Raw genomic sequence first — 71,746 nt, 5'->3', positions numbered from 1 at the left:
GATTTGCGTGACACCTCATTGTTTATTGCTACAAATTGAAAACGGTCGGATAAATAAGATTTAAACCATTTCAAAGCTATTCCCTTAATGCCGACATAATTTTCGAGTCTATGTAGGAGTGTGCTGTGGTCAATGGTATCGAATGCAGCACTAAGGTCTAGCAGCACCAATAACGAGATACAACCTCGGTCAGACGCCAATAGCAGATCATTTGTAACTCTGATCAAAGCAGTCTCTGTACTGTGACATGCTCTAAATCCAGACTGGAATTCTTCATTGATGTCATTCCTTTGGAGGAAGGAGCATAATTGAGTTGAAACTACTTTTTCCAGAACTTTAGATATGAAAGGTAGATTCGATATAGGCCTGTAGTTCCTTAGTTCTCTAGGGTCGAGTTGGGGTTTTTTGACAAGGGGCCTTATAACAGCCACCTTATATGCTTTAGGCACATGTCCTAATGTCAGAGATGAGTTAATAATACTAAGAAGAGGATCTATTATTTCTGGGAGCATCTCTTTCAGTATATTTGTAGGTATAGGGTCTAGCATGCATGTTGTTGATTTAGATGATCTAACTCAGCGGGTTTCACTTCTGATTGCATTGTTATAATTTTTCTCTAACATCTTGGATTTTATATGTGAAGTAGTTCATAAATTCATCACTGCTATGCTGATATACAGGATCAGAAGTCACTGACGATATATGTTTTGTTAATTTAGCCACTGTGTTAAATAAAAACCTTGGGTTGTGCTGGTTTTCTTCTATTAGTGATGAAAAGTAGGCGGATCTAGAAGTTTTTAGGGCTTTCCTGTATTTTCAAATACTACACAGCAAAACCTCCAGTGTTAAATGAACACTATTAGTGTTTATATAATTCTCACTAAAGTTAATGAGATAATTAATGTGATTAATGAAGTGATGATTGAGTCATTAATGATGAACACCTGCTGTTAACAAACACAATCACTGAAGAAAACATGAACAATAAGAAGTCACGCTAATAGTGTTTAGTGTTTCCTTTAGTTACTTTAGCACTATGGCAGCTGACACAGGGGGGGCTACGATGTCGTCACGTTTTCGCTTCTTTGCCAAAGAAGATAACGTATTTATGAAACGCACTCTGTAGAGCAGTTTGTCCGTTTAGGTAGAAACAACATGGCGATTTCCATGTAAGGGGCACCGCAGCGTTTGCAGATAAAAACAGCTCATTCTAAAGCCCTATTCGGACGGGATTCGTTTTACACGGGGAGGTGGGGTCAAATAATTAGTACCGGAGCTTCTCGGTCATTTTAGTCTTGTCCGAATGTGCCATCTCAGTATTACGGTCAATATTGGAAAATATTACACCGACTTTCACCTCCTGTGAAAAGGTCCGGAATAATGACCTCGGGTAATACTAATCCTATGCCTATAATACTAATCCTATGCACAACAGATGTAATCCTGAAAACATATACAGAAGAAGTGGTGTCTCGGGTCATCGAAGTCAAAGTGAAAATGAACAAACAATAAATTACAAGTGGAAGGAAATGCCCCACCACTGTGCGGCAAAGAGTGGCTTAAAAAACAAGTTGAACTGGTGTGAAATTAAGTAATTACATTGAAATAGAGTGTAAAAAAGGACGCACTTGAGACAGTGCTATCAAGACAAAAAAAACAGCAATGTTAATGACGTCATGCAATACAATTCAATTCAATTTTATTTATATAGCGCTTTTCACAAAGTGCATTGTTCCAAAGCAGCTTTACAGGAGCAAATAAGAAAAACACAGAAAGGTAAAACACAGCACAGTGCATGGTGTTTATAGACCAAGCAAGGTCATTCTAATAAAGGAGGATCTCTAGCACTAGCTCCACAGCACCACCACCAGTTCAACAATTCACTTTTAAAGTCATTTTGAGACGTACAACAGATGCAAGACATACCGGCATCAGATGGACGATCTTTTCCACCCTTGAAGATTTAGACTTTGCTGATGACTTGGTACTACTCTCTCACACCCATCGCCATATGCAGGACAAGACCGATAAATTGAGACAATACAGTTCCCAAGTTGGCCTTAAGATCAGCCAGAATAAATCAGAAATCATGACCCTGAACACTAGAGCACAATCTCCCATTAAAGTCAACAATCGCAATCTTCCCTTCACTCAAAGCGTTGTGTACCTGGGTAGCATCATCACACCAGACGGCAGAAGTAAGACATCCAAAACAGACTCAACAAAGCAAGGAATGTCGTCATAAACATGAACAACAGACTTTTCATCTTTATCTCCAAATACAGGTCTGCAGCTTACACAGAGAAATGATTTGTAATTACACACGGATGCTGTGAAGACAAAAGCTGAGCATGAATGTGGTTGAAGCACTGAAAGGGTGTGACCACATATAGTATAACATCAGGTGATTTTAATAGCAGAATGTCAGACTTCATGCGTTGCTTATCTTTGAGCGACATCAATATATACGTTATTTTTAAAGCTTGTGTGAAAATTGATTGTTAAAATAACACGAATAGTTTAATTTCATCTACACATATTGCATTTCCAACTTTCTGTGTTGAGTGTTTGAATTGTGTATGGTTCAGGTTATACTCGGTGTGTAGATAATAACGTAAATAATGTGAAACATGATGTGTTAAAAGACAGAAAGACCTTAATGACAGCAGTAAGTGCATGTTTCATAAGCTTTTATTTGGATGTTCATGATGCTTGAATGAGGGGTCCTTTCCTGGCTGTCTGACCAAAACAACCTGATGTCACTGGAATTCGTAAGGATTTTACGAGGTTATTGTAAATGATACAAAAACGTACGATTACTAGAAAAAAGCACTACTGAAGCCACGCCCCTAAGCCTAACGTCACTGGCGCAAAGCAAATCGTACAAATGTACGAATGAGATCTTACGAATTCATACAAATTAGACAAAATTATCCACCTCGTAAAATGGTTACGTTTTTGCCGTGAGATTGTTGACCGAGAAGACAAACATTTTTTAAACAAAATTAATTGAACAAAATCTAAAAGTAAATCTAAACAAAGCAGTGCTTTTTAAACAATTAAATACTGTGGGTCAAAGTTGTCAAGCACTTTTTATTGGTTAGATATTTGCAAAGCCCAGTGACCAACATAAAGGGTGACTAATAATGATTTACTGCATGGCAAAAAAAATATATATATGGAGATACGAGGTTTTAGAAAGACAGCAGCGTTATGCAAATGCACATATTTGATTACCTCACAACTGTAATAATCTATCAATTTTACTTCTGTAAATTAAATTATCATATATTGGAGTGGATTAATGCCACCTGGTGACGAAAAATAAAATTATTATTTAAAAAAAAAAATACAATTTATTATTTTTTAAATAATACAATTAATAATAGTTGTATTAATTTCCTCACATTTCAAATCCAGCCAAATTTTGAACCGTGACAACAGAGTAAACAATCAAAATAACGTTTGCAACTTAAGTTTATTTAAATGAACATATTAAGAGTTTTTAAGTTACGCCAATGCATTGATTTAACAGATGACTGAATTATTTCTTTTAGATCGTAATACAAAGTCAAAATGAATACAATTGATACATTTCAGCACTGTTACAAATGCAAAACCCACCACGTGTCTAAATATGTTATTGAGTGCAAAGTTTTTGTGTATTGCACCTAAACAACGATCCAAAAATGGAAGTGAATATAATGTTAGGTAGTTAACAGTTTATTCATCGATTCACTTTACTGTGTTGTAGACTTTGGCTAAAATATATGGCTGATGCTGAGGTACAGTGCAGTTTGACTCAAGATGTGATATACTGTGATAGATTCTCATTTAAATGAAAAACTCCAGTAATGGAAAAAAACTGTCATGTATAGAAAAACCTGTCTTGGATCGTGCTCTACAGTTCGGAATGCATGTGATCCGCGGATTAACTGTAGTTTTATTCACCATACAGTAAAAGATATTTTTAGCAAGTACACACTCTCGTATCTCAGTATCTGGATGAGTACAGTATGAAAAGGCAAACATCTTAACTTTACAGCTAGCCTAACGCAGCAGTTTAAGAAATGTGTTGAGTCAAAGCGCAAATGATGCGATCCACGCGCAAACGCCAATCACTCATAATTCAGTAAAGCAGAGAAAGTCAGTAGAGATCCTTACTCCATGATCGACACCTCATAACACCCTTCACATTCATAATCTGATCTCTAGAGATCCATTTGTCAGCCGTTTACTCTGATTGCACGTTTATATTTTACTTATTTGTTAGTAATTAAAATATAAACTTATATACGTTTATATTTTACTTATAACACAGATATTTCGTTTTTTTACTTATTTTGTTAGTAATTAACATATAAACTTATATACGTTTATATTTTACTTATAACACAAATATTTCGTTTTTTATAATGCATGCATACTGAATGACAAATTAATTACTGTTAAATGAATCTGCTGATATTATCAGGGTATGTTAACAAAATTTTTATAAAATTATCCAAACAGCTTATATTATAATAAAACCATGACATGCGTTTACATTAGATGATCTGGAAAATGATCCGATCCGTCAACCAAAATCAGTAAAATGATCCAAACCGTGGGTTCTGTGATCCGTTGCACCACTATTATACTGAGTTTTTTGAATAAGATTAGATAAACACTGCATAAAGGCACTGGATTGAATGTATTAAATATTACCTGCTGAATAAAGCGGTTTCCGGGAACTAAGATCCGGTTACATCTTCACAAGTTTGGTATTTGGGACGTATTCGCCACTTTCCAATAACGTTCAACTCTAACGTTTGCGCTAATATGAGAATTCCGGTTAAGTTGAATGACCGTTATTTGGTACGTCTCTGCACTGAATACAATCGGATAAATACCTGGGGAGGCAGCTTTACAGCATTAGTTTCATGTGGGTCTCTACATTGTAAGATCACAGAGTGTCACTTTAGAATGAATGGAAACTATTGCAAGTCCAGGATAGAGAGGTTGAGTGAATGTGGTGCTGATGCTGTGGATGAGGGTCATTATTGTGTCCGAGACGCTGTAGAAGGACAGAATTCCTGCTCTCTCATCCACATACACTCCGATTCTATCAGAGCTGGACACTACAGGGACGTTAATCCATTTGTCATTATGACAGAACGAGAATCTGGAGTCAGAGCAGTACAACCTCCAAGATTTATCGTTACGTCCAAAGTCACACACATGACCCAATTCTTTCCTCCCGATGCTCTTATATGACACTGATAAATACACACGACCAGTCCACTCGATCTCCCAGTAAGAGCGTCCACACACTCTCTCCTTACACAACACCTGACAACAGCTGAATCTGTCTGGATGATCAGGATACTCCTGCTCAGTGTAAGAGAATCGGATCACTCGGTTCCTCTCAGACAGACGGAGGTGTTTAGACAGCGTGTTTAGATCCAGCGTCAGCCCCCCGGAGTCTGAGAAACATAAAACACAAAATGAAAATATAGAAATCATTCAAATAAGAGCATCAGCTACGCAGTCAATACAGCCGACTCGCTGAACACAAACTATTCATCTTTATGCATTTAATTATGCAGAAAATAGGAAACATTGAACATATGAATGGGATTATTAACCAATCGAATATACGCATTATTATTATGAAAAAAATGATACTTTATTGTTTTTTTTTGCAATTGTTACTATTTCTGGAATGTAGATATTTTGTATATTCTTACTTATTTGAGATATTCAAAAGTACCAATTTAAACTAAAGGCTTTATACTTACACAAATTTAAAGATTTACTGCAAATAACACAAAAACACACAAATGAAAGGGATAGTTCACCCATAAACGAAAATTCTGTCAACCTTTATGACTTTCTTTCTGCCGCAGAACACAAAAGAAGTTATTTTGAAGAAAGTTGGTTAGCGAACAGCACTGGACCCCATTCACTTCTATTGTATGGACACAAAACCAATGCAAGTGAAAGGGGGCCAGTTGTCAACATTTTTCAAAATATCTTTGTTTGTGTTCTGCGGAAGAGAGAAAGTCGTGCAGGTTTGAAAAGACAAGAGGGTGAGGAAATGATGACAGAATTTTCATTTTTGGGTGAACTTTTCTTTCAAATAATGTTTTTGCAACTGTGACCATATGAATGGGATTATTAACTAATCGAATACACGCATTATTATTATGAAAAAAATGTACAATCACGGCAGTATGCATTTACATTTATTCTTTTAGCAGCTGCTTTTATCCAAACGACAGAGCATTTTGTCTGTATAGAGCCATTAAAGGGATGGTTCACCCAAAAATGAAAATTCTGTAATCATTTAATCACCCTCATGTAACCAAATGACTTTGTTCTGATGAACACAGAGAAAGATATTTGGAAGAATGTTAGCCATTTCACTTCTGGGACATCATTGACTACCATAGTAGGAAAAATGAAATGGTAGTCAAAGGTTCCCCAGGACAGTTTGTTTTTCTAAATTCTTCAAAATATCTCATTTTGTGTTCAGTAGAATACAATACTATGGTAGTGTATATATATTTCTAATATATTATATAATATTTCAAATATATTTCTTTATGTTCAACAGAACAAATACATGTATACAGGTTTGGAACAACCTGAGGGTGAGTAAATGATCGAAGAATTAAACCTTTGGGTGAAGTATCCCTTTAATAAGTCGTGTTTGATGATCTACGTATAAGAAGAGATTTAGTGGATGTGTTTATGTTTCTAGTAACTTACACTGGATGAACTGATCTCTGGTTACGGGTTCAGGACTGGAAATAACCTCTGTGCATTTTATTTAAGAAACAGACATTTTAATCTCAATCATGACCATTAAAATCATTTGTATTTCTACGTGATGAAAGATGATGGCCTGTTACGAGTAAATGAGTCATACGTTACCTCTATCAGATATATGTTCCATCCCTTTTCTGCAGGAATGCTCAGATGAGATACAGAAGAGAGGAGAGAGCTGACAGTGATGCTGGACAGTGATTCTGTGGGCAAAGACAAACAACACAAACATTTAACAGAAAAATCATACAAAATCTCAGTAAAATATCCGTCTCCCTACTATCCTGCATAGTTCTGTCCTTGATTATCCAGAAGAAAAGCAGGAAGTTTCTCAGTGAGCAAGACGAGCACTTCCTGACTGGAAAGATAACAAAACAAAAGTATGCACATCAACCTTTAGTGCAAACTCAAAAAAAGAAAATAAACAATATATATACATATATATAAAGTATATAAAGTCGCCACGCAAAAACTTCTAATGTATCATGTTTAATAATGGACTCTCCCGTAACCTGTGACATTTTGAGCAAAAAGGCTCTTCATCGGACACTTTCGCATTTAGTTTAGTATGGTTTAAATTAGGGGTGTGTGATAAATATTGTGTGTGATAACATCGTAATTCTTGCGCAATTTAATATGCGAAATCATATTATCGAAGTAGACCTACAGGAATGTCATATTTTCACTTCTTTCTTTATGCTGCACAGTTACAGCAGTGTTGTTGTAATGCAGTTCAAAGTAAGGAAGGAAGGAGGCGGGAACATTAAATCAAACTTTAAATAAAATAAACCAACAACAAAACGAAAGTAAAGGGCCGACAGATAACTCACGGTCACCTGCCGGCCACACAAACATAAATAAAACTGAACACAATGTCCAGGCCCCTCTCGTCCTTAAAAACAAAAAAAAAAACATTTAAAAAACCAGAAAAACAACAAAAAAAAAAAAAAAACAGTGCAAAGCGCAGCTGACACTCATTATCACTCGCGCCACCGGCCTCGCACTGTTCCCTCACAGCTCTCGTCCCGCCTTCCTCGTTACAGTTGTGTTTTGTGTTTACTTGAATGTTTCGATTTTACAGAGCTTCTTCCTTGAAGGTTAGTTCGACCAAAATGCCATTATTTCATTTATTCAGATATATTTTATTCTCTCAACATTTCTTTCCCAACACGTGGTTCTAAATCTGAAAACACAACGTTGTAACAACATGGTCAAATGGTTGACGTTTCTGCGTTACGTTGTGCTCCTGTTCTAAAAATGATCCCAAAAGAAAAAGCCAACCACTAACTTTCTTTGGCGTGAACTTTTGTCGTTTTTGTGCAGACCGTTTCCATTGACAAACTGCTACAAAGAAAAACTTAATGGGTGTTGTTTTTCTTTAACACATGTATTGTTAATGGTCACCCAGCAATGTCCAAAATCGAGTGAAGAATGGCCTTACCGGATTAAATTAAATAGGGATGTGCACGAGTACTCGGACCAGAAAGCGAAGATGAAAACGATGATTGTTTGGGTCTATAAATACATTTTTAAATACAATTATTTTCTTTCTTACGGATTGGTTATGCTGACATTTCACAAAGTGAGCAGACGTGAACGTGCGCTGAAGTTCAAAACGCTTGCCCTGCTCACCTCAAGCTGATATTTCAATCAAATTGAAAATACTCAATCAAATCGAACACATTTCACTTTTTTGGCATTTATTTTCAAGCAAAACTGGGTCCTAGTTGCTGTTGTGTTTTTTCTTTTCATAACTTATATTTACTGCAATTAATCTCAGATGTGGTTCGATGAATGTTCAAATAAAGGTTTTTTTAAATGTTCTCCGGTGTTGTTTTGTGTTGACTCGTTTCGTTTTTTTTGTCAAGAGCCTTACAACAATTCTAAAGAACAATGAGCACGCGATAGGTGTTTATGGGTGTTTTCCTGTGAAGGGAGAACTAACGACAAAATTGACATTTAAACATATTGCCCATAAAAGGCTTTGCTTCTAGTACTTATACACACACACACACACACCAGAATCCATTCATACAAAAATCAATATTATTCTATTTTTTTTAATCTTATAGGCCTAATGTGGGATGACAGTTTTTAAAGAAGTGTTTTGTTGTAGGGGTACAGAGTAACTTACATCACATTCTTTTAGCAGTCAGTTATGGGCCTAATTAATATTCATGAAGGGAGGGAATTTTTTGTTTGAATTTACTTTGTTTTGCTCAGTTTTATATTAAGTTGTATTGTATTTTATTGAAAAGCAAGACAAATTATAAAAAGCACATTTTGACTATTCAGTTTGTGCAATAGTGAAAAAAATAGTAAATTTCCATCTCGGTGCATCCCTAATTATAGTTAGAGATATGCATTGGCCTGTTTGGAGATTGCAACTTTCTACTTCGATGCATAAAACGATCTCATTTTCCAACTATGGCCCAATTAATCTTAAAATGATGGTTTACCTGTATGATCGGAATAAGGTACAGTGCGATTTGCCACTATTCTCCCCACACAAATCAGTTAATATTGAAGGAAAGACCAAATCTCTAAGGAATATCCACTAGGACAACAACTTTACCGCACCCCCTTGTTTCAGGCTTGTGACATTGTGGCCACTAAAGAAAACCTTTCCGAGCAAAACACAAAGAAATGCAATACCTAAAAGTCCATGAACTGCCCGCTAAACTCGATTATTGTGCTCCTCTTAACTTGTCTCCAGAAGTAGGCCTGCTCCGCGTTGCGATGTCTGATGAACTCTAAACGTCACGTGATTCACAGCGCGATATGGTTCTGCGTCATGTTCAATGATTATAAGTTACATGTAGAAAGACTGCATGCATGATTATACACGTAGAAAGTGTTTTGAGACTATTTTCTCTCCCCTCTGCCCAAGTACTCCACTGCGGTCAAGTCGGTTAAACCGAAACTAGCTCTCACGCTGTTTTGTGATGCGCGCATATACTGCGCATTACGGTGAACGTGTGCACACGGATTTCAAAATAAAAGCGATCTCTGGCGAACGCGCCTTCTCAATCAGTCTGTCAATAGCAGAGGTGTACAGTACTTGAGTATTTTACTCTCAGGGATCAAGTATCTTTACTTTTGTTTACTAGTGTTTTTACTTTGGAAATGTTTTACTTCCATACATTATAAAGCATGGCATATATCAAACTTTTTACTCAACTACATTTGAAAACTACATGGCATTTTTTACATTTAAAAAAGTACATTAAAAGTGAATGAAAACTTGACATTAAAGCACGAGAGTCAAGAACCCAACTAAAGCAAACACTGATCACAATAATGGTGGCTGACAACAAAACATTGAGGAATCAACAGTTTTTAACATTGATTCAATTGTTTTCATCTGCTCTCTTGCTATCAGGGAAGCTACATGCAGGTGTGTTTGATTTGTTTGATTAGGGTTGAAGAGAAACTCTGGAGGACACCGGCCTCGAGGACTGAGTTTGGGACCCCCTGAGTAAAATACTCAAGTGCTATACACCTCTGCAGAACTGTCACATATTCAACATCAATACAGTCTGATTAATAAAATTAAGAACGCGTGCCGTGTTGTCTGTAATAGATAAACATGTAAGGGATGATCCACAGCTAGCCGTGCGTTAAAGGGTTTTACCGCACAATGTGGAGGCCAAGAAGCACCCGACGCGAAGCTTACATCATGGTCATTTGCCAAGTTAAAGATGTTATTGATGTTTACACTGTAATGTTAGATCAAACAGGTGAAAATGAGGGTTATTTTGTCAGTCAATTTCAAATGTAACCAAACTGACTGGAGCAACCTGTGCATTAAAGGAGTCATGAACGGGGCTTGTTTATTGTGTTATACTGTTGTATGAGGTCTAATACTAATGCCGTGGGAATGGTGCTATCAGGGCATATCAAGCGATCTTTAACAAAGAAATAGTGACGCATAGTACAACATTTTTTTTACTCATATAAGATTGCTGCGCCATTCCTATCGGATCCAATATTGACTGCACAGCACTGCTTTTTAATTTTAGTCTCTCCGCAAGTCCAGCATTGACATGTGCCTTGTTCACAAAGGAATCTGCGTTGAAATGAAGCGAACAAACGCTCAATTTAGTAATGTGGGAATCCGAAGGAAAGTTATGCAGCGACTGTGTTCTTCCACAACCAGGCACTGACTGCACAATATTTTGTGATCTTTAAAGCCATGTTTATTGCTTGCTCGCTTTATCTGGTTCCACGCAACTTGTGTTACTTCAGTACTGTCATGCACGAACCAGTGGGCGGGGCTAGAGAAGTAGTCGTTGATATTCTTCTGTGGAGGCGGTGTTCAACCTATCAATGACGTCATCATAGGTGCATTCCAGGACCTGGCGTTCGCTGAGCCTGCTGTCAATAACAGTTGCAATTTTAGTAACAAGGGCGTTTTCAGTTCTGACACTTGAATGCGATTCCCTCTTATATAACAAATGCACGGGTTAAAATTTATGTCTTAATTCATCGCTCCTTTAAAGGGTTTTAAGGCACAACTTTCAGCTAATCAGAATCGAGTATTCAAACAGACCATGCAGGGCTCCAGACTACAACTAAATGCGACCAGTTTTCGAGACAGCGGAAGCATTTTTTATGAGTACTCGCGCATATGCGACCTGCAAATTTGGAATTTCTTCTAGTTGTTATTTCATGTGGAAAGACAAGAAGAACGCGACCTGCCACCAGTGGAGGCAGTGTGTGATAGTCAACTGTGCGAGTCACTGATGTTTCCCGCGGACACGTACCATCCAGGTCGCCATTGACAACACACACAACGTGAGCGCATTACTACAAGTCGCTGTTTACTTTGACGGTTTCTTGAGCCCAAAGACGAACGATTTGATATGAGATGTTTAAAATGATACTAACCACGGAGGAGTTCAAGAAACGTCATTTATTTGTTGATCACTTGAGACAGCGCTGGTTCATTTCAAATCTGTTCACAGCTAGAAAGAACGACAGTCGAATGCTCTTATATTTACTTGTGTTGTGTGAACATGAGGAAAAGTGTCCTTAATACACAATAAAATCATTATAAGAACGTAACAACACTAGACCTTTAAGTTACTTTAATGTGTAACACTATGACAAGCACAATTTCTGCTGGTTGAAATGAATTCAGATGTAAGTCTCTCTATTTAACACCAAACGATAACAAAGCTTCTCTGTTGACTCTGCCTCTTTTTAAATGAGCAGAACCAAATCTGCGATCATCGAGTAATTTACTTGTCAGTATCAGTAATACAGTTATTTTGGGGAAACTTATTGAATAATTGCATTGCAGGCTGATTTAAAAAAAATCTGTCAGGGGCTACAGTGCTCATAGTAAAAAAACTTAAGTCTGGAACCCTGGCCATGGTTCACTGTAAAACAATTTTTGTAAAACTTGTGTTAAAAAACTGGCAGCTGTGGTAGCCAGAAATCAACCGTAAAAAATACAGTTAAAATGTTCTTTGATTTACGCTACACAAAGAAGTGGCCTGTTAAATTTAAAAACTGGTAGTTAGGTGGCAGAATTCTACTATAAAAAATACTGTAGAAATGTTTATCACGTTACGGCACACTTAAGAGTGAGCTGTAAAATATACGGTAAAAAACTGGCAGCTGTGGTTACCAGAAATACACTGTAAAAATACGGTAGAAATGATTATCAAATTACTACACACATAAAGTGAACTGTAAAATTTACAGTTAAAAACTGGTAGCTGCAGTTGCATCCAGACTGGTATAAAAGTCCCTTAAACCTTAAATCCCAGAATAACAACAAACAATTAGGTCACTTTTTACAGGCTACACATTTATTTAAGTACCAAAAATGTTGTAAATACACAGCAGAGCATTCTTTTATTTGTTGAAGCATGTTAATGCTGTAAAAGACCACACACTGGCCCAACGATGGAATCCAATGGTGTGGTTGAAGGGATCTCGTGTTCTGCTTCTCCTCAGCGATTTCTACATGAAGTTATTTAAAAACTGTTACAATTTAGTTCAATTTACATGACTCTGTGGTTAAGCCCGATCTGACTCCAATTTTATTATAATGTCAAATAAGTTATAGGACATTTACAATGTATCTGTTGATCATAGTTCATTTTATCTGTAAATCTTCAAACTTTACTATATATATATAGTGTGGGATGGCCCCTACAGAATCCGACCATCAGTTCCCAGATAGCAACCAAACCAGCAACTCGTTGCGGCCCACACCTTACTCCCCATACCACCTCATCTGGCCCACATACCGCGTGGAATGACGGCCCTTGGGCGGTCCGCTCCTGTTTGCCAGATTTGGGCCACAAGCAAGCCAAAGCAATGCAACATGTCAGCCCAAAACAAAACAAATAAAGCAGAACTGACCCAAATATAATCAACAGTTCATTTCAATTCTGGCCCAGATTTATCCTAAAACCAACACCTTTCTGTGCTCCTGTTTGACAGAATTTGTATTGAGTTTCATTATTATTATAGTGATGATTGAGTCATTAGTGATGAGCATCTGCTATTAACAAACACAATCACTGCAGAAAAGATCAACAAAATGTTAAATTAAATTTACCCAAAGAAACACAACAACTACAACCTGAAACACAACCCAGCTAACAAAAGTTTGTTATAAGAACGTTCCTTAGAGGTTTTTCATGTGTTTGAATACATTTTAAAAACATCTTTTAATGTTTTAAGAATATTACCATCATGGTGATCAGTGTTTCCTTGAGTTGGGATATTGACCCTTGACCATTTCTTTGTCTGATCTGCTGAAACTGTGTGCTTTTAAAGTGCACTTGTTATTGCAGTGCAAATGAGAATCTAAACAAATATTATTGGTATGGATTCATTGACACCACTGTGATGTTGTGATTTGATTCAGTACTCTTGTTTGGATTGAGTGCTATGCTGTTGATCCTGAAAGAACATTATAAGATCAGGGAGTCTGATTGTATTTTGATGTCTAGAAAAATTTGTGAAAAATGGATGTATGTTTATCAAAAGACATTTTAGAGTCACACAAACATCAAGAATCAATGTATGAATCTCAGCAATGGTGATAATTAACCAATTAATTCAGATCAAACTCCCAGATGTTATAATGTTCTTTCAGGATCGGCAACACAGCAATTTATTCAGATTTAAACATGATAGTAATCTCAATGACCACCAACCAACAACATTTGATTAGATTATCAATTGTATTTGCATTACAAATGCACATTAAAGGTACATAGTTACAGCGAATCTAAAGAGTAAATGTCAAGGGTCAAGAGCCCAACTCAAGGAAACACTGATCACCATGACGGTGACTTTTGTCAGCTGGGAACGTTCTTAAAACATAAAAAACTGACATTTTGAATATTTGAAAACGTGAAAAACCTCTAAGGAACGTTCTTATAACAAACTTTTGTTAGCTGGGTTGTGTTTCAGGTTGTAGTTGTTGTGTTTCTTTGGGTAAATTTAATTTTGTAGTTTTTGTTGATCTTTTCTGCAGTGATTATGTTTGTTAACAGCAGATGTTCATCACTAATGACTCAATCATCACTATAATAATAATGAAACTCAATACAAATTCTGTCAAACAGGAGCACAGAAAGGTGTTGGTTTTAGAATAAATCTGGGCCAGAATTGAAATGAACTGTTGTTTAAATTTGGGTCAGTTCTGCTTTATTTGTTTTGTTTTTGGCTGACATGCGGCATTGCTTTGGCTTGCTTGTGGCCCAAATCTGGCAAATAGGAGCGGACCACCCAAGGGCCGTCATTCCACGTGGTATGTGGGCCAGATGAGGTGGGATGGGGAGTAAGGTGTGGGCCGGATTTGGGCCACAAAAATCTGCTATCTGGGTGTGGAGAGAGTAATTCAAATTCACTCCAGTGCATGGTGGATGAAAAGGAATCAAAACCGGGTTTATCAAAGTAGAGACCTGAGCCCTGGCATTAATCACTTAATCGACGAAAAACCTGAGAAAATCAAGAAAATAAAGAAGAGGAGGTCTCAGGTAATATATGCACAGGGGGATTCAGGACCAAGTCAATAGTTGAAAAAAGTGTTCTTGGACAGTGAGAGTTGATATCCGATAAATATTTAGCTTTGCCAGCCTTGGCAGCCTTCTGAAAATGATGCAAGGAGTCTCTCAACAATTCATAGGACACCTGGAGTCTATCTTTCTTGAACCTGCGTTCACATTGGCGACATTTCTGTCTGAGTATCTGAATGTCCCTGTTCATTCAAGGCTGCACCTTTCATTTTACCTTAAAAAGTCTGCGAGGTGCAATGAGGTCTAAAATAATAGAACACCTATTGTTGAATAATTGCACCTGCATAGCGAGAAAACAGGATGCGGTCGAGACCGCCACGAACAGAGACAAAACTATATATATGGCATGATATGAAACACACAGAGCTTCAGTGGAAAAGTACTGAAAGCTACTCACACTGTAGAAGATTCTAGAGAAGGGCTAACTACATTTTATATTAGTGAGAAACAAAATAATCTAACAGTAAGTTACTAGAAACACATCAACACATCACATCCACTAAATCTCTTATTATACATCATCAACAAACACAGATACAGAACAATGAACGTGTAAAACCAAGAGCTCAAATACACCAGAACAAGTGATTCCAATCATTGAATGATTGCGTGTGTTGGTGTGCGTGTGTGTCTGGGTTGGCCAATGCACTGTTAAAAATGGCCAGGTTTTCACAAGATTTTACTGTGATTTTTCACAATAAAATATTGTATTTAGTGTTTACCCAACATTACAGTAAACTCCTGTGAACTACATATGTTGTTTTTGAGTTCAGTTACACAGCAAAAGTTAATGAGAGTGAATGATGAAGTGATCATTGATGAACATTTGCTGCTAACGAGCAGAATCACAGAAGAAAAGATGAACAAAACAGAAAGAAAACACAACAACCAGACCTGACGTACAGTCACACAGTCTTAGATGAACATCAAGTGTAAATAACAGATGAACACATGAAATCTGTCAAGATCTCACCAGAGAATTAAACACAAACACCATTAACATCTTCACTTATTACAGACACACTTTCACTTTATTTCTGGCATCTGTGCATACGAAAGCTCTTATTAAGAATTAACAGAATATTGCTTTGTTGAAAAAGTCACCATTAAGGTGATCAGTGTTTTCTTTAGTTAGGCACTTGACCCTTGCGGTTTAGTATGAAAGTTCTTTTTCCAATAGCTCTAATTCAATAGCGTTAACACAAGTGTTTGTGTGCAGGCGTGAGAAGTTTGATGAAGAAACTGGGAAGCTACAATGCATGCTGGGAGTCATGGGTGAGTTCTGTTCTATGCTGTTACCCACAATGCATTGCAGCTCGAAGCTTTCTCTTGTTGAGTGTCATCGCTGTTGAGTTTCATGAGCTGATTCTTCACGTCTGAATTCTTCATGTGGCTTTTATTTGTAATAGTAATTTATTTTCCATCATAAAATATGTCTCCCCACTGTGTGACAGTGACTGAGTCAGGCACAATATTAATCAGACACATACAAAACACACCTACATCAAACGAGAAAAACAGCTCTGTGCCCATTATTACCAGTTAGAGGATCAAATTATTTTGTCTTATGTTAGGCTGTTATAAACGTGCTTCAGAAACACACCGTCACAGCTAACGCCAGAAATGATGCAGTCAAAGGTGAGAGCTCAACTAAAGGAAACACTAAACACTATCAGGGTGACTTCTCATTGTTCATGTGTTCGTCAGTGATTGTGTTTGTTATCAGTTCATCATTAATGATCAATCATCACTTCATTATCTCATTAACTTGATCATGTGTTCAATAGGGAGACATCTCAACTATTCTGTCAGGGGCACTGAGGACTGGAATTGGGAACCACTGCCCTAGAACATACACGGCCGTAAGAAAAAGTGAATGAAAACTTGACATTAAAGCACGAGAGTCAAGAACCCAACTAAAGCAAACCCTGATCACAATAATGGTGGCTGACAACAAACATTGAGGAATCAACAGTTTTTAACATTGATTCAATGTTTTCATCGCTCTCTTGCTATCAGGGAAGCTACATCAGGTGTGTTTGATTTGTTTGATTAGGGTGAAGAGAAACTCTGGAGGACACCGGCCTCGAGGACTGAGTTTGGGACCCCTGAGTAAAATACTCAAGTCTATACACCTCTGCAGAACTGTCACATATTCAACATCAATACAGNATGAGTCCTGACGACATAAAACATTTAGAAAAGTTTATTTAATGTGTATTAGCAGAATATTAAATTGGGAAACATATGGAACATTATATAACACATGAAACTGCATTAATCAAACTATCTATTAATGCAAATACAATGAAAAATGCTCAAGATACTCATTGATTTAGTACAGCAATGTGGTTCATTATATTGTTTAAATGTTGTGTACTGTATATAAAATGAGCTTAATCATCACAGCTGGATCTCTCTGTCCTATAATATCGTGTATCTGTCAAAATCACATTTCTGTTATAATTCATATTATAATCAATTAGTAGGTTCTGAATTAATCTGTACAGAAACAACTTTTAACACTTTCTTATAACAAGTAAGGAAATATGTACATGGATCTGTGAGCAGTAAGAATTTGTTCTGTGCACATTAAAGTCCTAAAACACTTTTTATCACTGCAGCACCAGCAACAGCACCAGCAACAGCAACACCAACAGGGCCACCAAGAATACAACAGCATGCTACAACAATACCCAGACTGACTTTATCAAGTGCAAAAGCAGCTAAACTAAACCTCCGCTTATACTTCCCAGAAAATTGTGTAAATGCATCGTTAGGTTGTGTTAGTAACTTTCTGATCATTCTGATTAATAAAATTAAGAACGCGTGCTGTGTTTTCTGTAATAGATAAACATGTAAGGGATGATCCACAGCTAGCCGTGCGTTAAAGGGTTTTAATGCACAATGTGGAGGCCAAGAAGCACCCGACGCGAAGCTTACATCACGGTCATTTGCCAAGTTAAAGATGTTATTGATGTTTACAGTGTAATGTTAGATCAAACAGGTGAAAATGACAGTTATTTTGTCAGTTAATTTGTAATGTAATCAAACTGACTGGAGCAACCTGTGCATTAAAGGAGTCATGAACTGGGCTTGTTTATTGTTTTATACTGTTGTATGAGGTCTACTTATGACGTTCGCGTGGTTTTAACATTCAAAAACGTAAAAGTAATAGGCTATTTTCTACCCGGGTTTTGAGGCCGGCTCGACAAATGCTCAGTTTGAATGGGCGTACCGCATTGAAGACTTTGAAGTAAACGCCCACTGCTATGATTGGATAGCAGTTTGCGTAGTAAACTTAGTTGGAGCCTTCTGTGAATTTGGTTAGAGACGTAACGTTAGGTTACACATTCGCCCTATTCGCACGGGATTAGTATTATCTGGGGACCTCGTGTGATTTATAAATTACCTCGCCACATCAGTATTTCATGTGACGCATTCGCACGGGATAAATGAAGCCTGTGATTTCACTCTAATTTACTGACTTATTTCCCGGATGTGATGGCAAGGCTTTGCGTATAGTTTGTATAGCCTATAGTTGTATGGTGTTTAATGATATCCGTACCTGTCAGCAAGTGAGACCCGTGATCGCGAACTGGACAGAAGATCACAGTGATCGCGGGTCTCCAATGTTCCGAGAGTTTCCATGATAAATAAACAAACGGGAGACTCCCGGTAACTTATGGATATCACACAGCACCCGAAATAATACCAACAACACTTCAAACAGCCTCCATTATTCGCAAACGGTGGATAAAACCGATAAATGATATATGAGCTCGCCAAACCACAGAGATGCCGATTCGCACGGGACTAATATTATCACAGGACCTCGGTGTTCGTCAGAATATGGTAGGTCATTTGTTGGGGGAATTTTTACTTTACAAATTACAGACATGGCCGATTCGCACGGGATTAAGATCACAGACAACCTCTGCAATTATTACAAATGACAAGAGGTCCTCAGGTAACACTAATCCCGTGGGAATGGTGCTATCAGGGCATATCAAGCGATCTTTAGCAAAGAAATAGTGACGCATAGTACAACATTTTTTTTACTCATATAAGATTGCTGCGCCATTCTTATCGGATCCAATATTGACTGCACAGCACTGCTTTTTAATTTTAGTCTCTCTGCAAGTCCAGCATCGACCTCGATAACAAATGCACGGGTTAAAATTGATGTCTTAATTCATCGCTCCTTTAAAGGGTTTTAATGCACAACTTCCAGCTAATCAGAATCGAGTATTCAAACAGACCATGCAGAGCTCCAGACTACAACTAAATGCGACCAGTTTTCGAGACAGCGGAAGCATTTTGTATGAGTACTCGCGCATATGCGACCTGCAAATTTGGAATTTCTTCTAGTTGTTATTTCATGTGGAAAGACAAGCAGAACGCGACCTGCCACCAGTGGAGGCTGTGTGTGATAGTCAACTGTGCGTGTCACTGATGTTTCCCGCGGACACGCACCATCCAGGTCGCCATTGACAACACACACAACGTGAGCGCATTACTACAAGTCGCTGTTTACTTTGACGGTTTCTTGAGCCCAAAGACGAACGATTTGATATGAGATGTTTAAAATGATACTAACCACGGAGGAGTTCACGAAACGTCATTTATTTGTTGATCACTTGAGACAGCGCTGGTTCATTTCAAATCTGTTCACAGCTAGAAAGAACGACAGTCGAATGCTCTTATATTTACTTGTGTTATGTGAACATGAGGAAAAGTGTCCTTAATACACAATAAAATCATTGTAAGAATGTAACAACACTACACCTTTAAGTTGCTTTAATGTGTAACACTGTAAACAATTAAATTAAACAAAAAAAAAACTTTTTGACAAGCACAATTTCTGTTGGTTCGAATAACAAAGCCCAACTAAATCAGGGTGACTTCTCATTGTTGATGTGTTCTTCAGTGATTGTGTTTGTGATCAGTTCATCATTAATGACTCAATCATCACTTCATTATCTCATTCACTTCTTCATGCGTTCGATAGGGAGACATCTAAACTATTCTGTCGGCCTGAGGACTGGAGTTAAGAACCACTGCCCTAGAACATACACGGCCGTAAGAATCTGAGTCCTGACGACATAAAACATTTAGAAAAGTTTATTTAATGTGTATTAGCAGAATATTAAATTGGGAAACATATGGAACATAATATAACACATGAAACTGCATTAATCAAACTATCTATTAATGCAAATACAATGAAAAATGCTCAAGATACTCATTGATTTGCAATGTGGTTCATTATATTGTTTAAATGTTGTGTACTGTATATAAAATGAGCTTAATCATCACAGCTGGATCTCTTCGTCCTATAATATCGTGTATCTGTCAAAATCACATTTCTGTTATAATTCATATTATAATCAATTAGTAGGTTCTGAATTAATCTGTACAGAAACAACTTTTAACACTTTCTTATAACAAGTAAGGAAATATGTACATGGATCTGTGAGCAGTAAGAATTTGTTCTGTGCACATTAAAGTCCTAAAACACTTTTTATCACTGCAGCACCAGCAACAGCACCAGCAACAGCAACACCAACAGGGCCACCAAGAATACAACAGCATGCTACAACAATACCCAGACTGACTTTATCAAGTGCAAAAGCAGCTAAACTAAACCTCCGCTTATACTTCCCAGAAAATTGTGTAAATGCATCGTTAGGTTGTGTTAGTAACTTTCTGATCATTCTCTGAACCTCCTCTTCTATGGCTTTTAACTCTTGTTCTCGTTCCTTCCTCTCTTGTTTGGCTCTCTCAGCCACCTCTTCTCTTTGTTTTCTTTTCTCTTTCTCTCTCTTCATCTCCGCTTTCATTTCTTCTAATTCCAATGTTTTTGCTTGAATCTCCTCTTCCTCTCTCTGTTTCCTCTTTTGTTCCTCCTGTCTTAATCTCTGAGCATCTTCAAACATCTCATTACTGTAGTGTCCTCCATTCTGCTCTATCATTGTGTCAATCTTCTGCAGTAGATCACTGACCTGGTTTGTGTTATCCTTTTCCGCATTCTCAAAGACATGATATCTGCCGCCACACTCCTGAACTATTTTTCTTAAAGCACAGTTCTCGTTAATAAGAGTCTCTAAAGATTCCCCCTTTATCTCATCTCCACGTGTAAAGAGAACAATGGCATGTTTTGAAACTTCCTCACCAAACATTATTTCAATGAGATCATAGATCTGCTTCTCCTGGTCAGTGAATCTGTCAATTGCTCTTAAAACTATCAGAAAAGTGTGAGGTCCAGGACTGGACAGATAAATAGTTCTCGCTATCTCTATCATTAACGCGTCGACTTTCACGTTTGTGTCAAAAAATCCAGGAGTATCAACTACAGACACTTATCTGCCTGAAACAGTGTTGGTTTTCTCTAAACATGTATCGGTTACCGAAACATATTTCAGCTTAGATTCGAAAACTTTCTGTCGTAGTATTGTGTTTCCAGCTGCACTCTTCCCAACACCAGTTTTACCCAGCAGCACAATCCTTATACGTGAGAGACCACCATCAGCTGTGCGTTGTTCATCCTCAGTGTTTGCTCTGTTGTTAGGGATCTGTCTGAAGAGCCTCCCTCCATCTGATGCTGAATACAAGAAAAACAGATGTAAGTATTGCGTTCATGTCAATTTCCCATCATGGTGATCAGTGTTTCCTTGAGTTGGGCTCTTGACCCTTGATTTTCACATGTCCAAATGTTGGTAGGCTGTAACTGTGTGCTGTGGTTGTGTGGATGAGAATCTAATCCAATGGTGTTGATTGGTGATAACTGAAATCATCACCGTTTTGTAGTTGTGTGTGGTGCTAATGATTATGAAAAATCTTCATAATGACAGCAAGTTTTAAAAGGTTTTGTGAAAACCACTGTTTCTGTAAACATACAGTAGATGTGATTTTAAGACCGTGTCTTCGAATCAGTCTGATTGACCAAAGACAGTAAAGAAAGATTGTTGCATAAAATAAGCTCAACAGCTTTAGTAGGCCAGTCTAAGAGAATAGGACAAAACCTTTTGAAAGGTAATGTAAGATGTTTACTAACCATATGATACATAAACTTAAACAATATCTGTTCATTCTAAGAAGACCTACCCTTTAACCCCAATGATTTTTGAATGATCTTTGTCAACAGGATTCTAACTTGGTGACTAGATCTTTGATTTTCATTGTCAAACACATGGTATCTCTGACTGTACTTCTGAATGAGTTCCTTCAAGCTCTTATTTTCATCAAGGAATTCTTTTATTGTCTTGTTTTCTTTATTCAGTTTATCTCCTCCGGTGATGAGAATCCAGGTTTGATTTAAGCGATTTTCTCCCAAGAGCTTTTCAATCCTCTTCACAGTTTCTCTCTCATCTGCAGTGAAACTGTCAGCTTCGATGACCAGGAGAAACACACACACACCTGATTCACATTTCTGGAAAACCTTTTCATTTATCATCTGCTGAATATCATTTTCACTCATCTCTGGGTCACAGAATCCTGGTGTGTCATAAATAGTGACCTGTTGTCCATCAACCATTCCAGATTCTTCCACCACATCTGGTGTGACAGATTTAGAGCTTTTATTTGATATGAAAGCTTGTCGTCCCAGTATTGTGTTTCCAGATGCACTTTTCCCAGCTCCTTTTTTCCCCAGTAACACGAAGCTTAAAATCTGTTCCATTTTTAAGCGAGACCTACAACTAAATAAATAAAAATCTGTGAGACAGCATAATAGGCTTTTATACATTTTATTCTTTATAATCTCTTCAATTAGGTATTTTTTCTAAGACTTTCATGTTTTACCTTCTAAAAAAAAGAATAAGAACAGAAACCAGTTGGACTTTTGTCACGGTTCTCTGCAAGATTAAGCTTACAGAGACAAATAATTGAGGAACACAAACTTTAATACATAGAAACTCAGGGAAAATGGCCTTTACAATTCAATAAAGACACTGGGCTTGAGGCGGGGGCAAGTCAAGTCTCAAGTCAAATCAAGTCAGTGGTTTACCTCAGGGGTTCTCAGTCCTGATCCTCAGGAACCCCCTGACAGAATGTTTTAGATGTGTCTCTATATAAAACACCTGATTCAACTCATCTCTAGTTACCTTAGATAGCAAGAGAGCAGATGAAAACCACTGAATCAATGTTCATAATGGTTGATTGGTCAATGTAAATGGAGTTAAATCAATATCACTTTTGCACCTGAAATTATCTTCTAAAAACACATCTCTTCCATCAACATCTGACCCAATAGTACAGTCTTCGACTTCTTTTCTACTTTCCAACCACCCCCCCCCCCAAAAAAAAGGAGTAATTCTTAGCTTGGTATACTGTGATAGGCTGACTGAGACCAGTTTTACTGCACCGGTGCATTGCTGTTCTTTTGTTGCACTAATTGCTTCTATTGTTTTCCCCTACTTTGTACTCACTTTGGATAAAAGCGTCTGCTAAAAATGACTAAATGTAAATGTAAAATTAATGTAGAACAATGCTGAAATTTCAGCATACCACCATTATTGTGATCAGTGTTTGCCTTACTTGGGACCTCGACTCTTGTACTATTGATGGCTAAATGTGTCAGTAGCTTTTTTGTTTATTTTGTCACAGTACTTTAAGATTAATACAAATATCTTTCTTCAAACTACAGTTTTACATAAAGCACCTTATTTTTATTATTGCTCATAAAGACCAAATACAGCAAACACAAACTGTTTCATTTTTATCCTTCAACAATGCACAAACACATTGCACGCATTGAAAGAGGAAATCCAGAGTCAGGAGCCCTAAAGCAGACACTGACCACAGTAATGGTGGTTTGTTCAAATTCAAGATTGTTTCAACATTAATAGCACTAGTTCACATTGACATATCAACCATTTTTAACATTGATTCAATGGTTTGTACCTTTGAGCTTGCTGTCTGGGGTTGGCCTTACCGTTCAGAGAACGTCCTGAATGTTTTGTGAAGGTGCACCAAATAATGTCCCCACACCCTTTAAAAAACTCCACATCGTGACCATTCGACACCAGCAGGGACGTCCTGAGAACGTGCTCAGGACCAAACATTTCTAGCAGGTCTGGATTCTGGATTTGTTTTTAACACCGATAGCAAGTAGAATATGTGCCAGTTCAAACTATTCATTTACTTGGAAAATAAACTGGGAAACTCAAATATTGAATAAAAAAACACCAACCTGCACCACATTACAGTAAAAATTAGACAACTTTCTGACTAATTCAAATATATAAAGACACAGAATAATTGAAAACAAACAGATAAAACTGATAATATTAAGCAATAAAGTCAAACCTGTGAGTACACCTCTGTGTGACAGTCTGTTAAACTCCTAAATTGCAAATAGAAAGTAAAAGTGTAGATCTCATCTTATATAGACATGGTAACATGTGAGCAAAATACGAACTGAGAACCACCCCTTAGTGTCTGTGTTCCTTGAAATCATGTGACATGGCGTAAAGGGAACATGTTTGTTCTGTTTTGTAATATTGTTCATATACTTTTGTCAGAAATGTTCAAATGTGAATGTACCTAAATTTGTTTTACCATATTTTGGTGCAAAATATGAATTTCTTACTTAGCTGTTATTTTGCTAAAACTTCTTAAATCAAGATACATTTACTTAACAAGAAAAATGACTTAAGATATTTAGTCTTGTTTTATGAAAGAAAATATAGGCATTAAGTAAGTTGCACCGAATCATTCCACTTTTGAATGACAGTAGCCCTACTGGCCACCTCAGTGTGTCACTCATTATATATCAGGACTGTAAATCGTGGATTTTTTTAATACTCTGGGATTCTTCATTTAGGGGTCACACTTGGCTCCTTCGTGGTCAAAAATGACCGAAGCCTTACAGATCTAACTTATATTTCTTTAGGAAAATGAATGTAATACATTTTTGTTCAATAATGTTTTTTTCTTTTTTAATTCACATTTTTAGATAATTTGATGGTGATGCACGGACACGCGTCTTTATACTGTGTGCATGGTTGGCATGGTTGTGGGTTCACAAGAATGCAGGTTCAGGTCTCGTCTGGACAATGGGAAAATGTTTCATGCCTTCGCCCTTTAATTTTAAAATAGAAAAAATATCGTTACACTTCAATACAATACCATTTTACTCGCTGGTTCACACGACCAGGAAGTTCAAAAAGTCTATAAAATCAACAAAGACATATACCATGTGTGAGAAATGTTTTTGAACATTTTACAGTGGGTGTGGCAACATCAGGTCACATGACCAGGAAGTTAAATAGATTAAAATAATTTACGTTTCTGTAAAATCAACAACGTCATATAACTTCAAACAACTGCGTGTACCATGTGTGAGAAATGTAAGTGAACATTTTACAGTGTGGCAATGCTGTGTCACATGACCAGAAGGTTAAATAGATTTGAATATTTCACAAATTTCTACAAAAATCAACAAAAAACAAATAAACACAAACAACTGCATGTACCATGTGTGAGGAATGTTTGTGGAGAAATTCCAGGGGGTGAGGCAGCACTGAGTCACATGACTAGGAATTTATGTAGATTTAAAATGTTCAAATATTGATCAAAAACACACAAAATCCCATAGCCAAAATTCAAGATGTGTCTCGGGCGTGTGTGAAGATAATAGGTGTGTTCGACCTCGTGCCGCGCTGCGCAGACCGATCGGCGAGATTGCAGCCGCTTGCAGTCGAGGGAGGAGCTGAAAAAGGAGCAGTCAAGTCAGACACCTGCTGCTTGCCGTAGTGACGTTCACGATGAGTTTCCTTTTTTAAACGCAAATTAATTGGATTAGATAGTGGATTTGTCCAATAAACAAACATTTTAATGACAAAGTAGCGACCATTAACACTTCATATTGCATATGTTATATAAAAATACCAACGTGTGCTTTTATAAAAACGCTTTCTCGTGGCCATGTGGCAATGTTTTTGCTGTGTAGCTTACGTGGATGGTACTAAACGATACTAGGATATTTATGTTTAAAATGTCAATTTTGTCGTTAGTTCTCCCTTCACAGGAAAACACCCATAAACACCTATCGCCTGCTCATTGTTCTTTTGAATTGTTGTAAGGCTCTTGACAAAAAAACCGACACGAGTCAACACAAAACAACACCGGAGAACATTTAAAAAAACCTTTCTTTGAACATTCATCGAACCACATCTGAGATTAATTGCAGTAAATACAAGTTATGAAAAGAAAAAACACAACAACTAGGACCCAGTTTTGCTTGAAAATAAACGCCAAAAAAAGTGAAATGTGTTCGATTTGATTTAGTATCGTTTAGTACCATCCACGTAAGCTACACAGCAAAAACATTGCCACATGTCCACGAGAAAGCGTTTTTATAAAAGCACATGCAAAACAATAAGCATTTTAGCCTATTATGTGAATAACATAAACAGTTGTACATCTAAACGGGGCATATGAGCATTCGCCTTTATTACCTTAACGAAATAATTCACCAAACTAGGGAAGAGCAGACAGGACACTCCTTCCCAGTCGCTTGCGCCCAGTTCAAAAGGCCACGCCCACCGCGGAACGAACTATGAATAATCACAATAACCCCGCCCACTGCAACAGTTTTTCACGGAAACTGAATATTACGCAACACCGGCTGAGCTAGCTCAGGCATGACATCATCCGGTCACATGACCAGAAAGTTACACAACATATTCCACTTTCGAAAATTCACAAAATAGTTTTTTCAAAATTCAAGTTGTGTTGGATGTGTGCCAGGCGTGTGAACACACTGCAGGCGACGTCTTTAAGGAAAACCACCACAAAGCTAAATACATGTATTTTATGACAGAAAGTTATAGCCGAGTTATAAATCATATGAAATTATGAAAATCTAACTTAATTAATTTACCAATGTACTCATTATACATGAAAATTAAACCTTTACAGTTTATACGTTATTTTATCCATAGACTACCGTGTTTATAGTTAGAGATATTCATTGGCCTGTTTGGAGATTGCAACTTTCTACTTCGATGCATAAAACGATCTCATTTTCCAACTATGCCCCAATTAATCTTAAAATTATGGTTTACCTGTATGATCGGAATAAGGTACAGTGCGATTTGCCACTATTCTCCCCACACAAATCAGTTAATATTGAAGGAAAGACCAAATCTCTAACGAATATCCACTAGGACAACAACTTTACCGCACCCCCTTGTTTCAGGCTTGTGGCCACTAAAGAAAACCTTTACGAGCAAAATACAAAGAAATGAAATACCTACAAGTCCATGAACTGCCCGCTAAACTCGAGTATTGCCCTCCCCCTCTTAACTTGTCTCCAGAAGTAGGCCTGCTCCGCGTTGCGATGTGTGATGAACTCTAAACGTCACGTGATTCACAGCGCGATATGGTTCTGCGTCATGTTCAATGATTATAAGTTACATGTAGAAAGACTGCATTCATGATTATACACGTAGAAAGTGTTTTGAGACTATTTTCTCTCCCATCTGCCCAAGTACTCCACTGCGGTCAAGTCGGTTAAACCGAAACTAGCTCTCACGCTGTTTTGTTATGCGCGCATATACTGCGCATTACGGTGAACGTGTGCACAAGGATTTCAAAATAAAAGCGATCTCTGGCGAACGCGCCTTCTCAATCAGTCTGCCAATAGCAGAGGTGTACAGTACTTGAGTATTTTACTCTCAGGGATCAAGTATCTTTACTTTTGTTTACTGGTGTTTTTACTTTGGAAATGTTTTACTTACATGCATTATAAAGCATGGCATACATCATACTTTTTACTCAACTGCATTTGAAAACTACATGGCAATTTTTACATTTAAAAAAGTACATTAAAAGTCAAAGTTCTTTCTTACTTTTACTCAAGTAATTTACTCAACAATCATTTTACTTGAGTAAAAGTAAGATAGTAGATTTTTAATGTTCTTAAGTATTTAAGGTAAAAAACATATTAAAAATTGTTTTATGAAATGTGGTGGATTAAACTAAATATGTATATGCTTTATAATGTGATGCAGGATACTTTTATTGTGAATCTAAAGATGAGATGAAATAAATAAAGATGAGAACTCACACAATATAATCTTGAATCTGATCTTTCATGACTGATTTAAATGTTCTGGTTTACAAGTGAAAAGTTACTGTGACCAAATGAACACAAGTGACACGCTCAGACATCAACACTCTTCATACAAATCTGAACAATGGTGACAATCCCCAATTAATTCAGATAAACAGATCAACTGCAATGCATGCTGGGAGTCATGAATGAGTGTTGTTCTAAAATGTTACCCAGCATGCATTGCAGCATGAAGTTTTATTTTGTTGATTGTCACCATTGCTGAGCTTCATACACTGATTCCTCATGTCTAACTGAGTCAGCAACAAAACAAATGTAAGGAATATTTTCCTGTAAATTAATAAAAGTCTGACACCTCACCACTGCTTTAATCACATAGAAGTATCACAGAAACTTAAAACACTAATACAACATCACTCTCATGAGCTATATATATAACCTCACAACAACAACAACCACCTTCAGCTGATTCTAATGGATCTTGTGTCTCATTGCCTCAACAAACATACTTCAGCTCTGTTACAGCGGACAATGAAAACTTGCGATGAGTAAACGATAAGGAGAGTTTCCAGTTTGAAGATTAATCCAAACTACAAAACGCTGCAAACATATCATTTAGGTGTTTAATAACAAAAAAAAAACATGAGTTTATGCTAAACTGTGTGGCTTTGTGGCTCAGGTGTGTTTATAGGTTGTGCTTAGACTATTAAAACAACGATATTATTTGCTAATAATTCAAATACATCCCTTTAATCCTGTTTCTATATTATTTTAAGTTGACCTATAAAAAAAAAACTAAGTGTCTGCAACTTTTGTAATTTGATGTCTACTGTATGTCGAATAAACAAACAATTAAAGGGATAGTTCACTCAAAAAAATCTTCACTCAAAAGTCATGCTTCTTTATGAAAGACAGATTGCATGTCAATCTGATAGTATTTGTATAAAAATATCAATTGACCGTGTGTTTACTTTCATTACTGACACGCATGAAAAGACAGACATGATTTAAGCTGTTGTTATGTAATTTGCACTCAAAACGTTTTAAAACACACATATGTAGATCAAGAACGTCAAAATGTTTGGTTTGGGACAAACTCGGACCTGGGTATGTCTAAAATCCTGCGTACGGCCATGCTGATATCAGTGATATCAGTAGGTTTTCAATCATAAAATGATGGCATCAAAGAAATATAAGAAGTACGCACATCCAAAGCATCTTAGCCAGGTGCGAGATCAAAAATAGACATCAAATAATGTTGTGTGTATTCACAGTATATATATATATATGATGCTGTCCCATGACCGGCTTGTCACATGATCTCCAGCCCAACTAAATTACTGAAATGACTCGTCCTACACGCTTTGCTTCGTTGACTTGTATGTAAAATGGTATGCAAAAGAGTAATACGACTGTCCCACGTAACAAAGACATATGTGTAATTGAATAAATATGCAAAACACCCTGACCACGGATATGCAAAACAAACTGTCAAGAGTTGGCTGCGTTATTTATTAACTGCGTATTTAAGCAGACGTGCCACAGTCTGTCATCACGGTCGTATGAAACATTTCAACTGGAACATGTTTCTATGTTTCCTGCTCACCTGTACTGCGCTGAGAGCTTTTAACGCTCAGGCCAAAGTGGTGACGGTGTTTGATGAGTGTAAAGAAAGGTTCTACAACAACAAAGAACCGCAAGGAATGGATCAGAATGCTGTGAAAATTTGCCAGAAGATGGAAAATAAACCTGATGTATTTTTTGCTACTCTCTAATCGACTCGTCACAAAAATCCCCTGTACAGTGCCTATACATTTGATCCTCAATGCTCACAAAAAGATGGAACAGCCAAGAGATGGCACATCGAGCCACAGGTGACAATCTAAAACTCTGTTTTGATAAGAAATGATAGAGGGTGTTGAATATGAACATTTTAAGTTGTGTTGTTATTGCAAATACATATGTAAAACATTGTTGGATAATTTCATGGATGTTGATTGATTTCATTAATACAGTTGAAAAGAAGCGTGATCGTGCATATTAACCGTATAACAACTGCGCTGAAGTTATATTTCTTTTGTAGATTTCTAAAGCATCTCTCGCAGGTGTATGTTCTTGTCCTCACATCTTCGAAGTAGCTCATCGATGACAGAAGGGATAGGCTAATCTAGTTCGACACAAACATGTGAATGATGACACTTTCTACTGCGTAAAAGTGAAACATAATTATACACACAATCTCCAGCATCAAATACTCAATAGGGGCACAGGACCTTCTCTTTTGACCGAGGCTTGTCGCCAAAGCCAGTCTCATCACACATGTAGATGAGATGTGGCTTGTCCTCCATTCATTCCATGTCTCATATAGAGGGCCTCAGACAACTTGAAGAATCCTTCAATGGCCTCCGGTGTTGCACCATGGACTCTGGCTCTGTCCAGGGAATCTGCCGGCCTTGAACTTTGACCACCAGACATCACTTGGCCCCTTCTCCATGTTCAATCAATTAATTTGTTAAAGCAATGATTAAAGTTTAACATAATCACAGATCACAGGATGATGGGCAAACGTGCTGACAGACGTGCTATCTTGGAGACTCGGCCATCGGCCACAACTGATATTTGACGTATAATATTCCCATTTCAAAGCATTTATTCAACAAAAGGTAATATATTTAACAATTTGTGATAACGCTTCGTACTGTATTTAAGTCTTTATGAATTGAATAATAAGTTAAATCGAAATCCTCATTTTTGCTGCTCCAGCAGCTTCCCCCCCGAACCTCAGGAGAACCCAGGCCCAACCAGGGGATTCCAGTTCCCCTCTGGCAAAAGCTGCTGCCTCTGCACAAGCTCCAGAGAACTTGCACAACAAGGCTAAATAAAATAAATAAACTTACTAATAAGGTCAATTATAGTTTAAGATTATCATTAATAATTATCATTCCTGGTTCCGGTTGATCTAACTAGTGCAGCCTAAACCCTCAGAGGATTTAAAAAGGGTCTAAAAACACTAAAAAGGGTGTTTGATTTACTTCATAATTTGGAAAAACAAACTACAAACATAACTAAATAATTGAATGACAGAAATATATTAGAGAATGTTTTTAATAGGTTCCCAGATTAGATAAAAATATAATATTCATGACACAATTATACTTATCATGTGAGGTGACAAATATATCCCAAATAAACACCTGAAACTCAGAAACAGTTTGTGGTCCGCTTGATCGCAGTGGTTTGAATGTTCAAGTCGAATCATTTTATGCTTTATTAAATACACAACGTTTTGCTTTATTTAAACAATGCAATGTTTGGTTTTTCGACATTAACAAAATAGCTTTTAGATGATCTAATTTTCTCTCTTGATGAACTGTGTCTTTAAAGAAAAATATGTACAATCAAATTGTTTTGTTGTAAGGAAAATCATATATTCATCAGGCCATGTCACAACTCGAAGTTTGCTAGTTTTCAAACAGCCTTTGAATGAAAAATGTGAAAAAACACATTTCATTTGAAAAAAAAAAATATGGCAAATAAGTTTCTCTCTTAGAACAAACCTACTTTTAGTTTGAAGTTATAAAATGAATTGAAAGGAAACTACTAACTGGGCCTACAGTATATGTCTCGATTAAGACCATGAGTTTGGTTGACACTCTACACAGAAACATCGTCAATACAAGTGTGGATTTAAACATGCAGGACGAGAGAAACTCGTGTTCCTCACTTACACTTCACCACACAACAGAATATTCACTTAATCTGATCAAAATAATATCAATGATCATCAACGAGACGTGCAAAGATTTAACACGAGTTCTACAAACCCAATATCAGAAACTCTTTGGAGTGACGTCATGGGTGGCTCTTAAAAGAGCCTTTGGGTGCGGCGGATGAAAGCGTCGCTTTACTTGGAGCTGGTGTACTTGGTGACGGCTTTGGTGCCCTCGGACACGGCGTGTTTGGCGAGCTCACCGGGCAGCAGCAGACGCACGGCGGTCTGGATCTCTCTCGACGTGATGGTGGAGCGCTTGTTGTAGTGCGCGAGACGAGACGACTCGCCGGCGATGCGCTCGAAGATGTCGTTGACGAAAGAGTTCATGATGCCCATCGCCTTGGAAGAGATGCCGGTGTCGGGGTGGACCTGCTTGAGGACTTTGTACACGTAGATGGCGTAACTCTCCTTCCTGGACTTTCTGCGCTTCTTTCCTCCCTTAACGGCGGTCTTGGTGACGGCCTTCTTAGAGCCCTTCTTGGGCGCGGGCTTGGCTGGTTCAGGCATGATGATGCTTAGTTGAAGTCAAGAAGAAAAGTACCAGCAAGCCACCGCGCAGGGGTATTTATTCACTCCAGCATGCAAATGTGTGCGACACGGGCGCGTGCTCTGATTGCGTGTCTTCGTCGGCCAAACCCATAAAATTGTGTCTATTGGTCCGCTCATAGTTTGACGGGTCGGAAAGAGAGCCAATGAAAGCGTTTCCCGCCCACAGCCTGGTGTTTGAAGGTGACCCTCCCACAAGCGATCATTTCCCTTGTTTTCACTCCCCGCTCTTTTTCGAATTTGATAAAAAAACGTTTATTTCTTTATTAACTCTACACTAGGAAATAAGTGCGTAATCGTGTCATCACAGTCCCTCAAAGATTTCGTACAGAAAGCAATACATCAATTTTATGCGTTATTCACAATCTATTGCACGTGCTTACGTTAATAAAACAAGTTAGGGGTTTTTTCGAGCCCCAGAAGTGTGCAGCACAACAAGCTAAATCGAATAAATTTAAGTACGAGTTCTCCGAAACACCACCGGGATAATGAGCATTTCGTTCAATATGATATAACTTCTGAAATTCAACTCCTCGAGTGAGAAAGTGGGTGGCTCTTAGAAGAACCGTTGGGTTTAAATGTTTTACTTCGGAATAAACGCGTTTAACCTCCGAATCCGTACAGAGTGCGTCCCTGTCGCTTCAGCGCGTACACGACGTCCATGGCGGTGACGGTCTTTCTCTTCGCGTGCTCGGTGTAGGTGACGGCGTCACGGATCACGTTCTCCAGAAACACCTTCAACACACCGCGAGTCTCCTCGTAGATGAGACCGGAAATACGCTTCACTCCACCGCGGCGAGCGAGACGACGGATGGCGGGCTTGGTAATGCCCTGGATGTTATCGCGCAAAACTTTGCGGTGACGCTTGGCGCCTCCTTTCCCGAGTCCTTTCCCACCTTTGCCTCTACCAGACATGATGCACGAGATATGTACGTTATGCTGAAGAGAAGAGAGCGGAGGATTTTTGCATGTGCCTACAGGACCTACTAGAAACACAGGCGCGCGAGGGCGGCGCAAGTGGCACGTCACGTATTTGATTTTCGTCGCAGGTCTGCCCTCCGAAGCCTTCTGCAAATCGGTACATAATCTAATGTACAAAAAAGCGTGACTTTTAAGATTTTCCAACAAAAATGTGTTAAACTATAAACTAGACGCCGTCACTGCGACATTATACCGTAGAAAACATTCACGCACCGTGAGACACGTTAGCCCACTTGTGTTCGATCATCTTCAGAGTAAAGCCAAATATGGCTTACTATGAACTACAACACAGCCACGCTCATACCTAAGCTTTGAATTATCGTCCCGTTATGAATTACTCTGGTTTATACGGGGAAAGGCAGGAAATTACATCGTTCAGCGAATGTGGTGGCTCTTAAAAGAGCCGTTGGGTTGTTATTAACTCGGGACTTAAGCGCGTTCTCCGCGGATGCGACGCGCCAGCTGAATGTCTTTGGGCATGATGGTGACCCTCTTGGCGTGGATGGCGCACAGGTTCGTTTCCTCGAACAGACCGACCAGATAAGCCTCGCTGGACTCCTGCAGGGCCATGACGGCGGAGCTCTGGAAGCGCAGGTCTGTCTTGAAGTCCTGAGCGATCTCTCTCACCAGGCGCTGGAAAGGCAGTTTGCGGATGAGCAGCTCGGTGGACTTCTGGTAGCGGCGGATCTCTCTCAGCGCCACGGTGCCGGGCCTGTAACGATGGGGCTTCTTCACGCCGCCGGTGGCGGGAGCGCTCTTACGGGCGGCTTTGGTGGCGAGTTGCTTCCTCGGGGCTTTGCCACCGGTGGACTTGCGAGCGGTCTGCTTGGTTCTTGCCATCGCTGCGGTGTCTTCTGCGTTCCGTAAAGAATGTGCCGGCTGGTTCGGTGCGCCTGTTTTTAAAGGCCAGCACGCGCAGCACGTCAAGGGTACGGATTTATGTGATTGGCTGATGTGTGACGTTGCTCGTAACAGAGCCAATGGCCGCGCGATATGCGTTCAAATGAAACTGGCGGGACATCGCCTTTCCTGTTTCAGTCTCCAATTCATGCACGAAATTCACATAGCAACATCACACACATTTTTTCTAACTCGTGCAATTTCATGTGACGAAACTTTTCCGATTGGTTACTATACAAGTATAATATATACTTTAACTTACTTCTATCTTTACACAGAGCTATAAAAAATTATGGTCATTCTATTTAATAATTCTATATATTTTATTTCGGCGGAGACAACATGTGCGTTTTTTATATCATCTATAATTTTAAACCAGACACGTCGCTCTCTCATTGATAATGTGGGTGGCTCTTAAAAGAGCCTTTGGGTTTACAGAAGACGAAGTCCCGTCAGTTTACTTAGACTTGGCGGGCTTCTCGGTCTTCTTGGGCAGCAGCACGGCCTGGATGTTGGGCAGCACGCCGCCCTGAGCGATGGTCACTCTGCCCAGAAGCTTGTTCAGCTCCTCGTCGTTGCGTACCGCCAGCTGCAGGTGACGGGGGATGATGCGAGTCTTCTTGTTGTCCCGAGCGGCGTTTCCGGCCAACTCGAGGATCTCGGCGGTCAGGTACTCGAGCACAGCGGCCAGATACACTGGGGCGCCGGCACCCACTCGCTGCGCATAGTTGCCTTTACGGAGGAGCCTGTGGACGCGGCCCACGGGGAACTGAAGTCCCGCTCTAGAGGAGCGAGTCTTGGCCTTAGCTCTCGCCTTACCGCCGGTTTTGCCTCTGCCGCTCATTTTCTTCTGCTGAGATCGTCTGCTTGATCTCTGAGAACGAAAGATGAAACTGTCTCGCTCTAGAGGTGGGCGGATCGATCTAAATATCGATAGTATCGATGCCAACACTGGTATTGGTATCAGATCGATACATTGTAATTGAATCGATATTTTAATTTAAATATCTCACTCTCTACGTTCATTATACTTTGCTCGTGTCTTCTACCTCTACAATCCTGAGCAAACGCTGCTTTCACATCCTGGCCCACTTTGCTACTCCTCCCCTCCTGCTGCGATTCGTTGTTGTGTCGTCACGTGACTCACTGACACAACGCGCCGAGGAGCAGCGAACTGAGTGAGCGAAGCTGATAGCACATTGAATGAGAGATCAGGATGGCCGAGAGGAAGAGAAGCGTTGTGACTTCAATACATTAATAAAAAATATTGTCTAAAGAATTGATCATTCATTCACCTGAGAAACAATGACATACTGCTCTCCCCTACACAAAAGTATTTTTTTTAAGTAAAAAGTATCGTATTGGTATTGGTATCGGCAATACTGACCCTAATATGTATTTGGTATCGGATCGATACCAAATTTTGCAGTATCGCCCACCACTACTGCCAGCCTTTTACTGTTGCAAGTATTTCAGTTTTCTAATCGCTTTCGAACTTGATGCAGCAATTAACGCAAACCAACTCTTCTCTCCCCGCCTCACAGATGCTGTGTGGCGCGCAACCGTTTTGAAATAGGGAGGAAACTTAAAGAAATGGCTCCTAAATGAAAACACAGCGCTAGGGCTGTTACTATAATTAATCTTTAAGTCCGGTATGTGTAAACAATTACACACAATCAAACTGCTTTTTTCATTCTACTTGAAAACAACAAAAATTATATGAATGCGTGACTTTCATCTTACCTGCTCGACACCACAACCGACTCTAATGATCAAGTCATAAGCAGAATCAGTTGACACAAACATTGTGAAGTCGCTCTTTATGAGGCTGGGTGGCTCTTAAAGAGCCTTTGGTTAAAATCAACACTTCAGTGATGCATTTACTTCTTTTTGGAGCGGCCCTTTAGGTTTAGCTGTCTAGGCTTTACATTTTGGGTTTGGCAGCCTTGGTTTTTCTTCGGGTCTTGGCGGTTTTCTTCGGTGATGCGGGCTTCTTCGCCTTCTTGGGGCTCTTCTGCTTTCTTAGCTGCTGGTTTTGCGGCGGACTGGTTTTTCGCCTTTTTCGGAGACTTTTTAGCGACGGTCTTCTTTGCTGCTGCAGTCTTGGGCTTCTTGGCAGCTGCGGGCTTCTTCACTGCGGTCTTCTTCACTGCAGGCTTCTTCGCTTTAGGTGCCGCTGTCTTTGCTGGTTTCTTGGTCTCGGTTTGTTTCTTGTTCAGCTTGAATGAACCGGAAGCGCCGGTGCCTTTAGTCTGGACCAGTGTGCCTTTAGTCACGAGACTCTTGATGGCGAGCTTGACGCGGGAGTTGTTCTTCTCCACATCGTATCCGCCGGCGGCGAGAGCTTTCTTCAGGGCGGCCAGAGACACACCGCTTCTCTCCTTGGACGCCGACACGACTTTAACGATGAGTTCACTCACGCCTGGACCCGCTCTCTTGGGTTTGGCTGCAGACTTCTTCTTGGGCGCTTTCGCCGGCGGGGCTGCTGGAGCGGTTTCTGCCATTTCTCTAGTGAGATGTGCGCTGTCACACACTACAGTTGATCAGTAATGCGCGAGGACTGAGCGGCGCTGCGCACTTAAACACTACATGAGAACCATATAGACTCAACCCGACCTGTCCGTGCCTGCGCGCCTCTGTGAGCAGCAAACTCTTGTGTTTTCTCCTGTGACATTTCGAGTAAAAATCAGAGTTTTAAATTAATTTGACGGATTAAAAACAGCGTGAACACAGAGCAGAGATCCAGAGCTTTATTCAAAGACTAAACTACACGACAGTAAAGAGTTTATTGTTTCACTGTTAGATTAAAACACGACGAGCATTGATCTCTGGAGAAAAGCCGCTCATGAATTTCACGTGATTTATATGTGTAAACATTGATGAAACATTAAACGATGAACTAGTGAAGGTCTGGTAATGTTTTTGTTATATTACCAGACCGATATTACAATCGGTTGTTTACTCAGGTTTGTTGTTTAAATGTTGACGCGCGTCAAGCACGCTCAAAACGAGAGTGCAAAGAACTCCGGGCGCTCTGAAAAGAGGGAGAAAGCGACGCAGTCGGCATTTAGCGCGCATTTTTAGACGCGACATGTGAATGGCCGCTAACATTTCTATGATATAACATTAAACAGTTAAACAGAGCTACTTACATCGCGCTTTTTCAACTGAACTCGAGCATGACATCTGTCAATAGCAACTCACGCGCTCTTTCATTTGATTGGACAGTAATCTTCGCCTTTCTTCATTTGATTGGCCAACTCAATCAGATTGACACTTAAGAGCGCTGAGGTAGATCAGACCTGAGATCAGTTATCTAGGCGTTTTCTACTAAATTGGCAGTACTAAAAACAAAAAAAATGTCACTACAAAACTACCGAGGTCTGGACATCGGGAACTTAATGGTGCGTGCGCGTGTTCTAGAGATGTTGAAATTCTTACTGAGAGCACAGATATGTTTGTGTTGTATTTATTTTTCTTATTTGTATTGTTATTGATTTTTACTATTTTGTACAGACATGCACGGTCCAGAAGTACGTCCGGTTTCATTTTAATTTTATTAAAAATCTATATATAGTTATTCAACCTTTTGATTTGGTTATACATATTCTGTTAGTTGTTTTATTGTTCAAATGTTTGTGTAGTGTTAACAAACCTATAGCACTGGATTATTGTTTCTTACGTTTCTCAAATTGGTATATATATTATTTATTACTTATATTGGTTTTATCTATTTTTTATATTCTATATTACTTTTCTCGATCTCCTGTATGAATTTATCACAAAGTATAAGCTGAATCAACTTGTTTTATTTAATTGTCAGCGTTTTATGCTTGCTTTTCCCTCAAAACATGTATTGAATGATTCTTCAAGATGGCCCCGCGCATGACTGCCTCGGTTTGGAGTGCTCTAGTACTTATGTCTTTTTTGTTTGTTTTTCCTGTTTTAAGCTACTCGTCTTTAATCACTTTTACCAGGGACGAATTGCTTAACATTAAGCAATGCCCTTCTATCAATCTTTTCCCTAATTTTGAAAATTCAGACGTCTTACTGGACATTTTACTCGGAGGAGCGGCAGCTCTATACAAACGCTCTAAAAGACGCAAGCGGGTGCGCTCGTCAGACTCCGACGACGCAGATTTAGGACCCCGCTGCCGAGTATACACCTGGCGAATGTCCGCTCCCTTACCAACAAAACGGACGAAATACTCTTACTCACCAGGACAAACAAAGATTTTTCCAACTCCGCTGCGCTGTGTTTCACAGAAACATGGCTCAATGACACCATACCGGACAGCGCGTTACATCTGCCGGGTTTTCAGCTGTTCAGAGCGGATCGCATTGCCGAGTCAACAGGGAAGACGTGTGGTGGTGGATTATGTTTTTATATAAACGAAGGTTGGTGCAGAGATATAACAACACTGAAGAAGATGTGCTTTTCGTACTTAGAAGCGTTCTCTATCAACTGCAAACCTTTTTATTCGCCACGCGAGTTTTCCTCATTTATTCTCGTGAATGTTTACATTCCTCCACATGCTTGTGCGAGCGCGGCGCTGCAACAGCTGGCGGATTACATCACTGACACGGAGCAGCAACACCCGGATTCTCTTATTATTATTATTGGGGACTTTAACAGAGCAAACCTCTCCCGTGAGCTGCCAAAATACAGGCAGCATATCACATGCCCCACCAGAGACAGCAACATTCTGGATCACTGTTACACCACAATACGGGATGCATACCACTCTGTTCCCAGAGCAGCTCTGGGTCTCTCTGATCATTGCCTGGTTCATCTTCTTCCGACCTACAGACAGAAGCTTAAATCTGCCAAGCCTGTAGCAAGAACAGCAAAGAGATGGAGCAGCGAAACAGAGCAGGCCTTACAAGCCTGTTTCGACTGCACGGATTGGAGTGTCTTTGAAGCTGCAGCCACTGATCTGGATGAGTTAACTGACACAGTGACATCCTACATCAGCTTCTGTGAGGACATGTGTATTCCCACCAGGACTCGCTTAACATACAACAATGACAAACCATGGTTTACAATGAAACTGAGACAGCTTCGTCAGGCCAAAGAAGATGCTTACAGAAGTGGGGACAAAGTCTTGTATAATCAGGCCAAAAACACACTGACAAAGGAGATAAGAGCAGCTAAGAGAAGCTACTCTGAAAAGCTGAAGAACCAGTTTTCAGCCAACGACCCTGCATCAGTGTGGAAAGGCCTGGAAGACATTACCAACTACAAGCCATCATCCCCTCAGTCTGTGGGTAATCAACGACTGGCTGACGACCTGAACGACTTCTATTGTCGTTTTGAAATGCAGGGTCTCACCCTCCACACCCACCCTGACCCTATCTCTGCTATACCATTAACACCTCCTCTTGACATTCAACCTGCACTTAAGATCTGCAAAGAGGATGTGTGCCAGCTTTTTTTTGTTTAAGGTAAAGATAACCCTCTTTAAATGCTGTCACTCATTGGTATGTTTAACTGTGTTTTTCTGTTTTGTAAAACAGAATTTGTGTCCTTGTGTTGGTGAATAAAGGAACTAACAAATGTTGAGTTGAGTTTACTGAAGTAATTTGTGTGGAACCTGTTGACAAACTAGAGTTAATTTAACGTAACTAGTAAAAATTAAAGTAAGTGAAGGCATTTTGTTTTGATTGATGATTTTACAACAAAACATCCAATTCAAGCTTAATTAGTTTACTTAGAAGTTGCATATTACATATTTGTCTATTCAAAGCAAATTTTGTTAGTCCATATAACATAACTGACTTTAGTAAGTTAAACTCAAACGTCTCTTGTTGAGAAAAAATTAGTGATAATAGTTGGCTTGAGTCAAACATATGATTTCTTCCTAAAACAACCCCATTAAGTTAGATAACCTTGAAATGTTTGTTTTCAACTTTCATAATTATATGTTGTGGAACCTGTTGACAAATGTTTTTTATTAAAGTCAAGGTTTCATTTTTTTGTCATTCAAGTTTTTTTCTTAAGTCTGCATTTTGCTTTTCTAATTAATTTAGAAAAGTAACATCAGATTTGTAGTTTTGCAGTTTGAACTCTAAAGAACCACGATATTAGGCACATTATTCCTCTCAATGTGAACTGTTTTTTTCTCTCTGAAATTCTTAAACAAACAATATACAGTCTTGTATTTATATCGATGATGAAGACCGAAGCACCGATGTCAGGACAACAGTCAAGAATCCTAACGCTGCTGAGACACAGACGAACATCACTCAATAATCTGTTTAACATGTTTTACTTAAATATCTGCACAGTTAGTTTCAACACAAATGTTTTATTGTTCAAACAATCAAATTATTTAAATGTAAGTTCCTAATTTACATAATTTATTTATATAATTTACATGATTAGAATATTTCATTTCAGTTCACCCTTCACAAGTCTCAATTTCTACTTTCAATTGTATTGAAACAGACTTCAATGTATTTTATTTTAAAAGCATCACGTTTGAAATGTCGAGATTTAAAGGTTCAACGATTTACTACAGTTAACACACCCAATAAAACATACAGAATATAAGAACACCCTACTTCCGCTCACATTGTTACATGTATCATATGTAAATAAAACAAAGTATTCTCTTCGTATAAACACAATTTTGTCTATTTAGTGTTTTAGTTTGTCTGCTTTTATAGGCAATAGGCTAAAAATAAGATCTAGAATATAAAAAAATATAGTATTATATCCTAAATGGCAATATATAAGGCCTAAGTTTCTTGTCTCAGCATCATCATCTTAAACGCCACATTTCATCTCAACCCGTTCTCACTCCCGACTCGTCACATATTGATGCTCGGTCAGCGCCTCTTGGCATCACTTTTGAATGCTTTTGCATCTGTTCCTCGTACAAATCAATCGTTTCAAACCCAAAGGGGTCCCTGCGCATTAAAAAGAGACTCCGAGGGGCGCTGACCGAGCGTTGTGACGAGTCGAGAGTGAGAATGTGTCGCTCATCTAAAGCCACATTTAGTAATTTCTCTAAATGATCTTAATATGTCTTTCTCAGCTAAAACCTCATTAAAACAATAATTAAACAAATTACTTAATTATATAAAGTTGGTCATGCGATCAATCAGACGTCTGAACAGTCTTTCTGCTTCTCTTCATGTTCATGTTTTGGTGTGAAAACATCTCCATCAGACTGCACTTTCCATGTCACTGTCGTGTCCTTCACCATTCCACGATTCTTCAGTTTCTGCTTTATCTGAAGAACACATTCCTTCATTACACACTCACTCTTAAAGCCTTTCCACACCGCATGCGATAAAGTAAAGAGAATGTTCGACAACGGAATTAAAACAATCGAATGCTTTCATACTGCCCACGGACATTCACGCTCCAAAATATCTTCCAAATATCTCTCTCTGTGTTCAACCAAACAAATACATTTATACAGGTTTGGAACGACTAGAGAGTGAGTCATTCATGACAGAATTTTCATTTTGGGGTGAACTGTCCCTTTAACTTTACTATCTGCATTAACAAAACAACTGACGCATTTTACCACCCATATCATTCCTTCCTTTTAGTCCAATTCAAGATGGATTGACATGTATGGTTCCATGTGACGTTCACTAAACACATCTTAAATAACATTTAGCACGCATACTTAATAGACTCTATTTGACGTTTATTTAATAAAGTTTGTAAGGAGCTTGATCAAGTAACCCTGTGAACCTTGATGAGCAACTCCATGTGACTTTCGATGGACAGGAATGTCTGTAAGACATCTGATAAAGATCTGGAAAACATCTGCTGTGTAAAAACATCTGATGAACGTCTTAGACATCTAGACTACGTCTATAAGAAGTTTAAGATTAAGAATGGATGCAAAACTGCCCTTTCTATGACAACGGACAGCAGAAGTCTTAGAGTCGTATTGCAGATGAGCGAAAAATAAAATAAATGTCTTGCCGGTGAAAAGACAGACATCAGACATCAGGGAGGGTTTGAGGTCAAATCTTCAGGACTTTGAGCAGAAGAAAATGCTTAAATGTCACAACAGATTGTAGAATGTGTCGCCTTCCTTGCGTCATGCACTACACTGAGGACTGTTTGTGTTTCAGTTTCAACACAAATACGTAAATGCTCACCCACTGTAAGGTGGTCTCCATCACTGCTGGATCTTTTACATTCAACCCAGATTTCACCTCCAGTCTCACAATCTGCCTTGTGGTTTCTGTTGGAACATTACAAATTGTGTTTATTCTTGGCTACTTTGAAAAATAACAACATCCATGGCTTGGTAAATTACAAATATTGTTGGCTGTTTGGAAGAAAAATGCTCTCTCGAAGTTGCTATGGATCAAGGCGTCTGCTAAATGAATAAATGCAATGTTATAAAGGTAGGTTTTTAGGTCTTTTATTTTGCTTAAAAGGGTGGTGCAACGATGTGTCATGCATTCTGACTTCTTTACAATGTTAAACGTCTTCTCATGCTTAACATGGACAACTTGTCAAAAAACGAGTTGGGCGTATGACGTAGTATTTCTGTGTTCGACACACTCCCCCAGCAATCGTGCAGGTTTCGGAAAGCTTTTTTCGAACATATAAAACTGTTTGGTAACAATTTTTCTTAGTCCCTTATTGGACAACTCTCCCGGAAAAGCACGCTCACGCATCAGCAAGGAGAGAAGGAGCATGCGCAGACGTCAATTTCACTTGTGTGCAGGAGAGAGAGAGAGAGAGCATATGTTCGTGAAGTTCAGGTGTTTGTTTGTTCACTGCATTTGGGTGATGAATGTTATATAAACGCTGGATATAACGCTGGATTTGGAGATGGTTTGAAACTGATATATGGAACCGTCCCAGCGCTAAAAGATGGCGGACATGAACTGCATGCGGTGAGTGAAACAAAACACAAGACAGCAGTTTCAATGGGTGCGCACGTGCTTTAGTTCAGGCTACCCCTCCCCCCCGCACGTGCCGTATGCTTTCGGAAATAATCGTACAGCTGTATCTATCTTTTATAAATGTGATCAAACTAAATACTCTTCGAAGATACGAAGTATACAACACTACTCTATAGGTACTCAAAACATCACATCTAATTGCCAGATTTCCAGTGACCTACCTATAATTAATTTGGCTGGACAAATAAAAAACTTTAAAGTCATTTTTCTCAGTTTCACACTCTAGTGAGTTAAGGTCTTTTGCCTTTGTAGGGCAGTATTGTCAACCACAATTTAAAGTCGGCCTGAAACGGAAGTAGCGATTGTCTGTTTTTCTGTGTCGTGACGTATATACCCGAGTGAAACAACTTCTGAAATGAGAAAAAAATGTAGGGCTGGACTTGATTTCATCCACCGAAAACTGATTGGTTCAGGAGTGCCATTCCTCCTGAGCAGAAGTGAAGAGAGGTCATTTCGAGAGGTGGAGGAGGTTAACATTTTTGATTAAAGACTACAAGTGCAAATATATATTTTTTTAAATAATGATGTGCACGGATAAATAATTTCTAATAAATAGTTCACCGCTGAGTAAAACAGTGCCAGCAGCCATATCACCCAATAGCCCAAGACTGGTTGCCCACTGAAGTTAAGCAGGGCTGACCCTTGTCAGTACCTGGATGGGAGACCTCCTGGGAAAGTTAGGTTGCTGCTAGAAGAGGTGTTAGAGAGCCCATCAGGGGGTGCTCACCCTGTGGTCTGTGTGGGTCCTAATGCCCCAGTAGAGTGATGGGGACACTACACTGAAAATAGCACTGTCCTTCGGATGAGATGTTAAACCTAGGTCCAGACTCCCTGCGGTCATTAAAGATCCCATGGCACTTCTCGTTAAAGAGTAGGGGTGTACTCGAGGGGCCCGGTGTCCTGGCCAGATCCCCTCCACTGGCCCTTGTCAATCATGGCCTCCTAATGATCCCCACCCTCTGAATTGGCTCTATCTCTCTCCTCTCCACCTATATCTGGTGTGTGGTGAGTGCACTAGCGCCGTTGTACTGTGGCTGCCGTCGCATCATCCAGGTGGATGCTGCACACTGGTGGTGGATGAGGAGAGAACCCCCTCGTGTGATTGTAAAGTACTTTGGGTGTACAGCAATACACATTAAAGCGCTATATAAATGCCTCATTAATTCATTAAACAAATAGAATGATCATTTTTAATTCCATGCCGACTTTAACTTCATGTAAGAATCCTAACAATGGCTGTAAAAGGTTTTCATTGTAACACAGGAGGGGAAGGTATACTTGAGTGTCATCACAATGTAGGCGAAAGAAGATATTTAGCAAAAGTGGAGGCCAATGGACAACATGACATCTGATAGGAGCCCTTTGATGATATTGTAAAATGAAGATTTTTAAGTGTTTAATGAGGTTTTGTGAGGATCTGCTCACCTTCATGACACAGAAAGGTCTGAAGGTTTCTGCATGGCGAATCATTCCATGTTCCCTGCTTATCCATTCTGAACTCTGCACAGTCTTCAGAAACAGTGCCATAACGAAAACTAGGTTCACCAGAGTCCCAGTATCTGAAGGCGGAGTCACTGTTATCTGACCACTCGAACGAGTCTCTGAACAGACCAATCCAGACAGATCTCTGAGTATCATTAATGATGTTCTGGATCAGATGATTGTCAGTCTGGTTCCTCACATTGATCAGATCAGTATGATTCTGTCTGCAGAAACTCTGAGCTTCTCTCCATGTTTTACTGGAAGGTTCAATGATGTATGCTTTACTGCTGTCTGTTGAAAAATTAAAGTTTCATGGTTTTGTTAAGTTTACATATGCACACAAGTTTTGTTAAGTGGAGGTTTGCTGTCACTCACCATTGTAGCAGATGAATCCCGACTTTACATTACAGTCCTGCTGACGCCATGTTCCATTCCTCATAACGGCACAATTATACAAGCTGTTTGTTGGTTCACTGAGCCAGTTCAGATAGTTCACAGGATCACCCAGAGACCACTTCCATATATAAACACCTGTATTCCGCAGTCCAATCCAGAGGTGTGCCAGATTGTTATTCACAATTTTCTTCAGCTCGTTCATGTGGTTCATGTCGTTGACTGTGGCCAGATCTGTGTACTTCTCTCTGCAGTATCTCTGAGCTTCAGTCCAGTTCATATTCATGTTTATATAGTAATAATGGTTCTGAATGCATTCAGATAATGAGCAGAGAGCTATGAAAGAGAGAGTTTGATATTTTATAAGAACTGAGTCAATTCTTATGACATTATGAAACAAACACAAAACCAGAAACACAAACTCACCAATGACAAGAAGTCTGAAATATAGAGTTTGATCCATTTCTGAGGAAGGAACACATTGAAAACCTCATAAGTTAAATGTATTTGCTTGTGTACAACAGTTGACTGAAAAGGGGACTGTTTAAGGTGAGGTTCAGTGTCTAGAGTGTTGGTCAAAACACAGGATCTAAGCAGCGAAGGTCTATTTCTTCTAGTTATTTCTCTTGTTCTGGCCGACAGGATCATGACAGCCCCATTTCTTGTGTTTTGTTTTGGAAGCCAAGTGCTCTCCCGTCCTCCGCCTTAGCCCCGCCCTTATTCATCAGCCCATCAATACTTTACTCCTTTCACCTGTTGCCCTCGTTTCCTCCCCTTAGTTTCTTCCCTATTAAAAGCCTGTGTGTCATCTGTCTTGTGCTGGACCGTTCTGTTATGCCCCCGCCACGGCTTGTCTGCCCTGTAAGTGCTTTAGTTTAAAGTTTTGTTTTGTATTTATCCTGTTATGTTCTGGTCTTGTTTTTCCCTCTTGGGGGATTTTTTGTTCAGGTTTGTTTTCGTTCTGTTTCAATAAATGAGTTTTGTTAAAGAGCTGTCTACATCTGGGTAAAAACCTTTTGGTTGGTGCAAGTGCTCAGACCCCGTCAGAGCCCCCAAATGGGTGCTAAGGCCAAGACCCAGACAGCAAGCAGCCATTTAATCAATGTTAAAAAATAGTTGATATGTCAATGTTAATTGCATTGAATCAATATCACTTTTGAAAAAATGTTTTATCACCATTATTGTGATCAGTGTTTGCTTTAGTTGGGCTCTTGACTCTTGAGTTTAATGTGAAGTTTTCTTTACTGTCTAACACATATGTTGTGGCAAAGAAAACTAAGATCCGGTGGAATCAGAAAATGATTGTTATTTCATCACTGTGAAGTTCTTTAAATGACATTTGAGTGTGTTGTGATTTTGATCTGTGAATGTGGAGTTATGACACAGTTTAAAGAGATTTAAGCAGTGTTATGGACAATTTCCAGAATAAATCATTTTCACAAAACTGTTACAGTTCTGAAACAACTAGACATGAAGAATCAGTGTATGAATCTCAACAATGGTGACAATAAACAGAAAGAAAGCTTCATGCTGCAATGCATGCTGGGTAACATCATAGTACAAAACTCATTCATGACTCCCAGCATGCATTGCAGTTGATCTGTTTATCTGAATTACTTTGATGATTGTCACCATTGTTGAGGATTGCATGATGAGTTTTGATGTCTGACTGTGTCAACAACGTTTTCTTACATTTTTTATAATTTCTGTATTTTTATATTTGTGAACCAGAATTCAAATGAGTCATGATTGGATCAAACCCCAATATTATTTAAAGAAGCTTAACTTTAATCCTAAAAAGATAACTGTTCCAACTTCAGCTTTTCAAAACATCTCTACATCTGTGTAGAGTGTTCTTATTAAAACTCTACTGTAAGCATTGGAAGTGGTCAGAGTTGCCTTAAAGAAAGCAAATACTGATCACAATAATGATAATTTGTCGAAATAAATAAAAAAATCAACATTAATTGCAGGTGCAAAAGTGATATTGATTCAATGCAATTAACAATGACAAATCAACTATTTTTTAACATTGATTCAATGATTGCTGTCTGTCTGGGGACTGTATGGTAAGAGTTCACAGATCTGAAAATAGTCCTAGAGAATCTGCTGAACCCCCACACAGAACTCACTGAACACTTCAAATATCTTGTGCTGATGGAGCAGTTGGTCTTGGATGAAGCAAAACTGACCGCCCAAGCATGCCCGTACACAGCAGCCATGGCAGCCCTGCAGCGCCAGTATAGCCAACCCCACCTACCTGCACAAAGTGAGTTTGCGGCTCTAATGAACTCCCCAGATATCAAGGCTGGAGATTCTTAAGCATTCCAGAACTGAACTGAGGCTGATGCACAATGGTTGTCAACAAAGATGGCTCAACCACACTGAGAAGGGTCCAGCAACACAATGAGAGACACAATTGAAACCTCAACGGCAGTAACGGCAGGTCAACCATCAGAATACTTTCAAGATGAATTCACTCATGGAACCTGGGAGCATGAGATCAAATTGGTGAAATAAGCCCTGCAAGTGGTTGTAAGGAGTCAATCCCTATCAGAAGACGTCTTGCACACTGTGTTAGTGGAAGTCGAGGGTATTCTGAATAGGAAGTCTCTAGGCTATGTTTCATCCAATATAGCAGATATAGACAGTCACCCCTAACTCGGGTATACTTTACCCGAGACTACCTCCCTAATCTTCAGCCTCATCTTGAGCGACAACCTGAGACTCAGAATTTGATGAAGGGTGCTTTGGTGATGGTGTTGGACCCAGAACTGCCTTGTGCTCTCTGGCCAGTGAGTAGGATTGAGCATCTGGTGCCCAGCGAAGATGGGTATGCTAGATCAGTGAAGGTCAGAATAAAGGATCGCCTATATCTTTGACCTGTGGCTAAGCTAATTCAACTCCCTGCACTCCTGGACGATGATGATACAGAGGTTTCTGAGGCCATCAAGAGAAGTGAATGTGTGTCTGGGATAGGCCTGTAGTGACGCGTCAAATTTTTTATCAAAATTTACCCATAATTGTATTTCCATTCACGACTCCTTCAGCATTACTCAGTATAACAGATGTGCTCTATACAGTAAACACACAGTTCCAGCAGCCAGAGGAAGAGAAGTCAAACACTGTAGAGTCAAGAGCTCAACTAAAGCAAACCCTCATCAACATAATTGTTGTATCTTAAGTCTTTTTGTATAACATAAAGAAACACGGAGACGGATGCTGTTAACTCACTTGGCTTTACTTAAGCTTCAGTCTTTTTCTACTTCACTACTAGCCTTACCAGAAGCACAGTAGGAACGATGAGCGCCCTCTAGTGCGCTGCACATACACTACATATATGCATACATCACAATAATGATGACAAACCAGCCACATCTAAACCTCTAAGCTCACAGTACAAGAGTAAGATCACAGTTTGAGCACACGGTGAGTTTGCTGTGAGGTTACATTTTGACCTCATCGTGAGTATTCTGAAAGCTGATGGAAACATGACTGTGATCATCGCGTGACCTCACGTGTTGACTGGGTGGTATACTAACAAATGCTTACTAAGTGCTGCACACGTAAGAACAAGAGTTTAAGTCATGGGTCTTCAACCGGGGTCCGCGCCCCCTAGGGGTCCTCAGTTGAACTGCAAGGGGTCGGCTAATTACGGTTTACTCACATGCAACTTTTTTGTAAAAGATGTAAAGCATGGATACAGAAATATTACAACCAACGTTCTCTTTAAGCTGCGCACATGCGCGGCCCCATTGAAGCTCCGCAAATTGCAATTTGAACCTGCGTGCGGACTAAAACATCCATTCAGGCAGCAGAAGCGATACAAGAAACGTTTCATCTGCTTCATCGTCTCCCTTCCGATAAGTTCAGAGTACACTTGAACGGAACCCAGATAGCAACCAAACCAGAAAATTGTTGCGGCCCAAATCCGGCCCACACCCTACTCCCCATACCACCTCATCTGAATGATGGCCCTTGGCCCAGAATACAAATTCTGTCAAACAGGAGCACAGAAAGGTGTTGGTTTTAGGATAAATCTGGGCCAGAATTAAAATGAAATGTTGATTATATTTGGGTCAGCTCTGCTTTATTTGTTTTGTTTTTTGACATGTGGCATAGCTTTGGCATGCCTGCGGCCCAAATCTGGCAAACAGGAGCGGACCGCCCAAGGGCCATCATTCCACGCGGTATGTGGGCCAGATGAGGTGGTATGGGGAGTAAGGTGTGGGCCGGATTTGGGCCGCAACAATTTGCTATCTGGGAATTGCGTGCAAATAAAGTGCATTCTCATATATTTCTGAACTTCTGTTCAAATTTGCTGTAAAGCGCTAATTTGACAGGCAAATGACACGTCGCTTCTGCATTGTAAACTCTGACAGAACGATCGTACGTGTCTAAAATCAATGAAACGCGCACCATGTACTGATGGTGCTCGTCAAACAAGTTGCCCCCAAAAAAACGCGGACTCGTTGCATGTTGCTTTCCTTAGTCTGATATGATGCTCTGCAAAAAAAAAACATTGTTCGTGTAACAGCCGCGACAATGCTGATCCATGAGAAAGACAATGGAGCTCAGAATTATAAAATAGCGGTGTGTTCTGCAACACACAGAGAAATCATTAGGATATTAAGTAAAGATCATGTTCCATGAAGATATTTTGTAAATTTCCTAACTTAAATATATAAAAACTTTATTTGTGTGAGTGGATGGTCTGCCACAGTGCCCCTGATTAACAACTTCAAAGGCGATTTTCTCAATATTTAGATTTTTTGCGCTCTCAGATTCCAGAGTTTTAAACGGTTGTATCTCAGCCAGATATTGTCCTATTCTAACAACAAATATATATATATAGAAAGTTTAATTATTCAGCTTTCAGATGATGTAAAAATGTCAATATCGAAAAATTGACCCATAAGACTGGTTTTGTTGTCCAGGGTCACATATATTAGTGTTGAAATAAAACAAACTTCATAACCATAACGATTGTGTAAAATTAAACATATTGCCATAAACTATGAAGAAGAGTTAAACCTTGTTTAATTCCCAATAAGAAGTTTTGTACATGTTTGAAATATGAGTCGTCTTGTTTTGTAATACATAAATATGGTAATGGTGTTTTCAAAGTTTTAGGAGCTGTTTAAGTTCTACAAATCCTTTGTTTAGCCTAGTTGATTGTTTTAAGTAGTATTACTCAAAACAATAAGGAAATGTTTTATTCAGCCTACAATTAACTGCAACTTAATCAATAAAGTCTTTATATGATAAGAAAAGCACCTAAGTTTATCTTACCTTACAGTACTGAAGATAAAGTCTTCTGTAATCTCCACTCTCTGGGTTTAATTCCTACAGAAGAACTTAATATACAAATGTAAGCAAATGTTTGCTGATACTGACACGGATTTCCATTCAGGCTTTGTTTACAACATGAGGCTTCTCATTCAAAATCATTAAAGTGCATGAAAATATTCAGTCCAGAAAGCACACATTTCCACAAAGTCTTCGTGTACCTTCTGGTAAGCAACGCGACTTTTTTGGATGTTTTTATCCATTATTTAATACTGAAAGTTTGCCCCACAGTCCCACAGAAATAACATTTATATGCTAAGTTACATATTTCCTAAAGGAACTCCGCTTAAAAGGTGACTGAGTGCACAGTACAAAGTTAGCTGGTACAAACCAGTACTAGTATTGTCATCATTGTTGAGAATCATAGCTTCGTCTTGATGTCTGTGCATGTGTGTATCATTGCACAGCAAATGTGCCAGTGTTAAATGAACACTGCTGGGTGTCTATACGTGTCCACACTATAGGGTGTTAAAGTAACACTGAAGCAGTGTTGAAGACAATGAGATAATGAAGTGATTAATGAAGAGATGACTGAGTCATTAATGATGAACACCTGCTGATAACAAACACAATCACTGAAGAACACATGACCAATAAGAAGTCACCCTGATAGTGTTTTATTGCTTCCTTTAGTTGGGCTCTTGATCCTTCATTTCTAGTAATTAAGTTGTTCTCCAGATGTAATGTTGTGCTTTATGGGTGTCTTTATTACAGCGAATGCAAAAATAATCCAAATAATGACATAGATAAATGGTAAAGAGCAGAAACATTATCCTGAAGAAGTTGATGATCTTTAGTTTGTCTTCTGACCCTGTGTAGTGGAACCCAACTATCGTTGAAGGGAACACAAGCTCTCAACCATTTGAACACACAGACATCAAGAGTCTGTGAATGAATCTCAATAATGGTGACAATCAACAACAAACACACTTCATGCAGCAATGCATTCTGGGAAACATCATATCACATTGTGTTTGTTAACAGCAGGTGTTCATCATTAATGATCAATCATCACTTCATTAATCACATTAGTTATCTCATTATCTTCAACACTGCTTCAGTGTTACTTTAACACCCTATAGTGTTGACACATATAGACACCCAGCAGTGTTCATTTAACACTGGCCAATTTGTTGTGTACTTACACATTTCTGCACTGTACATATTTGTTTCTGCACGTAATATGCGTTATATGTGCTTGTGCAGTCATCCATATCTTAGTTCTTAGTGTGTACTTTTTTGTGTAACTATTTATTTATGAATTAATGTAAGCTTGCATATAATAACTGATACAGAGAAATTGTCAGGTAAAATGCAAATACAAAAACGATTAAATACGTCAAACAAATGCTTTTGATTTAAATAAGGTTTCATATTGGAATATTGTAAAGTCAAATATTTAAAATAATAGTGGTAAGAGTGGTAAATAATAAGAGTGGAGAAAAAAAAAAACTTGAAAGAGAACCAATTCTCCTCTGGCATGTTAAAACCAGGGCTTAACAACTAAACATATTTCTTCCTTTCCGAGCAGAATCAATATTCCAACGTTTCTGTTTTTGCGTTTCTTCTGAAATATTTCGTTCCAAAAACAGTTTACTAATAACCAGAGTCAAGAGCCCAGAGCTCAACTAAATCAAACACTGATCACAATAATGGTGGTTTGATGAAATTTCAACATTCTTTCAACATTAATAGCGAGTGCAAAAGTGATCAACATTTCAACACATCAACAGTGGAGGCTGCGTGAGAGCTGCCCGTGCAGGACCAGCACTAAGGGGTCAACGTTTGGCCAGTGAGCAAATTCTGCAAGAGACCCTTAGACTAGCCCTCAGTAAAGTGCCAGCGCAGGGACGTCTAAAAGAACACAGGAAAAATGTTTGTCGCACCCTTTTCTCCTACTTGCCGAAGTGATGCGCTCCTGTGGTGTCTGCTGACGAAAAGCAATCACGAAGTTTATAAACTGATGTCAAGTGAATTGCGCTGATAATCGTGAGAAGTCAATCAAACTGACGATGCTTTCCATGTTCCGTGTGATTGGCTGTTTGCCGCACGTGTCACACTTTCAGGTGCCCGCGCCTCACGAACTCTGATCAAACCTGAGTTGACTGAGAACGTTTATACCAAGCGTTGTGCTACAGCTGAACCTGATCTAAACCAGCTTGGGTTTGTCTGGATTTGTCATCTTAAAACGTACTCTGCAACTCAGTGTTTGTTCACCTCGCTTCGTGAGATAGGCCACTGGTCTCTTCGCGATCAGATAGTTACATCGGTTGATATTAAACGCAACAATAAAATAACGTTATTAACCCGTTAAATGCAATCGCAAATAAGTGTTTCTGTTCAGAAAGATTAAACTTGATTTCATTTTTGTTTATGTGCCGGGTCGTATCAAAATCGGAGTCCCCGTGAGATCACGACTCTCCTGTTTTGCCCATACGAAGGTTTGGGTTAGGATTAGGTTTGGGGGCGGGCTTTAGAGATAGTGACCAATCACAAAGCAGCATCCTAAGTGAATGAACCAATCAGAAGTAGGGGAGTCAAAATCTCATTTCGTTTGTTTCCGTTTTGTGTTCTTGGACCGGTTAAGAGCCCTGGTTAAAAGAGCAATGCTGCAACACCAGAGAGAGTAATTACAGTAAACTGTAAGATTCACCAGGGATATTTAGCCAGACTGGTAAGTGAAAGAAGGGAAAGAACTAGTGTGGATAGGAAAAAGAGATATTTAGGTCTGTCCAATATTATTCTGGTTCTGGATGACTGTATGTTGTGGCTGTAGTTGTCATCAGGTGGATTGCCCATCATCACGAGTGTCTCACTGATCTGGAAAAGCATCAGACCAGAACCGGAGCTTGATCCTAGGTTGTGGCTGTAGCTTCATCAGTCCGATCAAGTCCAAGTCATGCGACTCGAGTCCACAGCCCAGTGTCCCTACTAAAACATTATTATTGCAAGCACCTTAAGAAAAGGTATGTATGCGAAACAGGGTTCTAATATGTAAATATACCAAACCTGATATTCAAGTTAAATTAACCAGGCAAAACACTTGAAGCCAATGATCACAATGCACTTTCGACGTATGCAAAAGAGCAGGACATTTTGCTTAAATCAAATGATCTGCAGGATTCACTCATGGGTCGTTTCCATGCAGCCATGGATTAAATGGATTTTTATATGCGGGCTGTAAAACATTGGCCAAAGGTTTCATGTAAGACAAAGAGTTGTCTAATCAATTACTGCATTATAAATTATGACAGTCCTTATTATACAACTCATATGCTAAACAATGTGTGTCCTGTCATCCCTGTTACTCTGGTCAGTCCCGTTACTGTCAATCCTGTTGCTGTCCTTAATTTCTTAAAAATCTCAAAAATAATATTTGATATAGCCTTCCAGGTTTTTTCAATATAACTTAAACTATATTGTATTTTTGACAGCCTTTTTTTTGTAATACATTTCTTAAAATATATATATATATATATATTTTTTAAATGATGTGATAACTTTCCAAAATTAGGATGTTCTTGGTCATCTGAATGACACATATAAAAGTGGGAAAAAATCCCAAATTTGAAACAATCGTAGTGAAAGGAGGGACTAAAATACTGATCATATATGTGAAAACTATTACATAGTTCTAACTAAAACTGTAGTATATAGTCTGTAATAAGGATGACAGAAATATCAAACAATGAGGCATGTAAACAGTCAAAAAATAAAACAATGACATAGCCTGAGATGACACTGTAGCGAGGAAGGCGGGGCGAGAGCCGTGGGGCGAGTAAGGCGGGGCCGGCGGCGTAAGTGGCAACGAGTGTCAGCTGTGCGACCGCCGGTCCCCGCATGCCTCACGGGGGAGCTCGGGAGCATAAGAGGACGAGCGACCGGACCATCGAGAAGAGGACCCGGGCCCGGAAGCTGTTAAGTTTGTTTATGTTTGTGTGGCCGGCAGTCGACCGTGAGGTGGCTGCCGGTCTTTTATTCTTGGATTATTGTTTGTTTATTTTGATTAAAGTTTTGTGAATGATCGCCGGTTCCCGCCTCCTTCCTTCCCTTCTATTGAACTGTGTTACAGACACAATACAATTTCTTGTCATTTTAGGCTTTCTTCAATTCATGAAAGTAAAAACAATTGATTCAACTTAGTTTATTTTTTCATTTTTCAAAGTTGAAAAGGCACCGATTTCGTGGATGTTGTAAATAGCATCGAAACGAACAATGATAAGTTAATGAAACACACATTATATGGTTGAATAGTTGTTTAATGTTGAGAAAGATGTTGTTTGGGTAGGATGTCTAGAAATTTGTGAACATTGTTGCTGAAAAATGTATATAATAGTATTTATTAAAATTACTGAGCAGATGAAAACCATTGAATCAACATCACTTTTGTATTTGCAATCATTAATGTTGAAAAGAATCATCGCCATTATTATGATCAGTGCTTGCTTCAGTTCTTTTTAGAGCTCAAACGTTTCTAACATCTGAATCGGACACACAAAGAGTGTTTTACATATAGGTTGTGAAGAAAGACATCACACCAGCCTCCTGATATCTTTTATTCACTGTGTTTTACTGACGCTGATTCCATGCAAACAAGATGAGAACAGACATCTCATTTCAGTTCTGTGCATTATTACAACAGGTGGAAAATATACAAATAAGAAGGATGTAAAGTATGAAAATGAGTCTTTCTAGAGAAATACCCAAATGATGGGAGGGGCTGAAGATCAGATCTGATATAATGACATATAAACACACAGAGAGAGAGAAACAACAGCAGATTCACCAGAGAAACACACAAGACATGAAAAGTAAGAACTCTTTACATTCTCGTTCCTATTAATGTTATCCTTCTGATAGGACTCTGTTTTATAAACATTGTGATAGTTTTAACATTTAGAGACGTTTACAAAACATGACAGACATGTAACAACCTTTCATATCACATTTAGTTGATACATATTTAATTACAGTTTAAACAAGTAACATTTTGAAAATTCATTTATTATTTATATTTATTGGATGGAAATTTTGCACTCAAATAAATTGAGTTCATCCAATGAGTTATTTTTTGAGTGTATAGTTTACTTTGCTTCCTAATATAGAAGTCAAATTTAACTGATTTGCATGGGTAATATTTACTAACCCTCAAGAATATTTTTTTTCAGTGAATCATTTTCTAGCAATCTTATTTTCGCTTGTTGTTTCAGGATACAGAGAGCAAGAAGAGAGAGGTTTAGACAGACGTTCAGGTATGGAGTTTTATTCGTCTTGACCAACTGTATCACTGGGAAGTGTCTTCTTGTAAAGAATTGTGGATATTCCACAATCTAATATTCAGTTATATAAAGTACATGGTCAAAACACTAAAACCAATTGGAAAGTGTGTCTTTAACATCTGTACTATACAGTATTCAATAATTAATACTTTATACATTTAGCAGAAACCTTTATCCAAAGCAACTGACAAAAGGAAGGGAAACAACCAAGAGATGCATCTTAAATAGGCAATAGATTAAAAATAGCCAGTGTCTTCTTTTTATGACATTTATGAAAATATTTCCATCAATGAGGAAATTGTATGCATACACATTATATTCTTAGCATGGTTATAACCAAGAAAAAACACTGCAGTATTCCATTCTGCTCAAATTGTCTAACCGTCTGAATTGGTCTTTCCATTCATTTCTGCTGAACTTTGGCTTTCTCGGCATATAATTTAATTGTCTAAACCCTACATAGTTTACCAAAGTGAAAGTGTGAAACGTGTCAGTTTTATATAAAGAGATAAATACTGATTTGCATCTGTTTTCTTCTATGTATAATCACAGGGAGCTGCTGATGTTTTCAGATGTGTGGAGAGTGAAGCTGAGGAGAAGAGAGAGGAGAGCTGTTCTTCACTTGTTCAGGACAATCTTAAACTTTCTCCGCACACACAGATATTAAAGTGTTGAATTGTTCATGTTATTCATTTCGTTGTTCATATTTGTTTATTTAACTAAAGTAATTTGTTTCAAGAATGTTTATTTACTAAGGGTAAAATTACCTTATAATTGAAGTTTTTACTGTACTGTCTTTTTTAAACTAAAACGTAAATTTTACAGTAGTTTACAGTACACAACTAGAAAGGATTTCAAAGACACACACAAGCTGTCTAGTGCTTTTGTTTAATTAAGTTCATTTTGATTCCAAATTGTATTTATCTAAAGATAACATTAAGTTTAAAATGGCAAAGTTAGATTCATGTTAAAATTGTCTGTCATGTGTAGATGTGTTATTGATTTGTTGAAAAATAAAAATTCAAATTTATGATTTCAGTTTTCTTGTGAATGATTTTTCGAACGATTTGGGCTGCGGTTACTCCAACAGTGGGCGGGGTTAGTCCAACAGTGGGCGGGGTTACTCCTGATACGTTAGAAGTTAGAACACAGATTTAAAGTGACATCACATATACTGATGTACTACAAATGTCTTGGTGGACCGCTGACGAAAATGACTGATAATAGGTTGTCTTGTATCATTCAACACTCAGCTTTAAGTAAAGAGTTTACTGATATTATATGAAAACACTGGCACATTTTAAACTCTGATCCTGCATTGAGTCACGTGTTTAAAGATTCTCCGAAGAGCTCCTAATATACGGCACATGGTGGGGAGAGCCGACCAACGGTTCGAATGTTTTAATAATCCTTTCTTGATTTCTAAATCATGCCCATCCAGGTAAACAGTTTAAGATTAAAGGAGTTTCATGCAACACCAGAAATGTGTTTTACATGATCAAAGGCCCATGTGGTTTGGTATACTGTATGTTGGCAAGACGAGGCATAGTTTAAAAAGTGCATATTGCCGAACACAAAAGCAACATAAGATTAAATGAAAAATAACTCATTGCTGTTCAAATAAATGCTTTAAAACATAACTTGTCGACTCTTCAATAATTAAGTGAAGATATCCAGAAGGGGTGGTGATGTCGATACATTTTACTACAGAGGGAAGTGTTTTATATATACACATTAAACACCCTTTCTCCAAAAGGTCTTAATCTTGAATTTGATTTAAAACCTTTCTTTGACCTCACTGTAAAAAAAGATTCTGTGTCATAGTAGATTTCATGAAATTAATTGAGTAAACTTGACTTAATACAATTGTGTTCTTGTTTTTTTAACCAAAATCTAACTTAAAATGATAGAAATATCTTGGAATTCTAAATGCACAAATAATTGAGTGAATTCAACTTAATTTTATCATGTTCAACCCACTTAAAATTGGATAAAGGATCTTTATTTAATTATTTTGTGGTGGAACTACATGCATTATTTAAGTTAATTTCCCTAACTGAGCACTGAATTTAGAGTTCCCAGCATGCTCTGCATGCGACAGCATTAGGAGAGTCATTTTTGTGAAAAAGTGCTATTTTATGTGCTTTAGAATACAATGAAAGACTTGATAGTGTTTATTGTTCAGTTGTCTTTGAGATTTAGAAGATATTCTGTTTGTATTTCTGAGTTTCGTGGTTACCATCGTTCAGAAGAGTGGCGCTTGTGCTCAGGTTGTGGAAGAGCTCGAGCTGTTTGTTTTTTCACTCAGTGAACAGTAATGCTGCTCATGTCAGTACTGAGTCAACTCTCAGCTTACTTGTGCAGCATATATGTTATAAACAATAATAAATGTTAAACTGAAGTTAAAAAAGATCAAGAAGTTATCGCCAATGCTCAACATAGTATTTCTTCTTGATTTTTTTAAAGTTTATCATGTGATGTGCTTAAATATTTTAGGTAATTTTACTTGATTTATTCGTGGAATATTGCGTTAAAAATATGCTTTAAAGTACTTAAAAAATTTTGTGTAATACTGTTACCTTAATTTTTTTAAGTAAATAGCTGTGTCATTTTTTACAGTGCTGTTTTGTATGTTTTTGGTTGATTATGCTTTGTGCTGTAATGTAGTAACTTGTTTTTGGTCTGATGATTGGATCATTGGTTGTTTAGTTCAGGTGTGATGGGTTATTGCGTTTTCTTCTGAACATGTTGTTTGTATGACGAAGACCTTTTTGGTCCAAATGTTGTGTTCATTTTAATCAATCATTTTGGGAGCAGCAATGGCAGTGTGCCGATTCTAGTTTTTTTCATATAGTATTTTGACTGATCGTGTTCAGTAACATACCGCGACACAGTTTCATGAGGCTTTAGAACACAGCGCTGAAATCAGAAACCTTCAGCTTTTATCAGAACGACATACCTCACCAGCACGAGCGTGCATCACGTCACGTGACTTAAACACCGACTTGAACCCGTGAATACAGCACATTTATACAATCCGCATCGTGCCAGTACACCTTTATTTCCTAAAGTGTGTTAAATGTACATCTGAATTATTTCTTCTCTAGGTTTGCTACATTTGTCCAGTTAGCAACCGGTTATTCATGATGCTTGTGAAGCAGAGTCACACAAATGAGTGTTTGATCAACTGGCTTGTTGAAAAGATGTGTGCTGTGACTTTTCTAAGTGATCCAGGGTGTTGAACGGCAGACGTAAAAGCAAACATCCTATAGACCTACAATGGAGAACCTCTTTAAATGACAAATATGGAAACTGACACACACATACGCTCTGTTCTCTCTCTTGTCCTCTATTTGTCAGCTGAAATAAAACATCAGGATAGAAAATACTGTCTGTAGATTCAACTTTATTTGAACTGATGTACATACACGCAGGATAAAATCAATATATATTTCATTTCACTTACAGAATATTGTGTGTCAGAGTTAAAGAATCAGATTCAAGCAGAAAAGATGAGAAGTGCTGAAATGACACAATGTGCTGAACGAGTTAAACAAACACACACCAATATCATCTGCTATTGAACTCTAAACATCCACAAATAAATGTCATTTAACTCTGAATATTTACACAAGAAACAATACAGAAGTCTCAAAATGCATTTATATGTCCTATCATTCAACAGTGAAAACTAAATTGTGTCAGAAATAACAATATTGTGTATGACAGATAGTAGCAGACACACATCAGTTCATGTTGAATCTTTTCTTCTGCAGATGAAGTTGAGTTTGTGAGATCGAGGAAGGCTGATCCACTTTTGATCTCCTTCAGACTGAACCGCTCCAGCTCTGTGTTCACCGCCGCAGTCATTCAGTTGAATCTGAACCCCCGGAGCCCAATTCTGATAGCAGACGACCTCTCCTCGTACCCAGATCCAGAGATTCATGAGACAGTAATAGTGTAACCCCAGCCACACCTCAGCAGACGAGGCCTGATGAAGAACTACAGTCACCATGAGCTGAATCTCCTGTGAATCCACTGAGACCAGATCCACATGATTCTCTCTGCAGTATCTTACAGCTTCAGTCCAGCTCAGATTCTTCTGGATCAATATCAGCTCATCTGAACACACAATCAACACAAACACTGTGACTGAACTGAGATCAGTTTCATCATGAAGAAACTTCTGACATCAAACACACACATAGACTTTTATTAACTCACCTTCATGACACACAAAGCACCGATAGTAATGGCAAGCTGCATCATTCCATTGACCCTGAGCACTCATTGTGATATCTGTACATTGTGGATCAGAACCACCAGCATTAGGTTCACCAGCGTTCCAGTATCTGAAGGCGGAGTCAGTGTTATCTGACCACTCCCACGAGTCACTGAACAGACCAATCCAGACAGATCTCTGAGGATCATTAATGATGTTGTGGATCAGTTGATTGTCAGTCTGGTTCCTCACCTTGATCAGATCAGTATGATGCTGTCTGCAGAAACTCTGAGCGTCTCTCCATGTTTTACTAGAAGTATCAATGATGTATGCTTTACTGCTGTCTGTTGAAGAAAATAAAGATTCAAGTCTCATGATTTTCATTCATTCTTACTACACTCACAGTTTAGATGTCAATCTTCAGAAACTCTTTTCTTTTAAAAGTTGATTTAATGCAGTATGTGTTTGATTCTCTCTTGACATCTGTGTGGATTTCTCTCAGTCAATCAGTTTACAGCAATGAGTTCATCACACACCATTAGTTTAACACATCCAGAGTGAAATTGTAGTCATGATCATGTTTTGTGAAGTGAAGGTTTGCTGTCACTCACCATTGTAGCAGATGAACTGTGACGCCACATTACAGTCCTGCTGACGCCATGTTCCATTTCTCATAACAGCACAATTATTTGTGTGATCTGATGGTTCAGTTTCCCAGTTCAGATATTTCACAGGACCACCAGAGACCACTTCCATTGATAAACACCTGTTCTCTTCAGTCCAATCCAGACATACTTCTGTCTGTTATTCACAGTGTTCTTCATCAGTTGTTTCATGTCATTGATGTTGTGGACTGTGGCCAGATCTGTGTAGTTCTCTCTGCAGTATCTCTGAGCTTCAGTCCAGGTCTTATTCATGTTTATATAGTGATAGCGGCGCTGAATGCCTTCAGATAATGAACAGAGAGCTGAAAGAGAGAGTTTGTATTCAAACACACAGAATCGATTCACATAAAACAAACACTGTAAACCCAAATTAGTAAGCAGAACTCAAAAAATTAACTTGAAACCTTGAAAAGTCATGAACTTAAAAACAATTTATTTTAGAGATTAAATATTTTGATTATGTGCTACTTAAACATTTTGATTACAGTTAAATTAAAAGTTCTTATTAGGTCTACTCAATAATTTTCAGTTACAGTGACTTAAAAATATCCTTGCCCATTATCATGGCATTAAGTTAACATTACTTAAAAAAAATAAGTACACAAAGAAGCACTTTTAAGTTGCGTGAACTCAATATGTATTAGTTTCTTTGTCAATTTTTTTAATTACACATTACTCAAAAACGTTGACAAATATTTTGAGTACAAACAACTTCAACAGTTTGAATTACATTGTGTTACACTGAATTCTTGCCCTTTCCCATTTAAAACTACATTGTCAATTTAAAAAGACAAACATAATAAAAACAATTCAGTGGTGCACTAGGCTAAAACCTATTAACTATGTCATAAACCTGCATAACAGCATGAACCATTTAAAACTATTACATGTACCGTTACAAAGTACTACCCAGCTTAACAACTCAACAACTAGAGCTGTATTAATACCAAATAACATTTATAAATACGAAGGCACATAGTGCAGATTGTGGAGAAATACCCACACATTAGCGCAGAAACCTTTTAAGGCATTATTTTCACAGAAATAACCTACATTGAACTACATAGGAACTGCCAGGCATTAAACTTTTTCAGATACATTTCTACATACGCATCAAGTCATTTTTGAGACTCTGTAACTTGGGTGACAGTTTACCACCTTCAAGACCAAGTAAAATGTTTTGAGTGAATTCAAAAGTGTTGGTCAGTCCCCTGGGATAGCTGAGGTGTAGTGCATAGATCAGTCCAAACATTACCAGGAAGGCATCAGCAAATCTGGAGAGGTTGACCACAATCTCGCTTTCAATGACAACAGAGATTTTCACAGGCTGGAAGTGAACTGGACTTCTGTCATTATCTGTGACGACTGTAAGGAGGACCACTGCAACATCTAAAAGCAGTGGCTCATCAGATGTGTCCTGCAAAATAAAACAGATGTTAATGCAAAAACTAGTTACACATGGCTACAAATACTGAAGGTAAAACAAATATTGGTAACACTTTACAATAAGGTGCTATTAGTTAACATTAGTAAATGCATTAGCTAACATTAGCTAACAATGAACAATTTCGTTTTTCAGCATTTATTAATCCTTGTCAATGTTAGTTCACGTCAATACAGCTATTCATGTTAGTTCATGGGGCATTAACTAATGTTAACAGTGACAACGTTTGATTTTAATAATGTATTTATAAATGCTGAAATTAACATGTAGTAATATTAATAAATGCTGTCGAAGTATTGTTCGTTGTTAGTTAATGTTAGCTAATGCATTAAATAATTGTTAACAAATAGCACCTTATTGTAAAGTGTTACCAAAATATTGATTATTTTTGACAAATACCAGCATATAGCTAGTCATGACATAGATTTAACAAACAATATTGCTGCAGACCAACAGACAGAAAGTTTTGTGATTTTGAGAGTTGTGTGAACAAACTACACATGAGGATGTGAAAAACATAATATCAGTGTTCTACAGGAGCCAGCCAAGCTACCAGTACACCAACGTTGCAAGAGATAATATGCTCAAAAACCTATAAAGAAAAACACCTCGTCTTGTTTAAAGCAATCTAGTACTAAGGTTAATTTATAGTGAAGTCAAAGAAAACAAATAAAATCTCTTCAAATTGCACAAACTATATGGTTGGAGAGTCTGAACAAGGGTAAGTGTGCAAGTAAGCATGACTGTATTTATATTAACAGTTTACTTAATATGGTAAGTGTACATGTTTCAAAAAGACTCACTGTGCAGGTCCTGAAGAACCCAGAGACGTCCTCATGTAGATACACAGGAAGGGCATGAAGAACAGTGGTACGCTTGGTGTGTACGTCATGAAGCTCCTATAACGAGGAAACAGAACTGTATATAACTGAACTGTAAATGTTAAACAATAAAATTATATACATAAACAACTTTAATGCGATCAGACAAACACCAAAAACAAAGTGGACAAATTGTAGCTTTCAAAGCTCATTTGAATCATTAAACTTTCCTCTTTCAATTAAGAATTAGACCCGTAAAATGTATAACAATATTTTTACCTGTTCATCACAGATTCTTAGGATTTCAGCCAGAGCATCTGATGTCTTCCCGGTTTTGGCTGCCTTCTGTCTGAACAGGGTCATCAGTCTAGGAATATGTCTGTCAAGCTCAGAGTACAATGTGTTGGGCAGGTTCTGGTTTGTAATTCGTTGGAACTCTGCATATACCTACATTTTAAAACAAAGACAGACAGACAACACAGTCATATTAATTTTGTGAATCTGGTAAATCTACTACCCTCCCATAAAGCACAAAACAGCCCCTGAATGTGGTATAGGTTATCAGGAAAGGAATACCAGGAACAAGTGCCACTACACATAACCTCAGACTCCATTTTGAGTGCAGGCCAGAGTTCCATGAGCTCTTTCACTGGTGGGCACGTGTTCACTATGGTCTGTCGCCGCAGGCTAAATGTTTTCTGCATCATCTTTCTTACAAGCGCCAAGTTCTTCTCAGCTTTCTTCACTTCATCAACGATCTTCTGCCTTAAATGTTCAAGAGTAGAGGGATTCTCTCCCTGGGGAAAGTTGGGCAGAAAGTTTACTTCTGCTCGTTTGGGTCTTTTAATATTTGAATGTAATATAAAGACGTATAATCTTAAACTTAGAATTTTAATTAAAGCAAAAATATATTCAGTTATACAATGCTGGAACCTCAATTCTTTTGGTTGGTGGTGTCCTTCTTCTGATGTTTGATTGCATAACATCTATGATCAATTTCTAGATTTCATAAAATGCCACAAAATCTGTGGCCCCCCTGGATCCATCTTGGGGTCCCCAATTTGAGAACCACTGCCTTAAAGAACTGACATTTTGGCTAATTCCGTCACACGGCGCATGCGCTTTGTAACCATGTGCTTATTTACAGACGAACAGTTCGTGCTTCTATATCCAATCAGTCGATTACATTGACGGGTTTTGGAAACACTGTTTTGTACTCTTTTACTCACAACGTGGCCGCCGTACGGTGAACTAAATGAGCGGCTTCTCCCTCCCGCTCAAATCACAGACGCCGCGACCCGGGAAAGCGAGACATCGCGCTCGCGAGGCCGTACTGACGACAGTTTCCCACTAAATGAAAGCAACGATTTATCAAAAAACGACCGCCACGGCAAAATGACTATAGCGGAAACACTGTTTTACATGTTATTTACATTTTGTCCACATCAGACAAAATTGGCAACGACTTTTTTTATCGCGCGTCACGCGTTGACGTAACAATTTCAGCGATGGATGGCTGAGATGACAAAAAACGCCAAATGTCTTTAAATACACCAAATGTACAACGTCTTGCGGTGTAGTTACACCTATTTGAAAAATGATATGCGCTTCATTGTTTTTAATAGGCCAATTTCATTGACTCGTCCTCAGTTATTCCTTAGGACACATCTATGACTTGTGATTGTAAATATACGTAACGGATGAACGCTGTTTAAAGTTTTGTTGGATTAAACAGCTGCAACTGTTCATTAGATAAAACACATTAACACTTACCGTGACTGTGAGACCAATGATGCTGATAACTGCCGACAGCTTGAAGCTCAGATCCTCACTGCGGTCAATCACTGTAAACCCAAATTAGTAAGCAGAACTCAAAAAATTAACTTGAAACCTTGAAAAGTCATGAACTTAAAAACAATTTATTTTAGAGATTAAATATTTTGATTATGTGCTACTTAAACATTTTGATTACAGTTAAATTAAAAGTTCTTATTAGGTCTACTCAATAATTTTCAGTTACAGTGACTTAAAAATATCCTTGCCCATTATCATGGCATTAAGTTAACATTACTTAAAAAAAATAAGTACACAAAGAAGCACTTTTAAGTTGCGTGAACTCAATATGTATTAGTTTCTTTGTCAATTTTTTTAATTACACATTACTCAAAAACGTTGACAAATATTTTGAGTACAAACAACTTCAACAGTTTGAATTACATTGTGTTACACTGAATTCTTGCCCTTTCCCATTTAACACTGCATTGTCAATTTAAAAAGACAAACATAAAAAACAATTCAGTGGTGCACTAGGCTAAAACCTATTAACTATGTCATGAACCTGCATAACAGCATGAACCATTTAAAACTATTACATGTACCGTTACAAAGTACTACCCAGCTTAACATCTCAACAACTAGAGCTGTATTAATACCAAATAACATTTATAAATACAAAGGCACATTGTGCAGATTGTGGAGAAATACCCACACATTAGCGCAGAAACCTTTTAAGGCATTATTTTCACAGAAATAACCTACATTGAACTACATAGGAACTGCCAGGCATTAAACTTTTTCAGATACATTTCTACATACGCATCAAGTCATTTTTGAGACTCTGTAACTTGGGTGACAGTTTACCACCTTCAAGACCAAGTAAAATTTTTTGAGTGAATTCAAAAGTGTTGGTCAGTCCCCTGGGATAGCTGAGGTGTAGTGCATAGATCAGTCCAAACATTACCAGGAAGGCATCAGCAAATCTGGAGAGGTTGACCACAATCTCGCTTTCAATGACAACAGAGATTTTCACAGGCTGGAAGTGAACTGGACTTCTGTCATTATCTGTGACGACTGTAAGGAGGACCACTGCAACATCTAAAAGCAGTGGCTCATCAGATGTGTCCTGCAAAATAAAACAGATGTTAATGCAAAAACTAGTTACACATGGCTACAAATACTGAAGGTAAAACAAATATTGGTAACACTTTACAATAAGGTGCTATTAGTTAACATTAGTAAATGCATTAGCTAACATTAGCTAACAATGAACAATTTCGTTTTTCAGCATTTATTAATCCTTGTCAATGTTAGTTTCATGATCGTGTTTTGTGAAGTGAAGGTTTGCTGTCACTCACCATTGTAGCAGATGAACTGTGACGCCACATCACAGTCCTGCTGACGCCATGCTCCATTTCTCATAACAGCACAATTATTTGTGTGATCTGATGGTTCAGTTTCCCAGTTCAGATATTTCACAGGACCACCCAGAGACCACTTCCATTGATAAACACCTGTTCTCTTCAGTCCAATCCAGACATACCACTGACTGTTATTCACAGTGTTCTTCAGCTCGTTCATGTCATTGATGTTGTGGACTGTGGCCAGATCTGTGTAGTTCTCTCTGCAGTATCTCTGAGCTTCAGTCCAGGTCTTCATCATGTTTATATAGTGATAGCGGCGCTGAATGCCTTCAGATAATGAACAGAGAGCTGAAAGAGAGAGTTTTTATTCAAACACACAGAATCTATTCACATAAAACAAAGATAAAACCAGAAACACAAACTCACCGATGACAAGAAGACTGAAATATAGAGTCTGAGCCATTTCTGAGGAAGAAACACAATAAAAACATTAAATGTAAAAAATCACATTTTGGTAAGCACAATAAATATAAATAATAAATGAATTTTCAAAATGTTACTTGTTTAAACTATAATTAAATATGTATCAACTAAATGTGATATGAAAGGTTGTTACATGTCTGTCATGTTTTGTAAACGTCTCTAAATGTTAAAACTATCACAATGTTTATAAAACAGAGTCCTATCAGAAGGATAACATTAATAGGAACGAGAATGTAAAGAGTTCTTACTTTTCATGTCTTGTGTGTTTCTCTGGTGAATCTGCTGCTGTTTCTCTCTCTCTGTGTGTTTATATGTCATTATATCAGATCTGATCTTCAGCCCCTCCCATCATTTGGGTATTTCTCTAGAAAGACTCATTTTCATATTTCATTTCCTCCTCTATTGTGTTTCACTTCAGAAAGTCTTATTTCCATATTTCAGGTGTCAGTTTTCTTTTGGGCATATTGTGTATCAGCAGCAATGTTCAGAGTTTCTGCAGTGATCTAGACATTTAACTTTAATAACATCAATAAAAATGCACATTTAAATAAAGAATCTAAAGTTTGGCACAAACTACTGGTAAAATATAAACAGATAAGTTTAATTTGCACATTTTTCTTTTAAGGTTTAAACGTGTTACAATAAATTATTTGTTTACTTTTACTACAATGACGTATAAAACCATTGACTCTCTAAAACAACATGTTGTCCTTGTTTCATCACACTATTCATCTATCGCAGTGTAAACAGCTGGTTGATATTGTAGCAAGAGTTCATGCTGTTGTTTACATACTGACCAAACCGTGACGTACACTGTAAAAAATAAATGTATTTTTACAGGGAAAATGCAATATAACGGTCATGTTGCGATGCATCTCACTGAGGACTCCCAGAATGCATTGTGTAGTGGACAAATGTGCTACTAGTTTGTCACCATTCTAGATGTCAGTATCTGTCTGATTAAACAAATTGTTCACTTAACAGTAACTAATATACAACTTTGCGTGTAACGCATGCAAATGTACACATACCATTTTAAGCATGATGATGTCTTCTAATTCCAACTTGTTCCAGCTGCTATAAATTAAATTATAAGCACATACTTCAACATAAGAGCTCAACTAAAGGAAACACTAAACACTATAGGTGACTTCTCATTGTTCAGGGTTTATTTCAGTGATTGTGTTTGTTAACAGCAGGTGTTCATCATTCATGAGATTATGAAGTGATGAATGATTCCTTAACTCAACCTGATCTAACTTATTAACTTGTTCATGTGTTATTTAAGGAGACATCCAATACATCTCTTGTGGGAAGGCACGTGGACTGGAGTGATCTAAGACACGTCTAATGAAAGTCTAAGGAACAAATTTTTGCTTGATGGGAGTTTTGTTTCATGATGTTACCCAGCATGCATTGCAGCATGAAGCTTTCTTTTGTTGATTGTCACCATTGTTTAGATTCATACACCGATTCTTCATGTCTAACTGATTCAGAACTGTAACACTGTTGTGAAAATCTTTTATTCTGTTAATTGTCAATAACAATCTCTTCAAACTGTATCATAGATCTGCATTCACACATTAATAACAGAACACTCAACATTACCTTAAAGAAGTGCATAGTGATTAAATAACTATCATTTTCTGATCCCACTGGATCATAATTCTCTTTGCCACAACATATGTGTTTTAACACACATGGACAGTTAAAGAAAACTTAACATTAAACTCAAGAGTCAAGAGCCCAACTAAAGCAAACACTGATCACAATAATGCTGATTTGTTCTTCTACATGTTAATTTCACGTTGAGTTTACATGTTTCACTCATGTTCTCTCTATATGTTAATGTCATGTTGAGTTTACATGTTTCACTCATGTTCTCGCTATATGTTAATTTCACGTTGAGTTTACATGTTTCACTCATGTTCTCTGTATGTTAATGTCACGTTGAGTTTACATGTTTCACTCATGTTCTCAATATATGTTAATTTCATGTTGAGTTTACATGTTTCACTCATGTTCTCTATATATGTTAATTTCACGTTGAGTTTACATGTTTCACTCTTGTTCTCTCTATATGTTAATTTCACGTTGAGTTTACATGTTTCACTCATGTTCTCTCTATATGTTAATTTCATGTTGAGTTTACATGTTTCACTCATGTTCTCTCTATATGTTAATTTCACGTTGAGTTTACATGTTTCACTCATGTTCTCTGTATGTTAATGTCACGTTGAGTTTACATGTTTCACTCATGTTCTCTATATATGTTAATTTCATGTTGAGTTTACATGTTTCACTCATGTTCTCTCTACATGTTAATTTCATGTTGAGTTTACATGTTTCACTCATGTTATCGCTATATGTTAATTTCATGTTGAGTTTACTTGATTCATTTTTGTTCTTGCTACATGTTAATTCCATGTTAAGAAAACATGACTCAAACATGTGGAACCAATGTCCATGATTGAATCATGTTAAACCAATGAGTCATTTTTTGAGTGTGCACAGGACTTTAATGGGGTCATTTTCAGAGTTTGTCTGTCCCTGGTCACCTGACCACACTTGACTTTCATTGTATGGAATACAGCATTAACAACCTGCAAAATATCTCCTAAAAAGGTGATGAGGAAGTCTACACACACATGAATAACAAGAGATAACATCAAATGTCAGGCCTGATATTTGCATTGATGTTGTTGTTGTGTAATGTTTTCAAACTGAACATTCACACATTCAGCTTTGTTTCTCATTCACATGAGTTTGCCTGAAACTCACGGCTAACAAAAGTGTCTTTGCAGGATAGTCACGAGATTATTGTATCCAAAGGCGCTTTAAATGAAATGAGACTGGGGATCAGCTCTTGAGGTACTGGCCTTTTTTGGCCGGCCAGTGGAACCTCTTACCATGTTGAGTCCAAATCTACTGTTCACCAACTCATCAATCGAACGGCACCATCCTAAGTACACTGTCAGAAAAACATGTGGCAGATTTGTTGTATTTTGTGTACGACGTGTCCTTTTAACAACATCTCCTTCCCCAAAGAATTTTCTCTAGTAGCTGTTCTTCTGTCGGGACGAAATTTCGTGCCCACAGAAGCAGTCGAATGTACAGGCATTTGTCGATGCTCAAAATATTGAGCTGGTAAGTCGTCGACACCCAAATCGTATTCCGAAACATCCGCTCGTTCAATGTATTCATCTGAAATACGGTCTGATTCCAGAGCCGGTATCAGATGTTTGCGCTTGACTTTACATTTCGTGTTTCTCTTTTGCCGGTTCATCGTTATATCTGTAACATTATGAACATCATAAAAATCAGAAGGTTCATGCTGGACCTCTGAGACTGAACAAGGAGGAACCCAGCTGTTAGCTTTTCAACAAAATCCCTGTTTTCGGGAGGGTCTTTTCGTGTTGCGTATTCGTGTAAATATCTAAGTGTGTCCATGTCATGAGGGTATACCTCGTACCCTTGGCTCTCTTCGTCTGTGAGTTGTTGGACGTTGCACGGAAACGTGCCTTGGGTTTCTTCCTACCAGACTTTTCTTGTGGATGGTAGTACATTATTTCATCTTCGTAGTAGAAATCTATGTGCTGGTATTGTTCACTGTTCGCTGTTGCACGGAAACGACATTAACAAAATAAGAGATTTTGCAGATGTATGACCTACAGTAACTAGCTGGCAACAGTGTTGCCAATATATTACTGTAAAAATAGCAGGTAAGGGCTGTGCCTTGCTGCCATGCGCTCTCTCTCTCTCTCTCTCTCTCTCTCTCTCTCTCTCTCTCTCTCTCTCTCTCTCTCTCTAACTTTCTGCACCTGAATGAAGGAAAAACACAAATTGTCCTGTTTGGGCCTACTGAAAAAAAAACAGATCTGAGCACTGTTGACCTGGGTTCTCTCACGCCAAATTGTTCATATGTTGCAAACAAACGAACACTGCAGTCAGCTCCAGCTTACCACCTCCGAAGACTAGTGAAAGTTAAACCCTGGTTTGAGATAGTAATTCATGCTTTTATTTCCTCACGGCTTGACTACTGCAATTCGCTGTATCATGGGCTGCCTGTTTCATCTATTCATAGACTTCAATTGGTCCAAAATGCGGCTGCCCGCTTGCTCACGGGCAGTAGGGAAAGGGACCACATTACGCCTATTCTACGTTCACTGCACTGGTTATCGTTTCAATATCATATTGAATTCAAAATCGTGTTGGTTGTGCTTTATAAATCTAATAAACTTGAAACATGTATGTATTGTTTGCGTTTATGCTATCGCCATTATGTTCACTTATGATACTTTCTGTACTCACTGCCAGGGATGGGCATGTATTTCAAAATCAAAATACTTAACCCTTAAAATGCACAGGGCCCATGGGTGGGTTAACACTTAATATTTGTTTTAATTTAGTTAAAACTCACCATCATGGTGATCAGTGTTTCCTCGAGTTGGGCTCTCGACTCTAGATGTTTAAATGTTGGATTTCTTTTAGCTTTCTGTAACTGCTTTCAAAGAATATTTGTTTTGCCAATGCAAATGATAATCCACTGGAACACTGCAGGTAATTCTCATGTATTGTGTTTGTTTATCTATCAAATTAAGGATGTGTGTGTGTGTGTTTTCCGCTTGCGTCATACGTGTGTGTGTGTGTGTTGTGCATGCACCCTGATAGCCAGAGGTGTATAGCACTTGAGTATTTTACTCAGGGGTGCCCAAAACTTAAGTCCTCGAGGCCGGTGTCCTCCAGAGTTTCTCTTCAACCCTAATCAAACAAATCAAAAACACCTGCATGTAGCTTCCCTGATAGCAAGAGAGCAGATGAAAACAACTGAATCAATGTTAAAAACTGTTGATTCATCAATGTTTTGTTGTCAGCCACCATTATTGTGATCAGTGTTTGCATTAGTTGGGTTCTTGACTCTCGTGGTTTAATGTCAAGTTTTCATTGTCCGCTGTAACAGAGCTGAAATATGTTTGTTGAGGCAATGAGACACGAGATCCATTAGAATCAGCTGAAGGTGCTTGTTGATGTAAGGTTATATATATAGCTCATGAGAGTGATGTTTTATTACTGTTTTAAGTTTCTGTGACACGTCTATGTGATTAAAGCAGTGGTGAGGTGTCAGACTTTTATTAATTTACAGGAAAATATTCCTTACATTTGTTTTGTTGCTGACTCAATTAGACACGAGGAATCGGTGTATGAAGCTCAGCAATGGTGACAATCAACAAAATAAAACTTCATGCTCCAATGCATGCTGGGTAACATTTTAGTACAACACTCATTCATGACTCCCAGCATGCATTGCAGTTGATCTGTTTATCTGAATTAATTGGGGATTGTCACCATTGTTGAGATTTGTATGAAGAGTGTTGATGTCTAAG

General features: G+C 38.3%; 7 protein-coding genes and 3 pseudogenes across 9 annotated transcripts; all 10 read right to left on the bottom strand.

Annotated features, from left to right (window-relative positions):
• Positions 1–3,459: 3,459 nt before the first annotated feature.
• Positions 3,460–9,751, bottom strand: LOC130548167 (stonustoxin subunit alpha-like). Of its 2 annotated transcripts, none has more exons than XM_057324747.1 (4): positions 9,466–9,751; positions 6,919–7,168; positions 6,754–6,801; positions 3,460–5,465 (listed from the first exon to the last, which is right to left on the bottom strand). In XM_057324747.1, the coding sequence occupies exons 2-4, from the start codon at positions 7,040–7,042 to the stop codon at positions 4,933–4,935; spliced, it is 705 nt and encodes a 234-aa protein (XP_057180730.1). In that variant the 5' UTR covers positions 7,043–7,168; positions 9,466–9,751; the 3' UTR covers positions 3,460–4,932. The 2 variants fall into 2 exon arrangements, with proteins under 2 accessions (XP_057180730.1, XP_057180731.1); XM_057324748.1 differs by having other exon boundaries at positions 6,919–7,013.
• Positions 9,752–19,960: 10,209 nt separating this feature from the next.
• LOC130547718 (GTPase IMAP family member 8-like) lies at positions 19,961–25,821 on the bottom strand (annotated as a pseudogene).
• A 5,226-nt stretch (positions 25,822–31,047) lies between these two features.
• LOC130547747 (histone H2B-like) lies at positions 31,048–32,230 on the bottom strand. The gene has a single exon (XM_057323994.1). The coding sequence runs from the start codon at positions 32,216–32,218 to the stop codon at positions 31,844–31,846; it is 375 nt and encodes a 124-aa protein (XP_057179977.1). The 5' UTR covers positions 32,219–32,230; the 3' UTR covers positions 31,048–31,843.
• An 8-nt stretch (positions 32,231–32,238) lies between these two features.
• On the bottom strand, positions 32,239–33,178 carry LOC130547749 (histone H4). The gene has a single exon (XM_057323995.1). It carries the CDS (start codon positions 33,170–33,172, stop codon positions 32,861–32,863), a length of 312 nt encoding a protein of 103 aa, XP_057179978.1. The 5' UTR covers positions 33,173–33,178; the 3' UTR covers positions 32,239–32,860.
• A 489-nt stretch (positions 33,179–33,667) lies between these two features.
• Positions 33,668–34,088, bottom strand: LOC130547742 (histone H3-like). Its single transcript, XM_057323989.1, has one exon. It carries the CDS (start codon positions 34,076–34,078, stop codon positions 33,668–33,670), a length of 411 nt encoding a protein of 136 aa, XP_057179972.1. The 5' UTR covers positions 34,079–34,088.
• Positions 34,089–34,533: 445 nt separating this feature from the next.
• Positions 34,534–35,014, bottom strand: LOC130547744 (histone H2A-like). The gene has a single exon (XM_057323991.1). It carries the CDS (start codon positions 34,980–34,982, stop codon positions 34,596–34,598), a length of 387 nt encoding a protein of 128 aa, XP_057179974.1. The 5' UTR covers positions 34,983–35,014; the 3' UTR covers positions 34,534–34,595.
• Positions 35,015–36,062: 1,048 nt separating this feature from the next.
• On the bottom strand, positions 36,063–36,942 carry LOC130547509 (histone H1-like; annotated as a pseudogene).
• A 7,604-nt stretch (positions 36,943–44,546) lies between these two features.
• Positions 44,547–45,422, bottom strand: LOC130547740 (L-selectin-like). Its single transcript, XM_057323986.1, has 4 exons — positions 45,386–45,422; positions 44,938–45,295; positions 44,766–44,850; positions 44,547–44,685 (listed from the first exon to the last, which is right to left on the bottom strand). The coding sequence occupies exons 1-4, from the start codon at positions 45,420–45,422 to the stop codon at positions 44,662–44,664; spliced, it is 504 nt and encodes a 167-aa protein (XP_057179969.1). The 3' UTR covers positions 44,547–44,661.
• Positions 45,423–58,981: 13,559 nt separating this feature from the next.
• On the bottom strand, positions 58,982–68,764 carry LOC130547728 (macrophage mannose receptor 1-like; annotated as a pseudogene).
• Positions 60,746–64,536, bottom strand: LOC130547733 (uncharacterized). Of its 2 annotated transcripts, none has more exons than XM_057323979.1 (4): positions 63,342–64,536; positions 63,019–63,186; positions 62,722–62,817; positions 60,746–61,891 (listed from the first exon to the last, which is right to left on the bottom strand). In XM_057323979.1, exons 1-4 carry the CDS (start codon positions 63,723–63,725, stop codon positions 61,577–61,579), a joined length of 963 nt encoding a protein of 320 aa, XP_057179962.1. In that variant the 5' UTR covers positions 63,726–64,536; the 3' UTR covers positions 60,746–61,576. The 2 variants fall into 2 exon arrangements, with proteins under 2 accessions (XP_057179962.1, XP_057179963.1); XM_057323980.1 differs by having other exon boundaries at positions 63,316–64,534.
• Positions 68,765–71,746: the final 2,982 nt, after the last annotated feature.

The sequence above is a fragment of the Triplophysa rosa genome, linkage group LG24, assembly GCF_024868665.1.
Source record: "Triplophysa rosa linkage group LG24, Trosa_1v2, whole genome shotgun sequence".
Lineage (NCBI taxonomy): Eukaryota > Metazoa > Chordata > Actinopteri > Cypriniformes > Nemacheilidae > Triplophysa > Triplophysa rosa.
Note: the sequence above shows the minus strand (reverse complement) of the source record. Positions and strands in the feature narration are given on the sequence as shown.

Bases quoted from the DNA above. Each gene is read 5' to 3' on its own strand.
- LOC130548167 (XM_057324747.1), bottom strand. From the start codon at position 7,042: ATGTTTGTGTTGTTTGTCTTTGCCCACAGAATCACTGTCCAGCATCAC. The intron at 6,802-6,918 runs GTAACGTATGAC...TAAAATGCACAG, and splicing joins GGAACATATATCTGATAGAG to AGGTTATTTCCAGTCCTGAA. The intron at 5,466-6,753 runs GTAAGTTACTAG...TATGTTTCTCAG, and splicing joins CAGAGATCAGTTCATCCAGT to ACTCCGGGGGGCTGACGCTG.
- LOC130547742 (XM_057323989.1), bottom strand. From the start codon at position 34,078: ATGGCAAGAACCAAGCAGACCGCTCGCAAGTCCACCGGTGGCAAAGCC.
- LOC130547740 (XM_057323986.1), bottom strand. From the start codon at position 45,422: ATGGATCAAACTCTATATTTCAGACTTCTTGTCATTG. The intron at 45,296-45,385 runs GTGAGTTTGTGT...TCTCTTTCATAG, and splicing joins TTTCAGACTTCTTGTCATTG to CTCTCTGCTCATTATCTGAA. The intron at 44,686-44,765 runs GTGAGGAACCAG...TGGTCTGTTCAG, and splicing joins ATCATACTGATCTGATCAAT to AGACTCGTTCGAGTGGTCAG.
- LOC130547749 (XM_057323995.1), bottom strand. From the start codon at position 33,172: ATGTCTGGTAGAGGCAAAGGTGGGAAAGGACTCGGGAAAGGAGGCGCC.
- LOC130547733 (XM_057323979.1), bottom strand. From the start codon at position 63,725: ATGTTATGCAATCAAACATCAGAAGAAGGACACCACCAACCAAAAGAA. The intron at 63,187-63,341 runs GTTATGTGTAGT...TTTAAAATGTAG, and splicing joins CACTCAAAATGGAGTCTGAG to GTATATGCAGAGTTCCAACG. The intron at 61,892-62,721 runs GTGAGTCTTTTT...TTTATTTTGCAG, and splicing joins GGTTCTTCAGGACCTGCACA to GACACATCTGATGAGCCACT.
- LOC130547747 (XM_057323994.1), bottom strand. From the start codon at position 32,218: ATGCCTGAACCAGCCAAGCCCGCGCCCAAGAAGGGCTCTAAGAAGGCC.
- LOC130547744 (XM_057323991.1), bottom strand. From the start codon at position 34,982: ATGAGCGGCAGAGGCAAAACCGGCGGTAAGGCGAGAGCTAAGGCCAAG.